Below are 72,089 nucleotides of genomic sequence, written 5' to 3'. Positions count from 1 at the left end.
GTTTTGCCCATTCCACCCAACATCGCAGGAAGGGAGAGGAGGAGGCAGTCTCGCCCACTTGGGGAGTACTTACGTTGACGGACTGCTTCAAAGGGAACTCGGAGTGCCGGGTTTTCAAAATAGCCGCCCTACCTGCAAGAACGCCTCAACCAATCATAGAGGGGTGAACTCTTTAAAAGATGTGGTCATTGAGGAATACTACACTTTGTGACATTTGAAAAAGTCGTTCTTGAAGAAACGCGTCATGCCTGTGGTGTTCTAATTAAAACAAGTGCAGTGCTCCTAGTACTCACGTGGGCTCAATTCCTTTTGGCTGGAGGGAATATGGTTCTGGATATATATATATATATATATATGAACTTTGCAGCAATCCAGTGCATCCATACAGGAGGACTAAGTACCAAGACTGCATCTTCCACAATGCCTTGCCTTGAGGAAACCGCCAAATTCTAGGGCGGGCAAACGCATTTAAAAAGGGAGGCAGTCCAGAGCACGCACCATCTCCGTCAGCCTCTGAAGAAGTCTAATGATGAAACGCGTCAGGCAATAACGGAGCGGCTGTCCAAGTATGAATATTGAAAAGCGGACTTGTGACCATACCAACAAATTGCTTTCTGCACGCCTTGGTGTGAGTGCTTCTTATCCGGATGGGTAAACTTGGAGCTTGCATACTTTGGCAGCAGCCCTGCTGCCAAGAACGCACCACCCAACCCAAAGATGGAGAGGGGCCACGAGGCTCGGTAACTACAGAGCTTTCTTTGTGGAGCCAAGGTGAAGGATTTAGGTGACAGTCTGCTGATTGAGGCCCATCCAGGGCTTTTAAATGAATTTTGACAGAAATCCAGTGCATCCATACAGGAGGACTAAGTACCGAGACTGCATCTCCCACAATGCCTTGCTAGAGGAAACCACCAAATTCTAGGGCGGGCAAACGCATTTAAAAAGGGAGGCAGACAAGGGCATGCACCATCTCCGTCAGCCTCTGAAGAAGTCTAATGATGAAACGCGTCAGGCAATAACGGAGCGGCTGTCCCATATGAATATTGAAAAGCGGACTTGTGACCATACCAATAAATTGCTTTCTGCATGCCTTGGTTTGAGTGCTTCTTATCCGGATGGGTAAACTTGAAGCTTGCATACTTTGGCAGCAGCCCTGCTGCCGATAACGCACCACCCGACCCGAAGATGGAGAGGGGCCACGAGGCTCGGTAACTACAGAGCTTTCTTTGTGGAGCCAAGGTGAAGGATTTAGGTGACAGTCTGCTGATTGAGGCCCATCCAGGGCTTTTAAATGAACTTTGACAGAAATCCAGTGCATCCATACAGGAGGACTAAGTACCGAGACTGCATCTCACACAATGCCTTGCCTTGAGGAAACCGCCAAATTCTAGGGCGGGCAAACGCATTTAAAAAGGGAGGCAGTCCAGAGCACGCACCATATCCGTCAGCCTCTGAAGAAGTCTAATGATGAAACGCGTCAGGCAATAACGGAGCGGCTGTCCCATATGAATATTGAAAAGCGGACTTCAGACCATACCAATAAATTGCTTTCTGCACGCCTTGGTTTGAGTGCTTCTAATCCGGATGGGTAAACTTGGAGCTTGCATACTTTGGCAGCAGCCCTGCTGCCGAGAATGCACCACCCGACCCAAAGATGGAGAGGGGCCAGGAGGCTCGGTAACTATGGCGCTTTCTTTGTGGAGCCAAGGTGAAGGATTTAGGTGACAGTCTGCTGATTGAGGCCCATCCAGGGCTTTTAAATGAATTTTGACAGAAATCCAGTGCATCCATACAGGAGGACTAAGTACCGAGACTGCATCTCCCACAATGCCTTGCCTTGAGGAAACCGCCAAATTCTAGGGCGGGCAAACGCATTTAAAAAGGGAGGCAGACAAGAGCACGCACCATCTCCGTCAGCCTCTAAAGAAGTCTAATGATGAAACGCGTCAGGCAAAAACGGAGCGGCTGTCCCATATGAATATTGAAAAGCGGACTTGTGACCATACCATTAAATTGCTTTCTGCATGCCTTGGTTTGAGTGCTTCTTATCCGGATGGGTAAACTTGAAGCTTGCATACTTTGGCAGCAGCCCTGCTGCCGATAACGCACCACTCGACCCGAAGATGGAGAGGGGCCACGAGGCTCGGTAACTACAGAGCTTTCTTTGTGGAGCCAAGGTGAAGGATTTAGGTGACAGTCTGCTGATTGAGGCCCATCCAGGGCTTTTAAATGAACTTTGACAGAAATCCAGTGCATCCATACAGGAGGACTAAGTACCGAGACTGCATCTCACACAATGCCTTGCCTTGAGGAAACCGCCAAATTCTAGGGCGGGCAAACGCATTTAAAAAGGGAGGAAGTCCAGAGCACGCACCATCTCCGTCAGCCTCTGAAGAAGTCTAATGATGAAACGCGTCAGGCAATAACGGAGCGGCTGTCCCATATGAATATTGAAAAGCGGACTTCAGACCATACCAATAAATTGCTTTCTGCACGCCTAAGTTTGAGTGTTTCTAATCCGGATGGGTAAACTTGGAGCTTGCATACTTTGGCAGCAGCCCTGCTGCCGAGAATGCACCACCCGGCCCAAAGATGGAGAGGGGCCAGGAGGCTCGGTAACTATGGCGCTTTCTTTGTGGAGCCAAGGTGAAGGATTTAGGTGACAGTCTGCTGATTGAGGCCCATGCAGGGCTTTTAAATGAATTTTGACAGAAATCCAGTGCATCCATACAGGAGGACTAAGTACCGAGACTGCATCTCCCACAATGCCTTGCCTTGAGGAAACCGCCAAATTCTAGGGCGGGCAAACGCATTTAAAAAGGGAGGCAGTCAAGGGCACGCACCATCTCCGTCAGCCTCTGAAGAAGTCTAATGATGAAACGCGTCAGGCAATAACGGAGCGGCTGTCCCATATGAATATTGAAAAGCGGACTTGTGACCATACCAATAAATTGCTTTCTGCACGCCTTGGTTTGAGTGCTTCTTATCCAGATGGGTAAACCTGGAGCTTGCATACTTTGACAGCAGCCCTGCTGCCGATAACGCACCACCCGACCCGAAGATGGATGTCGGGCCTGCTCCACGGGATCCGATCGATGAACAAAGGGGTCCACCTCCTGACGTTACCAACCCCCTGAATATGTACACAGGGGGTTCGAACCATCAGGCGAGGGATAAATAATGAAAAGAGACCGGGGACGGGTAGGGGTCAGCAGGGACAAGGGATCTGAAATGACAGAACAAAAGTTTTATAACACCTGCCAATATTTTGACTATTCTCAATTGCACTCAATAGACCGCTGAATACCTTAGGAGGCTGTACACAGTCCGCCAACAAGTCTAAAGGATTAACAGTCCAGCTTCCTGTAATGAAAGACAATTGTTAACACCACATTTCCTACACAGGGATATGCTCTAGAAACTGTACACCCTTTGAGAATACACACCATTTTATGTGGAATATGAACCTTTGGTAAATGATCCCTCCCTGGTCTAGAAACTTGTTCCTCTAAATGATTCTTTGAGATAAGCACAAGTTTATAGTTCAAAATAAATCTTAAACGAGTTTGCAGTAAATACCACACGTCGTCACTCTATCAAGCAAGGTTATGTCCCCAAGAAGTACTTTGAATATTCTTTAGTTATATATGGGTATATCCGTTGGTGTACACATCAGAAAACAAAGTCTTTACCCAATATAACGGCAACGTGTGGTTGTGACCGCCACTACGTTCCGCTACTTGAAGAAACCGAAATAACAACTCTCTAGCCGGCAGTAGGTAGCGAAGCACACCACTCTACTCCGGACAATACAAAACACAATGAATATTCTAGCCGGCAGCATGTAGTGGGCTCACCACTATACTCCGGGCAAGTCAGGACAAGATGTGCCCAAGCTATGAAAGCCTTCCACGGTAGCTTGCAGCAGCCGCCGCTAAGCTCCGGGAAACCAAAAACCCCGCGGAGCCGGGTTTTGAAATCGACACGCACCAAAACGGTGCGCTCCTCAGTGAAACAACGGTGACGGATTCTATGTTGCCGGTAGGCGCCCGAGGCCAGGGCTCCTTCCCGGATCCAGTGAAACAGTACCTTTGGCTGAAGCGGAGCAGGAATCCGAGCTCCCGCTTATCCACGGCGGCAACAGCTCGAAGAATGCCAGTCCTCCCAACAATACAGGAAACACAAACAAAGGACTCAGAATTACGTGCAAAGGGTTTCCTGCAAACACCACCCTTATACTTCCCCCCTACAAGGATCATGGGAGATGTAGTTCCTGATATTTAGGCAGGCGCGGTGATGCAGGAACCTGACAGTATGCCCTCTCTCCTAGCGCCTCCTAGGCCCTGGCTTGGCAGGAAACCTCCGATGAAATGCTCTGACAGCTACGGGAGCATGTACGTTCACAGATGGCTCCCAGGAGTCGTCCTCAGCCGAGTAGCCCTTCCAGGCCACCAGGTACCACAAAGCGCCTCTGCGACGTTTGGAGTCTTTCATGCATCGCACCACGTACTCCAGCCCATCGTCACACAACACCGGAGGGGGAGCCCTCCGTCGGGCAGCCAAAGCCGGTTTTAACAAACTACAGTGAAATACCGGGTGGATACGAAGAGAGGCAGGAAGCTTCAGTTTATATGCCACAGGGTTAACCTGTTTCAACACCACATATGGGCCAATGTATTTAGGATGGAACACCGAACGGAGCTTAAACCTGATGTTTTTGGTGGATAACCACACCTTGTCCCCCACCTGATACATAGGTCCCACACCTCGATGCTTATCCGCCCATTTCTTGTACTCCTGTTTGGCTTGAACCAAATGTCTGGTCACTTTCTTTTGGATTGCGTGCAGACGTCGAACCGAACCCAACACCGAAGGTTGATTACTCACTTCAACAGGAATGGAAATTGGTAATGCCCGGGCATCGAATCCATAGTTGGCATAGAATGGGGACACCCCCAATGAACTGTGCCATGCATTATTATAGGCGAATTCCGCTAGCCACAGCAGGGACACCCATGAATCCTGAGCCTCAGCCGCATAACAACGTAGGTACTTTTTCAACGTCTGATTGAGCCGTTCGGTCTGACCATCCGTCTGTGGGTGGAAGCTGGTTGACAAAGAGGCTTTGATCTTCAACGCCAAACACCAGGATTTCCAAAAGCTCGCGATGAACTGTGGACCCCTGTCTGAAATGATGACTTCAGGTATTCCATGAAAGCGAAAAACATTCGACAACAGCAGCTGCGCTGTTTGACCTGCCGTGGGAAGGTTTTGGCACGGTATAAAATGTCCCATCTTTGTAAGGCTGTCCACGACCACCAGGACGGCTGTATGGCCATGATCAGAGGGCAACCCAGTGATGAAGTCCATACTAATACTCTGCCATGGTTTCTTTGGAGTGGGTAGAGGCATACGTTTCCCCTTACTCTGGCACTGCGTCGTTTTTGCACGAGCACACTCCGCACACTGACCCACCCACTCTGTTACGTCTCGGGACAAGGTATCCCACCAGAACTGTCTTTGGACCAAAATCACTGATTTCTTTATGCCTTGATGACCAGACATTGGTGAAGAGTGACACCACTCAAAGGCCTTTTTTCTACCTTCCAGGGAAGGCAAGAACAGTTTGTTTTCTACAAATGGCAAACCCCGGATAAGGGATCGTCTGGTGTCTTTGCTACTCCATGACCTCCGGCTGCCTCGGTCTTTTGTCCCTTGATTGTCTCTAGGAAGACATCCGCATTGAGCACACAGATTACTTTGCTAGGCTCAATAATGGCATCCATTGGAGGATCGATCTTTACCTCTAAGGAGTCGCCCAAGCGTGACAACGTATCAGCTTTCTTGTTTTCAACACCTGGACGGAATGTTATCAGAAAATTGTACTCCGCAAAAAACAGCATCCACCGCATCTGTCTCTGTGACAGATGCCTAGCTGTTCGCATGTATTGCAGATTGCGGTGGTCTGAGAACACAGTCACTGGATGTAGGGCCCCCCAAAGGTACTGTCTCCATTCCTGGAAGGCCTTTTTAATAGCAAGGAGTTCTTTTTCTGCTATGGTGTAGTTTTTCTCCGCTTGGCTCAGTTTTTTGGAGAGATATGCTACCGGGTGGAGTTGTCCTGTTTGTGCATGCCTCTGAGACAAGATAGCCCCTACTGCTTCATCCGAGGCGTCTGCCTCTACAACATACGGCAACTCAGGTTGTGGATGTGCCAATATGGGTGCAGTAACAAACGCCCTTTTGAGAAGATTGAAAGCATACTCCGCTTCCTGTGACCAATCATACACCACCCCTTTTCTGAGTAGCCAAGACAGAGGTGCAGCAAGGCGCGAAAATCCATCGATAAACCTCCTGTAATAGTTCGCAAACCCTAGGAAACATTGAACTTCTTTCACTGTTTTAGGAGTGGGCCAGGACTGTACTGCTTGCACCTTCCTTTCCGCCATTTGCAAACCATCCGGACATAGCATGACCCCCAGGAATTCCACAGTGGTTACTCCAAATTCTATGTTGCCGGTAGGCGCCCGAGGCCAGGGCTCCTTCCCGGATCCAGTGAAACAGTACCTTTGGCTGAAGCGGAGCAGGAATCCGAGCTCCCGCTTATCCACGGCGGCAACAGCTCGAAGAATGCCGGTCCTCCCAACAATACAGGAAACACAAACAAAGGACTCAGAATTACGTGCAAAGGGTTTCCTGCAAACACCACCCTTATACTTCCCCCCTACAAGGATCATGGGAGATGTAGTTCCTGATATTTAGGCAGGCGCGGTGATGCAGGAACCTGACAGTATGCCCTCTCTCCTAGCGCCTCCTAGGCCCTGGCTTGGCAGGAAACCTCCGATGAAATGCTCTGACAGCTACGGGAGCATGTACGTTCACAGATGGCTCCCAGGATTCGTCCTCAGCCGAGTAGCCCTTCCAGGCCACCAGGTACCACAAAGCGCCTCTGCGACGTTTGGAGTCTTTTATGCATCGCACCACGTACTCCAGCCCATCGTCACACAACACCGGAGGGGGAGCCCTCCGTCGGGCAGCCAAAGCCGGTTTTAACAAACTACAGTGAAATACCGGGTGGATACGAAGAGAGGCAGGAAGCTTCAGTTTATATGCCACAGGGTTAACCTGTTTCAACACCACATATGGGCCAATGTATTTAGGATGGAACACCGAACGGAGCTTAAACCTGATGTTTTTGGTGGATAACCACACCTTGTCCCCCACCTGATACATAGGTCCCACACCTCGATGCTTATCCGCCCATTTCTTGTACTCCTGTTTGGCTTGAACCAAATGTCTGGTCACTTTCTTTTGGATTGCGTGCAGACGTCGAACCGAACCCAACACCGAAGGTTGATTACTCACTTCACTCCGAATTCACATTTACTAAGTTTACAGAACAGATTGTTCTCTCTCAGTCTCTGTAAAACCTGTATCACATGGTCGTGGTGAATCCCTTCATTACATGAATAAATCAGAATATCATCAATGTAAACCACTACACTGATGTCTACCAGATCTCTCAAGACATCATTCAGGAAGTATTGGAAGGCGGCCGGGGCGTTACATAATCCAAACGGCATAACCATATATTCAAACAACCCATAGCATGTTTTGAAGGCCGTCTTCCATTCATCCCCCTCCCTCATCCTCACAAGGTGATATGCCCCCCGAAGATCTAACTTAGTATAAATGCAGGCCTTCCGTACTTGATCTAGTAGCACCGGAATGAGGGGGAGAGGGTACCTGTTACGGACAGTGTTTTTGTTCAGCATTATGTAGTCCACACAAGCCCTTAATTCACCATTAGCTTTCGCTATGAAAAATAGGGGAGAGGCTGCCGGGGACTTGGAAGGGCGGATAAAGCCTATAGCTTGGTAATGTGTTAGATACTCTTTGAGGTGCTTGGTTTCAGGCACAGATAACGCATACACCCGACATGAGGGCATCAGGGCGCCTTCAACCATGTCAATGCAACAGTCATACGTACGATGAGGTGGTAGTTCATTAGCCAGCTGTTCGCTGAATACATCAGCAAACGACTGGTATGCACATGGTAATGATACTTCCTTTTCGGCCGCAGTCGCCACCTGAAAGGGAGTAGACAACTCTCTAGCCTGAGTAACAGGACGTGCTGACATATGTTCCTGACACCCCGGTGAAAGGAACCTCAATTTTTTCTCTTTCCAGTCAATATCAGGGTTATGATAGGAAAGCCAGGGCATACCCAAAATCACCTCATATTGCGGAGCCTCGATTATGTTGAGGGTTAACTTATCTCGATGTTCCCCTTCTGGTAACTCTACCACTAACAACACTTCTTCTGTCTGTTCAGTGATCATTCCTGATTTTAAGGGTTTCCCATCTACAGCCCATACTTCCTCTGGGTGTGCCCTGGAAATGCGTTTTAGGTTTAATGATGAGACCAATCCGCTGTCTATGAAATTGCCCGTGGCCCCAGAATCAATCATAACCAATACTTGGTGGCCCACTAAATGGCTTTCCAAACACATGGACAACACGATGTGGGACACAGAGTCCTGAAGCACCTCGCAAACCAACGAAGGTAGCTTTAAGGGTGTCTGATCATCCCTTCCTTCCGTATCTTTGTCATATGACTCGGTGCTGGATACCGCTAACCTTTTCTTGACCCAACTCCCTGTATTTTTTGGCTTGGAGGGACATTCTCGCACGTAATGACCTTTTCTCCCGCAATACATGCACAGCCCCTGGGTTCTGCGGGTTTCCTTTTCCTCTCTGGTTAAGGGTGCTCTCACTGCTCCTATCTCCATAGGTTCATGGCTCTCCCCTATGGATGACGGCCCCTTCTTACTGAAGTACTCTGGCCTAGAGGATCCTCTGTCCCATTTTCTCCTGTCACCAGACCTCTCGGACATTCTGCCATCGAGTCGCAAGGACAGGTTAATCATACCAGCGCAGGTAGTAGGTTGGGGGTCTATTTGCGCTATAACATCTTTCATCCCATCCCGCAACCCTTGATAACAGATGGACATCTGTTTCTCTTCAGGCCAGGAGGACTCGGCCACCAATCTATTAAAGGAAGTTAAATAGGTAATCAATTCGTTACGTCCCTGTCTTAACTCCATCAATTCTTTGTCAGCCCTGAATGTAGTGGCCCTTCGATCAAACACCCTCTCAAACTCTGTTCTGAAAGCCCCCCAGTCAGAAAGAATGGCATCGTCTCTCCTTACCAGTGGGACCGCCCAACTTGCTGCATCTCCTATCATATAAGAGATGGCGAATGCTACTCTTGAATGGTGGTTGGGAAAAGAAGCGGGTTTGCAAGAGAAATGCATCATAATCTGTGTGAGGAATATCTGCGTCTTAGAAGAATCCCCAGAATACCTCTCAGGGCTTGCCAATGGTATAGGAGGAGGTACCGTTACTTGTATACGAGGATTAAGAGTAGCAGCATCAAAGGGATTACCAACAAGCCTATCCACTCTTTCCCTTAATGCTGTAGCTTCTGCCCTGGAGGCTGTAGCCTCTGCTCTAGAAGCTACCAACTCTTGTTGAACTATCACCAATGCTTGTAGCACTTCCTCTAGGGTAGCCATGTTTGTTCAACAACCGTATCAGGTGGAGCATAAATCTTGGGCACGTAATTCTGTCAGGGCCTGCTCCACGGGATCCGATCGATGAACAAAGGGGTCCACCTCCTGACGTTACCAACCCCCTGAATATGTACACAGGGGGTTCGAACCATCAGGCGAGGGATAAATAATGAAAAGAGACCGGGGACGGGTAGGGGTCAGCAGGGACAAGGGATCTGAAATGACAGAACAAAAGTTTTATAACACCTGCCAATATTTTGACTATTCTCAATTGCACTCAATAGACCGCTGAATACCTTAGGAGGCTGTACACAGTCCGCCAACAAGTCTAAAGGATTAACAGTCCAGCTTCCTGTAATGAAAGACAATTGTTAACACCACATTTCCTACACAGGGATATGCTCTAGAAACTGTACACCCTTTGAGAATACACACCATTTTATGTGGAATATGAACCTTTGGTAAATGATCCCTCCCTGGTCTAGAAACTTGTTCCTCTAAATGATTCTTTGAGATAAGCACAAGTTTATAGTTCAAAATAAATCTTAAACGAGTTTGCAGTAAATACCACACGTCGTCACTCTATCAAGCAAGGTTATGTCCCCAAGAAGTACTTTGAATATTCTTTAGTTATATATGGGTATATCCGTTGGTGTACACATCAGAAAACAAAGTCTTTACCCAATATAACGGCAACGTGTGGTTGTGACCGCCACTACGTTCCGCTACTTGAAGAAACCGAAATAACAACTCTCTAGCCGGCAGTAGGTAGCGAAGCACACCACTCTACTCCGGACAATACAAAACACAATGAATATTCTAGCCGGCAGCATGTAGTGGGCTCACCACTATACTCCGGGCAAGTCAGGACAAGATGTGCCCAAGCTATGAAAGCCTTCCACGGTAGCTTGCAGCAGCCGCCGCTAAGCTCCGGGAAACCAAAAACCCCGCGGAGCCGGGTTTTGAAATCGACACGCACCAAAACGGTGCGCTCCTCAGTGAAACAACGGTGACGGATTCTATGTTGCCGGTAGGCGCCCGAGGCCAGGGCTCCTTCCCGGATCCAGTGAAACAGTACCTTTGGCTGAAGCAGAGCAGGAATCCGAGCTCCCGCTTATCCACGGCGGCAACAGCTCGAAGAACGCCGGTCCTCCCAACAATACAGGAAACACAAACAAAGGACTCAGAATTACGTGCAAAGGGTTTCCTGCAAACACCACCCTTATACTTCCCCCCTACAAGGATCATGGGAGATGTAGTTCCTGATATTTAGGCAGGCGCGGTGATGCAGGAACCTGACAATGGAGAGGGGCCACGAGGCTCGGTAACTACGGAGCTTTCTTTGTGGAGCCAAGGTGAAGGATTTAGGTGACAGTCTGCTGATTGAGGCCCATCCAGGGCTTTTAAATGAACTTTGACAGAAATCCAGTGCATCCATACAGGAGGACTAAGTACCGAGACTGCATCTCACACAATGCCTTGCCTTGAGGAAACCGCCAAATTCTAGGGCGGGCAAACGCATTTAAAAAGGGAGGCAGTCCAGAGCACGCACCATCTCCGTCAGCCTCTGAAGAAGTCTAATGATGAAACGCATCAGGCAATAACGGAGTGGCTGTCCCATATGTATATTGAAAAGCGGACTTGAGACATACCAATAAATTGCTTTCTGCACGCCTTGGTTTGAGTGCTTCTTATCCGGATAGGTAAACTTGGAGCTTGCATACTTTGGCAGCAGCCCTGCTGCCGAGAACGCACCACCCGACCCAAAGATGGAGAGAGGCCACGAGGCTCGGTAACTACGGAGCTTTCTTTGTTGAGCCAAGGTGAAGGATTTAGGTGACAGTCTGCTGATTGAGGCCCATCCAGGGCTTTTAAATGAACTTTGACAGAAATCCAGTGCATCAATACAGGAGGACTAAGTACCGAGACTGCATCTCACACAATGCCTTGCCTTGAGGAAACCGCCAAATTCTAGGGCGGGCAAACGCATTTAAAAAGGTAGACAGTCCAGAGCACGCACCATCTCCGTCAGCCTCTGAAGAAGTCTAATGATGAAGCGCGCCAGGCAATAACGGAGCGGCTGTCCCATATGAATATTGAAAAGCGGACTTGTGACCATACCAATAAATTGCTTTCTGCACGCCTTGGTTTGAGTGCTTCTTATCCGGATAGGTAAACTTGGAGCTTGCATACTTTGGCAGCAACCCTGCTGCCGAGAACGCACCACCCGACCCAAAGATGGAGAGGGGCCACGAGGCTCGGTAACTACGGAGCTTTCTTTGTGGAGCCAAGGTGAAGGATTTAGGTGACAGTCTGCTGATTGAGGCCCATCCAGGGCTTTTAAATGAACTTTGACAGAAATCCAGTGCATCCATACAGGAGGACTAAGTACCGAGACTGCATCTGCCACAATGCCTTGCCTTGAGGAAACCGCCAAATTCTAGGGCGGGCAAACGCATTTAAAAAGGGAGGTAGTCCAGAGCATGCACCATCTCCGTCAGCCTCTGAAGAAGTCTAATGATGAAACGCGTCAGGCAATAACGGAGCGGCTGTCCCATATGAATATTGAAAAGCGGACTTGTGACCATACCAATAAATTGCTTTCTGCACGCCTTGGTTTGAGTGCTTCTTATCCGGATGGGTAAACTTGGAGCTTGCATACTTTGGCAGCAGCTCTGCTGCCTAGAACGCACCACCCGACCCAAAGATGGAGAGGGGCCACGAGGCTCGGTAACTACTGAGCTTTCTTTGTGGAGCCAAGGTGAAGGATTTAGGTGACAGTCTGCTGTTTGAGGCCCATCCAGGGCTTTTAAATGAACTTTGACAGAAATCCAGTGCATCCATACAGGAGGACTAAGTACCGAGACTGCATCTCCCACAATGCCTTGACTTGAGGAAACCGCCAAATTCTAGGGCGGGCAAACGCATTTAAAAAGGGAGGCAGTGCAGAGCACGCACCATCTCCGTCAGCCTCTGAAGAAGTCTAATGATGAAACGCGTCAGGCAATAACGGAGCGGCTGTCCCATATGGATATTGATAAGCGGACTTGTGACCATACCAATAAATTGCTTTCTGCACGCCTTGGTTTGAGTGCTGCTTATCCGGATAGGTAAACTTGGAGCTTGCATATATATACAGATATATACATATATTCACTGAAAAAACCATAGGTTTCACACCAGTTATAGTTAGCTGGAAATTTTACTGACATAAAACCATTGAAATTCCCACGTTATAGTTAGTTGGACTCACTACAACTTGCGCGTGCAATGCACTGCTGATGACGTCACATATTACATCACTCATGACATGGTCAGTGACATCACTCATGACATGACTGATGACACCATCCAGTGAATGTGTGTCTTTCTGAAACATAAATATTAGTTAGTAATGTTTAAATTTTTAAATATATGTATTAGTGTTTCACTTTGTGTATAAGTAGCTGCATGGGTTGGTGAGTAGCTACATGTGTATGTACAAGGGTTATTAGATTTTTTTTAGTATCAGTATGAGTGTCTATATGGTTTGGTGGGGGTATTACTTAGCACATAGATGCATGATTGACTGACTCTCTGTTTGTATAAGTTTTGAAGACAGCATATGTGCAGGACTGTATGGGTGAATGAGTGTGTATATGTGTATGTTAGTGAGTGAATGACTGTCTCACTATTGTCTTTATCAGTAACTACATATGTTTTAATCTAGTATATGTGAATATTGATGTATATAAGTGAGTATATGTGAGAGTAAGAGATTGTAAGAGTTCCTGTTTAAATAAGTATGTGTTTCTATAAGGGATTGTTTAAGAGAATAAATATGTTTTAATTTCAATAGAAGTAAGGTGGTAGTGTGTGTATAGCTCTATATGCAAATAAATGGATGTTCAATTGTTTATTTGCATGTGTGAGTATGTGTGTGAGTAACTTTTGGATGACTGTCAGTGTGTAACAGGATGTATAGGTGTATCACTACATATGATGAGTGAGTATATGTATGAGTGAGTATATTGAACTGTTTGTGAATGAGTAGATGTGTATATAGATGGTGGAATTACTGAATTGGTTGTTGTAACTGATATGGTTATCTCCATTTTAAAAAAAAATGTAAGTTTCTATTTTTGAATATGTGTTTCAAGGGTTACATTACAGTGAAAGGAGGTCTGTCACTCTGTCACAAGGATGGTGTCATCAGTGATGTCATGAGTGATGTCACTGACTATGTCATGAGTGATGTAATATGTGACGTCATCAGCAGTGCATTGCAAGCGCAAGTTATAGTGAGTCCAACTAACTATAACGTGGGAATTTCAATGGTTTTATGTCAGTAAAATTTCCAGCTAACTATAACTGGTGTGAAACCTATGGTTTTTTCAGTGAATTTAATAGGTTTTTTAAATGCTAATTGCTAACTATAACTGGTGTGAAACCTATGGTTTTTTCAGTGAATTTCAAAGGTTTTTTAAATGCTAATTCCTCAGTTTATATGTAAGACTGTTAGCGCTCTAGTTGTTCTTTAAAACGGACTACATTTGTTTTTTTTGTCTCTGGTGGCCATTTTTGGGCTACATTGGGCTACATTTGGGCTCTAACATATATATAGCCCAATGTAGGCCAATATATATTTTTTTTAAAGTTAATTTTCGTAAAAACCACTTGAGCATATATCTTGAGACATAGCAAAGGCACATCAAGCTACTAGTCCCTACAATTTTGCCAAATTTTTTTTGTATATTTTTTTGTATTTTTATTTTTTTTTGCCTTGGAGCGCTTCCGGTGCACGCCCCGGTGAGCGCCCCGGAAAACGTTTTTTATGAAGCGCCCCGGGGCGCGCACCGGGGAGCGTCCCGTAAGCGCCAATATCGCGAACGAAAACATAATCGTGACGTATCGCGTAGCCGCGTCCGTGTGATACACACGGCGTAAGCGCACCCGGAAGCACTCGAGCTAATACGATCGTGCAAAGTAGGCATCCGATGCGCTTACGAGACGCGCCCTGGGAGCGCCCCGGGCGCGTAGCGTAAGCGCGTCTGGTCATGTGACCTGAAAATAACACTTTTCATTGGTTAATAACAGTTTTTTTTCACAAGTGGGGAAACACCCCACCCATTTCCCTCACAACCTCTTTGCTTTTGCTGAGACAACACCTCTTGTCAGTTCCTGCAAAAAAATCTAATTCAACCTTGGCTCTTTCCCAGAACCCTTCCCAGGACCAGTCCTCAGACTCTTCGGATGGATTCCTGCCTGAGGCCCCCCCACAGAGAAAAGTGAAGGACCACTTCATATGGAAGTTTTTCTCTTTTCCAGAGAGGGAGAAAAAATGCAATGCAGCCAAAGTCACCTGTAAAATTAGTGACACTGTCCTATCACGTGGGGATCCAAGTTTGGTGGAAATCCATTCAGCCGTTCGGGCTAAAAGTGAGTTTGACCGCCCTATGGAAATTAACATGGAGAAAACACATTTTGGGACCCCATTTTATCTCGGCCCCCGGTTCACGAATCTCCCCCAAACTTTCAGGGAAGGACTGGAGCTCAACGAGGCAAATTTGAGGAAATTTTCAGGCAGATTCGTCAACCGACGCCAAAGTTATTCACAATAGAATTTTGAGATTTTGCATTGAAAAAAATCCTAACTATAACTACCTACTGGGAACCGCCAGTAGGTAATATATATGTATGTATATAATATATATATATATATATATATATATATATATATATATATATATATATATATATATATATATATATATATATATATATATATATATATTTAATTCAATTCGTGACATGGTCAGTCTCAAATGACATCACTGATAACATCATCAAGTGACTGTGTGTTTGTTTAAAGCTTAAATATGTTTTATACATATGCCAAGGTGTATTGAAGACGAATGGGTGTATTATTGTCTGTATGGAGGATTTTAGTATGCGCCTGACTGACTGTTTAAGTGAGTGATTAAATGTGTCTTACTGAATGCATAGGTCAGTGACTAAACTATGTGAATGTCTGTATCAGTCTGTCTGTTGTATAAGCTGCTGCATGGGTTGGTCAGTAGGTACATGAGTGTCTATATGGGTTATCGATTGGTTGCCTGAGTATTTGTATGGGTGCCTGAGTATGTGTGTGGGTGGGTTGGAGGTGTGTGACTCTGTGCATAGATGTTTGAGCGGTTGATTCACTGGGTGTATGGGTTCAAGAGTGCATGTGGAAACAGCTGTATGGGTGGATGAGTGTGAGTATGGGTGTGTTGGTGAGTGAATGGATGTCTCAGTGGTATATGTCCAAGTAACTACATATATAAAAGGCGGTGTACGTGAAGGTTGGAGTATATTAATAACTGTATGAGAGAGTCAGTGATTGTGAGAGTGGCTGTATGGATGAGTGCGTACTTGTATCAGTGATTGTATTAGAGAGTATTTATGCATTTTGTTTCTCTTTAAATAAGTGATGTGGTGTGTGTATAACTGTATAGGTCGGTAAATGGAAGTGTGATTGATTCTTTGCATGACTGACTAGGTGTGTGAGGAAATCTGGATGAGTGGTGGTGTGCGAGTGTCTGTATAGGTGTATAAGTGCATATGATAGTGTTGTATTGACGAGTGACTGCATGTATGAGTGATTGTGTGGGTGAATGAGTAATTGTGTGTGTAAACCTAGGAATCAGAGAGTGCGTATGTAGTAACTGGCATTGGTGTGTCAATGGTTTCGAAAATGGTAGTCTGTATTTTACAGTCAAGTCAAGTCAAGTCAGAGAATTTATATAGCGCACTACATACCCAGAGGGTCTCAAGGCGCTTGAGGTGGGGTGGGGACTTACTTGTCAAATATCCACGTTTTAAGTTGCTTTCTGAATGCTAGGTGGTTCTGGGTAAGGCGAAGGTAAGTGGGAAGTGAGTTCCAGGTTTTAGCTGCCAGGTAGGAGAAGGATCTACCTCCCATGGTGGTTTTGTTGATGCGAGGTACAGTGGCAAGGGCTTGGTTGGAAGATCGTAGCTGGCGGGAGGGGGTGTAGAAGGACAGTTGTGTGTTGAGGCATTCTGGTCCGATTTCGTAGAGTGCTTTGTGTGCGTGGGTTAGGAGCCGGAAAGTGATCCTCTTATTGACGGGAAGCCAGTGGAGGTTTTTCAGGTGACCAGAGATATGTTCTTTACGCGGGATGTCTAATACGAGCCTGGCTGAGGCGTTTTGGATTCGTTGGAGTTTTTTCTGGAGTTTAGCGGTAGATCCGGCATAGAGGGTGTTTCCATAGTCCAGTCGGCTCGTGACCAGAGGATGGGTGACCGTTTTCCTAGTTTCGGTGGGGATCCAACGAAATGTTTTTTTGAGCATGCGAAGAATGTTGAAGCAGGATGAGGAGACGGCGTTGACTTGTCTGTTCATTGAAAGTGAGGAATCCAGGATGACGCCCAGGTTCCGTGCGTGGTCTGTCGGGATGGGTGCATTTCCAAGGGCTTCTGGCCACCAAGAGTCGTCCCATGGGGCGTATCAAAAGTTATATTAGGGTGTGAGGAGGTGCATCAGATTTTCACGTGGATGATGTCATCAGTGATGTCTTTTGAGATGTCATGAGTGATGTCATCAGTGATTTTACTGACCCTGTCATGAATGATGTAACATGTGACATCATCAGCAGTGCATTGCGGGGGCGCAAGCTATAGTTATCTGAACTAACTATAACGGCCGAATTCCTATGGTTTTGTACAGGTGAAATGTGCAATTAACTATAACGTCCCTGAAACCTATGGTTTTTTCATTGAATTTCTAAGGTTATTTAAATGCTAATTTCTAACTATAACGTGCCTGAAACTTATGGTATTTTTCAGTGAATTTCAATAATTTTTTAAATGCTAATTTCTAACTATAACATCCTTGAAACCTATGGGTTTTTTCAGTGCATTCAATAGTTTTTTAAATTAAAATTTCTAATTATCATGTGCCTCAATCCTATTCTTCTTTCAGTGAATTTCTAATGTTTTTAAATGCTAATTTCTAACTGTGACATCCCTATTAAGTCCCCTTGAATCCTGAAGGTCCCTGGTGGCCGAGTAGCCCACCAGATACCTCCAGTAAGCGCCACAGAGCTGCCTTGCAGAGAGGAGTTCCTAGGTCACACCCCTTTTTACACCACGCTGCAACGCAGCTTCTGGCGCACTGCTGCTCGGAGGATGAATTCCACTTGTGTACTGAGGTCCTCAGGACACAAGAGTACCTCATCTCCCCACCAGCAATTCTCCAGAAGAGGCTTTTGCAGAGAGCCCTGTAGCAAAAAGAGGAAACCAACAAGGCAACGTAAAAGAGTAACCCCCCAGAAAAGATTTACATATTATGTATTGTAAAACTATAAATAATGTATTACCCTAACAAATATAAACTAGAAGAAGAAACCCACAACACTGAGCCACCCCTCTCCCTAGCCCCAACCAATGTCCAGTAAATAAATAAATGTCCATGATTGTCTACGTCAAGAAGTTCAAGAAAACCCAAAATTCCCCCAACTCCCAACATTCCACCCACACAAAAAAATATAAAAAGGGGCAAGGGTGAAAGACTGAGGTCTAGCGGTGGGAGTGCTGGCAAGTGTACTCCAGGACTTCCTCTAGACTGGCCTCTAGGCGCGCCATCCAGAGGAAGTTCCTGCAGGAACAACAGGGGTGGACAGCAGTGGATGATGAATTTGATGATGGGCGGCTGCCAGAACACAGGGTTATACCACCGGAGGCACATGGGGGCCTAGCTGGGGCCCAGGGCATTGGAAAAAACTGCAGCTGTCGCCTCCTCCCCCACGCCAATCAACCGGCGATATTTTTGAATGATGGTCACCAGCTTCCTTTGCCAGGCCCTGGCTGCTAACTCCTGACTGTTGGGTTGGAAAGGAGTAGCTATATCAAGAAAGAAAAAAGACAATAGTAACCAATACTTAGCAAAACAGTAACAGAAAATTACAAACATAAAAATTATAGTGGCACAGTATAGTGGATGTAATGATTAAACTTTCAGGGACTAGGCATTAAGGAGTAGACAAGTATTCTCCTTCTCTCTATGGTTCAGCAAAATTATTCTTGTAGGCATGCCAGCTCAGTGAGCTTGTGCCCTAGACAGACATACTCGTGCTGCAGACTCACATTACTTTACTATTGTCTGCAGGTGGGGCAGCTGTACTACACAATGATCTATTTTTCTATTACGGCCATACTGTTATATTAATGGCAAATGCTCAATTTCACTTTCATCCTGACTACAGCAATAAGGCACATGACATACTAATTTGTAAGTAGTTACCATGCAACCGATAGGCCAACCATGGATGACTCTGTCTCGTCCTCCTGCTTCCACACCGTCCCCCTCCTACATAAGACCTTCAAATGGATCCACCTTGATCACAGAAAGACCATCACTCACGCCCGGGTCATCAGCAGACTCTACTACGGCAATGCACTCTATGCCGGAATAAACAAAAACCTCACCCACAAGTTACAGAACATCCAGAACACTGTCTCAAGACTGGTCCTCAACCTGTCAAGACATTGTCACATCTCCCAGCACCGGTGCACACTCCGCTGGCTCCCCATCGAGGCCAGAGTTAGCTTCAAGATGCTCACCCACGCATACCAAGCCCTCTACGACACCGGACCAGCATACTTGAACTGCAGACTCAATTTCCACGAGCCCCACAGGACCCTACGATCATCCCAGCTCTCGTATGCTGTGGTCCCCCATACCAGAAAGACCAGATTGGGAGGCCACTCCTTCTCCTACTTTGTAGCCAGAGCCTGGAAGGCCCTTCTGCTCTACCTCCGACAGATAACATGGCTTTCCATCTTTTTGTAAGAAATCTCAAAACCTGGCTCTTCGACCGACCCCCTCCTTGATGGTCTGGAACCTGTACCACCCTCCTACCCCTAGCGCCTTGAAACCCTTACGGGTGAGTAGTCACACTTAACAAATTGCCTAAATGATTGATTGATTGGAAATTACATGGGTAGGGACTGAAGCAGAACAGGGCCTCAGAGTCGGAGGGAGGAGATTGATAATGGGTGGGTAGGGTACATGATAGTCATGCACAATATATATGTTGTGCTTGCAAACTACTGTGAGTCAAGGGAGTATTCCATTCTGAAATACAACCTCAAACCTTTGAGTAAGAGTCAAAAACCTTGCAAAAAACAGTCCTTATTCTTCCCAGGGCTTTTTTTGATTGATCATTGCATTGCTCTGCTAGCATTATTTTATTCTTTACCCTTGGCTTTGGTACTCTGGCATGGTTTAATTTTCTTTTACATTCTCTTCATCCAGTCTGACTCTTCTCACCTATGATACCAACAAGGCATCCATCCATCCAAACATGGCTATCATAAACCTTTCACCTACAACATACATTTGTCATAGATACAACCAAGCACCACCCATGTGTCCTTGTTTACCTTTGAGTTTGACCCCTCAAACCCCCGGAGGATTCCTTTCACGTATACAGTTTCACACACACAGGCAGGCATCCTTTCCGCTATCTTTCACTTTTTACCCATCCTTCAACTACCCATGCATCCTAGCATCAGCCACCTATATGCATCTGGGGTCCCTCCCTTCACCCACACATCCTTCGCTGCCAGTCATATATTACATGTCGTCTGACTCTTGGTCTTCATCATAAAACTTTCTCTGCTGAGGTTGAAGACAGAATAGACTAGGCCGTCAGTTACTCAACCCTGCGGCTCATGCTAATGTTAAGTAAAGGGTGTCTTCTTCAACTGTTCAGTTTTCAGAACAACTTAGTCTCAGCAGAGGTGCAGTGTTCTGATTTTATACCCTTACAGCAAGTGTTTTCATAATTCTCAATAAGTAATGACTTATCACCGCCCACCACTTTCATCTGGCTCACCCCCTGCAACTGCCGCATCCGCTCCCTCCGGAGTGACATGGCCTCACCGCTGGCCCTGAAACTGATGGTCAGTGCATTTCAAATTTTTTAGATGCCATATATGCCTCCCCAATTTTTGTTTCATTTGCAAGATTGAAAATACATAATTAATAATACATACACCACACACACCACTATATACAATTCGGATTCTGGAGTAGAGTAGACAGTATGTCCTATAAAAAATAACAATATAATATTTAGTTGGGCATTTTGTTGGTGGCCATTTTTTAAAAGATCTCTCAAAACAAGGACAACCCAAAGGACTAGACTCAGTGGCTAGAGCTATTGGTGCATCTCTTTTTTAAAAAGAAGAAAAAGTGGCCAACTGGGGAGACATGAGGTCTCTCTTAGTTGGAAAATAATGATGCCCTCCTCCTCATACTTACTTCCTGCCATGGTGCATGATAATCAGTTCTTCTGTGTTCACCATGAGCTGCTGCTAATAAAGAAGTGCTAGGCCTGGCCTGGAAAAAGTAAAATGCACCAAATTTGGGTGTCCAGCGGGAGTGACCACAATTTACTGATTGAGCATGAGACAGTCTTCTCATCTCACAAACCTGCATAGAATATCTTACTTGGGCATGCACTAGCATAGCAGATTAGTGCTACTAGTACTAGTAGTAGTAAGGAGTCCTTACTATTACTAGTACTAGTATTAGCCTAGGACCAATGGGTTCTCTGATTCTTACATTACCACTACTAGGCAATCCACATAAATAAGAGACGAGGGAAAGCTGAGTGTAAACCCAGAAGAACGCAAGCTACAGACAGACTAATACAGGGGTTAATCAGAGGCAGTTAGATTTGATGTAAAAGAAAAAACAGGCACTAGAAACAATGGGCCCGATTCACAGAACTAACTTAAGACAAAATGCTAAACTTACTACCATTTTGGTATTCACAGAAGGCACTTCCTCATTTTGGTATTCAGAGAAGGCACTTACTCATTGATGAGCTAGTGCCTTCTGTTAATACCAATACGAGTAAGTGCACTTACTCATTTTGGTATTCACAGAAGGCACTTGCTCATCAATGAGTAAGTGCCTTCTGTGAATACCAAAATGAGTAAGTGACCTCTGTGAATACCAAAATGAGTAAATGGTAGTAAGTTTAGGATTTTATCTTAAGTTACTTTTGTGAAACGGGCCAAATGTTGGTAGTAATTGAGCAAAAACAAGAATTTAAAAACAGACAGATTGAAGAGGATTTCGGAAAAATTAAAATTAGGAAATGGAAATAATAGAGCGGTAAAAGTTAGGGAAATATTCAGCCGCAGCCGGTAGTGGGAGTTTCGGCCAGGCTGTGACGTGTTAACAGGTAAGTAAACATAAAAATAAATAAAACGTATTTTGTTGCGTGCACTGCATCGCATTTGGTCAGTACAAGCAACTACATTTGTTTTATTTATTTTTCTGTTTACTTACAAGTTAATGTCGGTAATCCATAGATTACTACCTCCACCCTGCCCCTCCCCCTCCCCACGTCACCATCCGGCCGGTACTCCCACTACCGGCCGCAGCTGGAAATATTACTATAACATCACCAGGAGGACTTACTGGGGCCAGCAGCAGAGCCATCTGTGCCCGAGGCTGTTTCATGCTGCTCCTGGAAGACCCCTCTGGCTCCTGCACCCGCCTCAGCACTGCCAGCAGACCCAGTCTTCTTCTTGCCCCGGGATGCTGATCATGTAAGACATAATTAAAGAGACAAAAAATTATTTGTGTTAAATGAATAAAAATAATCGCTCAAAAAATATTTTTAGACAGGGAACAGCAATTGCAATAACATTGACCTACCTTAAATCAGATCGACTAGTAGTAGACTAGTACCACAGTTGAGCACCTTCCTATCCTTATTATTGCACAGTTCAATTCCGATTCCTGAATCCTAAACATACCTAGCCTGCCTATTCCAGACTTTGTAATGAATTGCAAAAAAAATATATTTGCTTCTAAGTTCGATCTCATTCGTAATCATCTCTCAATCTCAACTCCAACCACCTTTGACAGGTCAATTACGCATTTATTCTTCTTAATGCATAGATGGACGCATGCATATTGCATTTGCATACACCAAATTGATTGATTGCTATACCCTCACTATACAAACTACAAAAGGTTCTTCTAGGACTCAAGTCATACGAGAGAGCGCGCCACACAGGCAGAGTGACAGGACAGGCCAGCCTGAGAGGACAAAGGAAAGGACTGGATTACCTAACTTAAATTCTCTAAAGTCTCTTATGGTGCGGAGCACCGGTCTGGAAGTAACAATCTTACCATATAAGATTTTTAAACATAAGTTACCTTCATGCTGCACCAGCATGTAAGCTATTTGTGAAAAAATAATATTCGCAATAACACAGAACAGAAGAACACAATTGTAATATAATTAGCTACTCACCAAGCCCCGGGACCTCAACACCTAGCAGGTCCAGCAGGTCCTGCTCTGGGTCCAGGATGTGGGACAACCACTTGGTTATTGCTGTGCCAGACCCCAGAGCAGCGGAACACTGCCCGGCACACCCTCTCCCACCGCCGGTAATACTCCCAGAACCTGTACCCAAATCCAGGCCTGCCGCCTGATGCCAGGGTTAAGGGGAGGATAAGGTCTGTGGCTGCACCCCTTCTGGGTGCCGCCTACCGCAAGGAAGACCGTTGTGGCTCTCACTCCTCGACCACTTCCCCTGGCCCTTAGTCTTTCTAAGACTCTTCACCATGGTTCTGTGTAGGCAGGGGTGGAAAAGAAAATGTAGGAAGTATGAAAAACACTTTTTAATAAGCAAGTAATAGAAAAAGAGTGAAAAATGCACTAAAACCCACAAAAAGTAGAAAAAAACGCAAAATATACAATCAGGAATAGAGAGACATAGCTATTAAATAAAAATGATCAAAAAAAATTCTAGAAAGAAAGGATTGAAAAGATATAGGCAGGATAGAAAAACAGGCCCAGAACCATAGCAAAAAGTGAAAAACAAGATTGGCGACTGCATGGTGGGGTTTGCGCGATATTTACCCCCGAGCATGCAATAAGCGTCCCCGAACATGCAATAAGTGTTCCTGAACATCAAAAACGCATCGCAGACGGGGGAAACAAGCAACTATGACTATGGCACACACTCTGCACTATGGTGCAAATTTGTTTGTGTGGTGTCATGCAGCCAAATTGAGTTCCAGCATATGAGAAGATAGCATCAGCATTAAATTGCAGTAGACATGGGGTTGTTGTGCTCGCTGCCTTTCACCCGGTGCTGCACAGCTAATTTATGGCAAAGGCCTGGAGATAAAACATGTTTTGACCGGCACTATTTCATGTCCTTGGTGGTAAATTAAGGTTGTGTTTCCTCCAAACACGTTTTATCACTGCATTATGGAAACAGAAGGTGGTAAAGTATGACAAGAGAGCTTATGCACATTTGTTGTGTGGCATTTTGTTACAGTAGTGGTTTGTTATGTTGGTTTTTGAGCTACTCAGTTTTGTGCTGAATTATTGCAATGTGATTTTGCCTTCTCATCCTGCAGTTCTTATGTTGCATTCCCTTTCGATTGTTTTTTTTATTTTGGTATTTTATGTTTTATGTGTGCATTGATAGTGCTTTATGTGTGTTACGTTGTTGTGATCAGTTTTAGGATTTAGATATGGATGGAAGTGAATTAACATTTGTTCACAGTTCTAAAGTAGCCATAGAGTTCAACATTAATTAAAATGGCAACACAACAAAAACATAACATGGTACAACACAACAAAAAATTCCAGGGACAATGTGATAGAGCAAACACAAAAAAACCTAAAAAACATCTTGCATTAAAGCAAGGGAAAGATTCCGCACAACAACATAAGAATAATGCAATGTCACAAAGCAAAGTATCACTCTAAAACAACAAAATAACCACACAACATGACTACAGAGCTACATCAACCCAATGCAATACAATCGTATCACAGTAACACACTTCTACCCTTTCCTTTTAGAAAAACACAACAAGGCAACACAACACAGACTAAAAACACAATCACCTGTGAATATTCAGATTGTAAAAGATCAAAAAAATTGTTTTTTTTTAAAAACACAATCACAGCAGAAGAATACTGCACCGCAATACCAGTACACAAAAACACAACACAATCTAAAACAAGCAAGCTTCAGTTTCTTGTTGTTTTGTGATGGCAGTTTGTCTTAAGGTACATTGATCGCAGCTGGGTCGAAGAGTGCCTCCAAAAGTGGTGTTCCTCTGTCTATCAGGGTGGCAGCCATAATGTTTTCTGTATTCATGAAAGACAGGGGGCAGATTTACAAGAAAGTGACGCATCTGTAGAGATTTTTTCTCTTTCCCTGCGCCACCATGCAAAACTCTTGCGTCACCATGGATGGGGGAAGTTAACACGTTAGTACCACATAATACTCAAGTGAATTTGGATAACCCCTGTGTGCCACTAGTAAAAAGATTTTCGCGTATTGATCTTCCTCCTGAATCTATCCCCTATGTGGTGGTACTGGTGGGGGTCCCTCCTTTAAGTCATGATAAAAGGGAGGAATACAGGGACCTCAAGAATAAGTGTATCCATTGGCTTAATTTCAATCGCCCATTGCCTGTGAAGATATCGGCTGAAATCTTGTTCGCAAGGTGTGTAGATTGGGTGGGTCCTTGAAAAAAGTCGATTGAGGGAGACTGTATAATCGTTAACTTTGGGGATAGAAGGGCTGCAGAACATATTTGTGAATGGCCTGTGGCAAGTATAGCTACGTCAATACATTCCTTACCCCACCTATTTTTATCCAGCATTACATCAGACCCCAGGATATATGTTGCAAGCTAGGGGGATAGAGTCTTGGGGTAATGAAGGAGGAATAAGGTTGTTTAATAGGTTTGAAAGGCTGTCTGGGTTGAAGGACTGTGATTGACGGTCTCCCTTGTCCGTGCCCAGGTGTAGGGTATATACTTCAAAGCCTAGCCAGGGAAAGCCAAGTACGAGAACAAACTCAACTGTGGGTAGTATTAACGGCCATTTTGGGACATTAGCCCCCAAACCCCACGGTATTGTATCAGAAGTAGGGAAACTGTTCTGAGCCACCAGCATGTTGAGATATTGCCAAACCCACCCATGGGATCCTACCTGTGGGGCCGGGTAATGCAAATAGGCAATGTGATTTTTTGTGGTGGGTTGTCTGGTAAGAATGGGACTACTTCTATGGTGTCATGGAATTTAGCAGGTTTGGGTCCCAAATTGGTTTCACCTGAGTGGTCTGATTTTATTGAAAAGTTTGACATTTGTCTCTTTCAAGAGACATGGTCAGTAGACCCTGTCTTCCGCTTGGGTTACCTTAATTTGTATATCCCAGCGGGAAAGAAGGATAGGGGCCGCCCGACAGGTGGGCTAATTATATGGGTTAGACAGGACCTAAGCTGTAATATTCAGCTGCGTCCTGTATGTAATAACGATATACTTGTAGTAAGATTCAGTATCCCCTCTGGTATTAGTCTAGATATTTTTAATGTCTATGCAAGAGGCCTCCCAGGGGGAAAAAAATCTGAAGTTTTAACTGCCTTGGAAGAGCTGTTAGTAATTATGCCCTCTAACTCTTTGCCTCTTATAGCAGGGGATTTCATTTTCAACACAACTTAAGAGCCATTAGGGCATGACGACCAAGGCCTCACAGAGGAGAAGTATTCTAGGTGGGACATCCCCTGTCTTGAGTTGGCACCTATAAAAAAATGGACCAAGGCGGCCATTCAACTAAAGGGGCTGTGTATGGGTAATCTCCTGAAGGCAGCTAATGGGCACACACTCTCAGATAGGCAGGGAATCAACACTTATGATAATGGTCACAGGTCCAGTCGTATAGACTATTTGCTTGTTCATTTAACACTGTGGCATTATCTTTTGGATATGATGGTAATCGGCCGTATAGAGAACGACCATAATCCTCTTACCTCTATTTTTAATTCGTCTCTAGCTGAGGGTGCATCAGCACCACAGGATTTTATAGCCTCAGATTTTATTTTAGCCAATGACATGCGCCACCTAAAATGGAGTAAAATTACTGACCATCCAGAAGCTCTGGCCGCAATTAAAAATTATGTAACTAATGTATTAGTTGCGCTGGGGTCCAGTGATGCTAGTGTGGATTCTCGCTCTTTTGTGATTGATCCCCACACAAAACTCTTTGACCGCTTAAAATCTTACTTTTGTAAGCCGAGCACAGGTAGGATTAAAAAGGGTAAAAAACCTGTGGGGTGGTATAATGAGGCTTTCTGACAAGCTCGGGTTAGCCTTGGTAGGGCCTTGAGAACAAAGAATGTTTGCATAGTAAGGGCAGCTCGGGCTGTTACAGGAAAACCCAGTTGGAGGCAAACAAGTTTTGGGATGAGGATAAGTGGAAGGAACCTAAAGATGCATGTGCGGCTAAGAACCATAAATTGTTCTGGGACACATTTAAATGGGACAGGGGGTCTTCCTGGATCGCCCTCAGAATAATGTGGCCCAGCATTTATGGGTCGACTATTTTAAGCCACAGTATGCCAGGAGTAGTGATGAAGAGATAGATGGATCTTTTTTTTATACCTAATATGATGGGGTGGCTTTTACTCCTGATGATGTTGATAAGGCATTAGAAGCCGTAACTGGGGGTAGAGCGCCAGGTATGGATTGTATCCCCACTGATGTTTTTTTAAGCGAAAAGCAAATCTGGCGATTATACATTGCCCATATTGCAAATGCAATTGCCCAAAGAGCCTATGTCCCCCCTCATGGAAGGGGGTGGAAATCATTCTGGTGTTTAATAAGAGTGACAAGTCCGTTGCAGCTAATTATAGACCAATTAGCCTAATCGACTCTGTGCAGAAGATTATGGGCAGATTAGTTTTGTGCAAGGTGCAGGCCTGGACAGATGACAATGATATCTTGAGCCCTATGCAGGCTGGCTTCCACCGCCTAGCTAGTACAATTGATCAAGTTTTTCGCTTTATCACTTTGTACTGGAGGATGGTGGTATTGGGAAAGGGTGCCCTGTATGCTGTGTTCGTTGATCTCAGGGCATCTTTGTACCTAGTACCGCGTAGTAAATTATGGCAGGTCTTGGGAGAGATGGGTATGGCCCCGGAGTTGCTGACCCTTATCGTCCGGTTACATGAGGATAATTTTGCCCGGGTTCAGTGGGGGGCACAGGGTGAGGAGTGCGACAGAGATGGGTTATGGAGCCTACCCTGTTCTTGCTCTTCGTCAATGGGGTGGCTGACTTTCTTTCCCTGGCCCCACGGATGCCCCTGTGCTGGCAGGCACCCGTATTCCAATCCTCATGTTTGCGGACGATACTCTGATTATCTCAAAAACCTTGAGTGGTCTCCAGAAGGCCCTCCATCGATTTGAGGATTTTTGCCGTTTGCGCAGCCTGGAAATAAACACTGCCAAGACCAAATTCATGTCTTTCAATGAACACAAATCCTCTAGAGGTAGTGTGTACATGAACAAATCACCTCTCGAACAGGTTGAAGCTTTTACATATTTGGGTGTCACTTTACAGAAGGATATGCGTTGGAACAGCCAACATGATTTCGCTGTTTTGACAAATAAACAAAAAGTGGGTTTTCTTCTAACCAAATTTAAAAATTCCCTAACTAAACCGATTAGCCCAGTGTTAGATATCTATGGAATGAAGGTTTTGAGCTTGGCCCTATACGGAGTCGAGCTGTGGGGGTTTGAAAATCTAAAGTGCCTGACTTTGTTGGAGAACGCGTTTTTACGCAAAGTTACTAGTCTCCCTCAAAGCACCCCTCTGAGACCATTATTATTGGATCTCGGCAAGAAACCTGTGGAAGATCTAGCCAAGCTCAGCCCTCTTCTATATTAGCATAGGGTATGGTGTACAGAGGAACTCTCACACTATGCAAAAGGCCTTATGGATGTTATAAAAACTGACTCATTTCACAAAATCAAATGACTGAAGGAGATCAGATGACTGCTAGTGAAGTTGGGTATGTCAGAACTATGGGATGATCCTTTAAATGCAGTGTTTCCCTCTAAAAAGTTCTTGAGGCGAAGGTATTGGGAACTGGTATTTACATCAGCACGTTCTCAAGGTCTTTCAACTCATCTTTCTGGTTGTTTCTTTGAATTTAAGTCCTGTCCTGTGTTTGAGAAGTACTGGGATCTGATTGAGAAACCATATGATCATAAATTGTACTTTCAACTTAGGGTGGGGACTCTCCCAACGCGGAAATTTACTTGTAATTGGCGGGGGGTGGGGCGAACAATGATAAATGCTGTAGGTGTTCTGAACAACGGGGAACAGTTGGTCCTATACTGTTTTTTTTGCCCACTATATGCCGCACCACGTAGCAGGTGGATAAAGCCTGTTTGTGGGGCAATAGGCATTAGAAGATATGCCGTGGCCTTGCAAATCCTGTGTTCAGACCCCACCCCTCCTATAGCTATAGCTGTGGCGAAGTTCTTGAGTTGGGCATGGTCAATCCCTTAAAAAATGTTGTCCCAAGTAGCCAGCGACTGACTGTCTATGAGATTCCGAGTACTGAGAGGACTTTGTATTATAATTGCCCTGTATATTTGATTAAGGTAATGTGTTTCCCTAGGTTGCGCCAGATTTCGGCACCCTCTCTGGAGTTATTCTTCATTCTGTATAAATGAATTATTGATTGTTTTTATTTCTCTCGTCACAATAGAGTATTTCTTTTTTTTTTAAAGTATTCAATGGTTATTAAAAGATTTAATTGTATCTTAAATATTTATTCAATTGGTTTTAAAATTGTATTTTCTAAACTGCTGAAATATGCCTAATGTTTTTATGTTGTACTTTTATGACTTAACTGTCGAATAAAGTTATGAAATTGGAATTGTCATGCATGTTTTGGAAGAAACGGGAATACTGAAACGAATAAAATGGAGTATCACAAAGTAGCAATGCAAGAGGAACTTTAAAAAATCATTCTTAGAAAGATAATATTGGCATGGTGTCTCCTGAACACAATTTTTTTTCACAATATGAACCTATTTCTCACCCAATTTGGTACTTCGCCACGTAAGATTAAGCAAGCAAACATCACTGATCAACTGAATGAGCAAATATATTTCCAATTCACGTGTTGCATGCATTACTTAAATAATTAGAACATAATACTGCTAATGAACCTTTTCATCAATGAATTTTGCCACTTAAGAATGCGATCAGAATCTTTAGAGACGGCAGATGCTACAAAATCCCCTTGCATTTTGCATAAGCATAATTGTTATTTCAAATGGCCAGCAGCATATCATAAAGCAAATGCTCTTTAAGGTTGATTTAAAATTATAATTTCCATTCAGTCGTTTACAAAATATTGCAGATTAGTCTGCCTCATTGCCCCGATGGGCAATTAGTGTGTTCTTGAAGCAAAGAAGGCAGATGGGTTCTTGGAAGATGGACAAGAGCTTCCTCAAAGGACAGTCTAAATGAACAAGGAAAGCAGTTATATCTTTAGTCAATTGTATTTCAGTATTAAATGAAAATACAGCTTACTAATGTAAAACGAAACTGTAATGATGGTCATAATGTAAGTGCTATGATATAAGCATGGCAAACAATGAAATAAAATGTATGGCTATCATGTTAAAACGTATGCAAATTTATTGAAATACGTAAACAAATAGACATTTAGGGCCAGATGCATCAAGCTAAAAACCGGTCGCAAAGGGGCAGATTCTCAGAATATTATTTTTGCATTTGGGATGCATCATCTCAAATGCAAAAATCGCAAATAGAGAATTCGCTAAATTGCGATTGCTTGCATTTAAGGAATCTCAAATTGAGATTCCTTAAATGCAATGCATGAACATTTCAATAATAGCGAATTTGCTAATAGGGCACGCAAATTACCACGATGTACAACTTCATGGTAATTTGCAAAAACTTTGAAAAATGCACTTTTGTGCATTTTTCAAAGTTTCATGTTGCGCACACACATGCCCTAAGGGCATTTGTGTGAGCAACATATGTGCAAAGATCAAATTCAGGGGTGCAACAGGGTGTCCTTTGGTCACCCCTGCACCCTTGAACTCGCAATCTCAATTTGCAAATCGCTAATTGCGATTCGCAAATTGAGATTGTCTTCCCATTCATTCCTATGGGCCTCTAGGCCCATAGGATTGAATGGGGAGGTATTCATTTTTTGCAACTCGCAATTTGCGAGTCGCAATTAAGGAATTCTAAGGAATCGCTATTTTTGTAGTGATTGCTTGATGCATTCCATTTTGCTATTCCTTATTAGCGATTACTTATTTTTCGCTAATAAGGCATCGCAAAATGGATGTTTGATGCATCTGGCCCATAGTGCTACATTCCAATGCAATATAGCCATTCGCTCAAGCTCTAAGGCTGTGATTTCGTGGAGTACTCCCAGAATATAATAGAAAAAATATCAAACTACAAAAATACTGTAGGAAAAATATTGACTACTAAGTTGTTTCCTACATCTATAGTTATAGCGCAGTATAAGTTTACTTTACTTAACTCTACATATATGCATGATATATATATCTTGGATATATATTTTCAGCGTGGTGTCAAGAATAGATACATATTTACCATGAAGAAAATTTGGTAGTTGATATTTTGGCTACAATATGTTTGTAGCACAGCATGTACGTTCTTGAGATTCTGACATACAATCAAATGCAATTTTAATTTGTATAGACATCATTGCGCAAATGTGCAAAGAGGAAACAAATACACTGAAAGTGACAAAACTAATTTGAGCCAGGTGACTAATGTCACTTTTGCATGCCCACCCCAACCTGCATTGTGGTATTGGAATGGGGGTATACCCAACACAGTCAATGGGACCTGGGTTCTATGTGATACAATTACTGGTGATTCCCAGTGTAGGACCATAGAAGGACACACAAAATCCAAATTTACAATTCAGAATGACATAATTTCAGAAGAGTTATTAATGGATTCCAATGTTAACTTTAATTGGTAGGTTCAATATTCTTCAAAATTAGACCAAACATACAGTGCAGATTGTTGAGGAATGCTAGTGTAGAGTGAAACAATATCGCATGTAACTAGGAGTTGTTTTTCCACATCAAAGGGCTGACCATCAAAAATATGTATTGTTTGCATTGTGTCTCGAAGGTAGGTTTGGGAATCTTCAACGATTTGTTTAAGGAAAATGTCAATATATTTACATAAAGGCTCCAAGATAGAACCACACCCGGAAACGATGGGCCTACCAGGTGGGTAACAGGATCTTTGTGTATCTTGGGTAATGTATAAATAGTTGGCAGCCGTGGGTATGCTTGATTCAAAAATTGATATTCATATTCACTTAGGAAGCCTTGTTCAACCCCCTGTTGGGTAAGGGCCAGAATGTCCTGAGCTAACTCCTTGGTTGGGTCGGAGTTCCGCTTCTTATAACTGACCCCATCATTCAGCTGACGAAGAATCTCTTGCTGATAATTGGACCTATCTTGCACAACTATGGCCCCACCTTTGTCTGCTGGCTTAATGATCACGTCCTTATTCTCTTTAAGGGAAGTGATGGCAAATTTGTCAGCCCTGCTGATATTGTATTTTGTAAATCTCGGGGTATCCAAAATTTGTCGCACATCTCTTGTTACTATGCTCTCATAAGCTAGGATTCTGCTGGACATAGCATGTCTGGGAGGTACAAAGGTCGAAGGAGGTCGTAAGCCTGTAAAGGAATTCTTGGGTTGAGCAGCGGAGTTCCTAAAGAAATATCGTAATCTCACTTTGCGGAAAAAATTGTATAACTCCGATATGATGGTAAACTTGTTGGGTACAGCAGTGGGTACATTGGAGAGACCTCTACTGAAGAGCCTGAGTTCATCATCCTTAAGTTTGTGGGAGGAGATGTTGATCACTGGGTGGCTTGTTGAGCTCACCACTGGTAAACCTTCCTCCGGGTTGATATCTCTCCGTGTTGCTCCGGCTGGAAACGGACTTGCTTCGTTCCTCTCGCACGTCCTGTTTCCCAGTTCATATTGGGTGCATATTGTCCTCGTTGGTTGCCTCGCGGCCAGAAGTTTCCTCAACCCCTTGGGGTCTCCATCCACCTTGCCCTAAAAAAGATTGTGGGCCTTGTTGTGGTGGGCCAAATGATTGTTGGCTGTATTGTAAAGGACCGTATTCCTGGTTTCTGCATCCCGTGTTGGAGCTTCCTTGTGCACCGTCGTCTTCAGAGCTATACGATGATTCTGAAAAGATGGTACCCACCAGTTTTATCATTGGTTTATTGCAAATTGCGATGATGCGCAATTTTTTCATTTTTCAAGAAACTTTCTATTTGCAGACGAAGGGAGTAGCCATTGGTGCGACTTTTGCTCCAGATCTGGCCATAATCTATATGGACCATTTCGAGCGCACCCATGTGTTTAATCAGAACAATCCCCACATAACCCGAATAAATTTGTGGAAACGTTATATTGATAATATTTTTATCATCTGGACAGGGACAGCGACGGATTTAAATTAAGCATGGGCTGAAAATTCGTTCCGCTCGCGGATTTTCCGCAATTTCGCGATCCGCGAATCTTGCAAAATCGGGGTAAAATCTGCGAATCAGCGGAGACGAATTTTCAGCCAAGCACTTACAGGGTTACAGCAGCAGGTGCAAAAGTTGAAGCTAATTTTTTGTAACTTTTTACAAAAGGGTTACAAAGAAATTAACTTCAACTTGGGCACCTCTGCTGTAACCCTATAAGTGCTTTCTGGCGCCTCGTTGCCTACTTGCAACTATTCTCTGACCCATCTCTGACCCTTGAAGCAGGGTCAGAGAATAGTTACAAGTAGGCAATGAGGCGCCTGTCACGAAAATTAAACCTCAACAGGAAGCACTGACAGCAGCGACGGCTCGTGGAGGGAGTTACGGTGGGGCTGGAGGGTGGGGAGGGGGAGGGGCCGGGTGGAGGTTGCTAAAAACCGGCATATGGATAATTGCAGGTAAGTAAACAATTTAATTAATAATACGAATTTCGTAGTGCGCCTTGCATCGCAAAATGCAATGCAGTGCGAGCTACGAAATTCGTTTTATTAATTAAATTGTTTACTGCAATTATCCATATGCCGGTTTTTAGCAACCTCCACCCTGCCCCTCCCCCTCCCCACCCTCCTGCCCCACCGTAACTCCCTCCACGAGCCGTCGCTGACTGACAGATATAAAAACAAGCATTTTCAATTCAATAGGTCTCGCATTAGGAACGTTTGAGCTATTGGTCTTGTAAATGACAATTTTTTTTATTTATGTGTTGGTTTTGAAAATAGCTAAATAATAGCTTTGTCATTTACAATGCCAATAGTTATAACTTTCGCAAATGTGACACCTATAGCATTTGTAATGCAACATGTTTTGTATTTATGTGACTTAGATGTATTGATATTACAAATTACAATGGCTTTTAATTTTTTTAAATAATTAATACTCAATAAAAGTGTTTTTAATTTATAATGGCAATAGCTTAAACTTTTGTAAATTACTTTTGTGAAGATTATGTTCAGTGTATTTTATTGTGACGAAAATCCAAGAACAGAAGTGAAATATTAACATCTTTTTGTGACATTTGTAATAAAGCTTGAAACATTGAGAGGGCATATTTGAACCAGTTTTTGTTGAATGGTTGGGCAGATTGATGCTGGGGTGGCGCAAGTGGTGCTGGGGTGGTGCTGAGTGGTGCTGAGTGGTGCTGTGGTGATGCTGAGTGGTGCTGAGTGATACTAGGATGGTGCTGAGTGATGCTGGGGTGGTGCAGAGTGGTCCAGTGGTGGTGCTGAGTGATGCTGTGGTGGTGCTGAGTGATGCTGTGGTGGCGCTGAGTGGTGCTGTGGTGGTGCTGATTGGTGTTGTGGTGGTGCTGTGTGATGCTGGGGTGGTGCTGAGTGATGCTGTGGTGATGCTGAGGGAAAATGTGGTGGCGCTGAGTGATGCTGTGGTGGCGCTGAGTGATGCTGTGGTGGTGCTGAGTGGTGCTGTGGTGGTCCTGAGATGTGCTGTGGTGGTGCTGAGTGATGCTGTGGTGGTGCTGAGTGGTGCTGTGGTGGTGCTGAGTGATGCTGTGGTGGTGCTCAGTAATGCTGTGGTAGTGCTGAGTGATGCTGTGGTGGTGCTGAGTGATAATGTGGTGGTGCTGAGTGATAATGTGGTGGTGATGAGTGATGCTGGGGTAGCTCTGAGAAATGATGTGGTGATGCAGAGAGCAGAAAGGCACAAAAAGCAGTCTAAAAAAGGGCAGAAAGGCAGAAAAACAAGGGAAAAACAAGACTAACAGAGGGCAGAAGGGCACAAAAAAATAGCCTAACAGAGGATAGAAGGGCAGAAAAACAAGGGAAAAACGAGTCGAACAGAGGGCAGAAGGGCACAAAAAATGAGTCTAACAGGGGGCAGGAAGGCACAAAAACGAGTCTAACAAAAGGCAGAAGGGCACAAAAAACGAGTCTGACAGAGGGCAGAAGGGCACAAAAACAAGGGAATAACAGAGGGCAGAGGGGCACAAAAAACGAGTCTAACAGAGGGCAGAAGGGCAGAAAAACAAGGGGAAAATGAGTCTAACAGAGGGCAGAAGGGCACAAAAAAGGAGTCTAACAGGTGGCAGAAGGGCAGAAAAACAAGGGAAAAACTAGTCTAACAGAGGGCAGAAGGGCACAAAAAACGAGTCTAACAGAGGGCAGAATGAATCCCACCCTGCATGTTTGTCCACGAAGAAGCCACCTTTTTGTGCAATACCTCTACTCAACTGGAGTACTTTCTACTGTCTAATCAGTAAGTGCTCCCTCGTTGGCTAAATGTATAGGGGCAGATTTACAAAAACTGGCGCATCCCCAGGGATGCGCCAGGTATTGTGCGCAGCAGCTCCACCACCCATGGTGCGCCGCATTTACAATGAGGCGCACCATGTGGCAAAAACAGCACAGATGCGTCACGCATCTGTGCCATAAAAGCAGCGCATTGCTGGAGCTGCATCGCAAGCGTGACGCAGCTCCAGCAATGCTCTGGGGGGCCCTATCTCCCCAATGCTGCGTCAAGCATTGCGCCTGCATCAAGCAGGCGCAGGGTTTTGACGCAGCATTAGCCTAAAAGTGACTGAGTGAAATCTTGTATATTCCTGCACAGGAACGCCCTCCCCTGCGCCGGAACGCCTTCTGATGGCGCAGGGCTTTACAACGTGATGCATCTCTCAGATGCGTCACGTTGTTAATACCCAGCACCATGGTGCATCTTTTGTGCTGCCGCTGCGTCACAAAAGTGACACAACTGCGGCGCAAAAGAGGTGCAAGCGGCTTGTAAATCTGCCCCATAGTGCTTTTACTACACTATAGCTGCGTAAAGGGCCAGAAGATGTGTCTCCAGTGAACATGTGTGCCTGTGCCTGTGTTACAGGCACACATGGTCACTGGAGACACATCTTCTGGCCCTTTACGCAGCTGCAGTGTAGTAAAACCACTATACATTTACCCAATGAGGGAGCACTTACTGGATTAGCTAGTAGAAAGTACTCCAGGGCAAATCACAAAAAAATCTGTGATTTTGTGGGAAAATTCGCGAATTCGTGGATTTTTTTGTGATTTTGCGTAGGAAATCTGCAAATTTGCGGAACGCGAATTCAAAAATTTTGCCCATGCTTAATTTAAATTCTTTCCATTCATGGTTGAATCAACTAAGCCCAGACATTCAATTTACCATTCAGTCTGACTCTTACAAAATGACCTTCTTGGATATTACTATTTATGTTGCAAATGACCACCTTGAAACAACATTATATCAGAAATCTGCTGACAGAAACTCTCTCTTGCAATATACCAGCCATCACCCTCATGGTTGAGAGATAACCTACCGTTTGGCCAGTTCTTACGAATTAGGAGGAACTGCTCAAATAAGGAAAACTTCATGATTGAATCGCAAGATCTCATCAACCGCTTGATTGAGCGTGGGTACCCAAGAAGACTGGTCCGAAGAGCACGCAAACGAGCTTGGATTAATCCTAGAGAGTCTTTACTACAACCGAAGATACGTGAGGACACTGCCAATCAGAGAATGATCTGTGTATCTACTTTCTCTACTTGCAGTAACAAAATTAAAAAGGTGGTTAACAAACACTGGGGCTTGATTTTTGATGAGATAGACCATCGAGCGCTTCCTTTACACTCCTTTAAGAAAGCCAAAAGTATTAGGGATGAGGTTGTTCGGTCCTTTCTAGATACCCCTGCTCAAAAATCTACACAATCAATGTGGGATCTACCACCAATCCCTGGCCACAACCGCTGTGGGAATTGTAAGGCGTGTCCTATGACCATGCAGGTCAAGGAGTAGGAATACAAACAATTGAAAATACAGCTCAAGTCTTTCGCTAATTGTAATATGGACAAAGTCATTTATCTAATCTTGTGCCCGTGGGACCTAGTGTACATAGGCCAGACACAGCAGAAATTCAAAGGCAGAATCTTGCAACATTGCAGCAGGATCCGGTGTGAAGACCCTGGGGCACCCCTAGTTGAACACTTTATTACCAAGGGGCATACACCTGAATCATTACGCTGGTTCATTCTGGAGAAAGCTACTCTTGGCCCCTGTGGTGGTGACATCCGCACTATTCTGAATGTTAGGGAGTCGAAATGGATTTGCCGCTTTGACTCGGTCTCTAATGGCCTATATGAATTGGAAGGAGCCAGGCACAATTGGCCAATCTGTAATTTCATTGTATCTTGGGGTATTCTCTCTTAGGTTGTTCTGGACCCTTGTGGTCCAAGCACTACTTGAGATATCCTTCATTAATAGACCCCTCTGTTGTATCCATTTATCCTGCTCTGGCAACTCCTGTTTCAATTACCCAAGCCCTCCTGTGTTGAGAGGCTCCTGTGATGTTTGGTCCATCTTTTGGGGTATGTTGTCTTAAAACCTGAGTGCATCTTTGAGTTGGGTCTCCTCTGGTCTAATGCAATTATGTGTAAATGTATATGTATATATTCACTTATTTGAATTGATGTGATAACCTTTATTAATATGATCCAATTCAATTCAGTTCAAAAGACCTTTATACGAATTTCATAAAATTCATAAAAGCAACATATACAAAAAACAGTTCCATACATTTTTTTTAAATCTATTTACAATACACAGAATTTGGATTTATTACAGCTCTCACATATTTAGTTTTCACGGATTTTCCATCATTTTGCGGGCATGCGTTATCAGTTTAAAAAAAGTGCTGGTGCGAAAAACTAATTCATCAGTGTCCAAGGAAAGTAAAATTAGATGAGAGTCTTTTAGTGAAAGTGGTCTTCGTTTTCTAAAATACGGTGATAAAAACCATTTGATATATTTTAAATAAAATTTCCAGAAAAATTGGAAATGCAAATCGTTTTGTGTACTTATTCCATCGCAAGGGCAGGGTTTAGGATATAATGTCTGATAAAAATCCAAAGGAAAACACAGCAAGAATTTTACAGTGCCAGCCCTTAGGCGAAACAGCAACGATCTTTCCCAGTTGGTCATAGGGAGGGTAAGATATAATGGCAATGGTTGCCTAAACAGTTCATTGCCCATATAAGTCACAACTGATGTCTTAAGTCTTTCCTTTTCCATTCTTTCAGATTTATAGAGTGCGTATAGTGCATGTTTTAACTCATGCTTATCTTTAGGCTCTATTCTGGATGGGTCGGAGAAGAGGTCACCCCTGCCCACGGAATGCAAGGTCTTAAATACTCCCGCGAGCCAGGGGATTACTAAACCTTTTTCACAGCCAAGGCAATCAGTTATAATATCCTGCGTTAAGGCAGCCAAATTGTTCTTCCATATCCTGAGCCAGAATAAAGCCAGTCTAGTCCTGATAAAATCACATATATAGGTCAAGTTAAGTTCCTTGTGACAAATGAACTCAGATGATGAGATTGGGGCACCCAAAATCTTTCTGCAAAAACGATTTTTTCTTGGTGGATGCTAATGCTTTTACCCAAGCCCCAAACCTCTGCCCCATATGTGGCTACAGGTACGCACTGTGAATAAAAATGTTTTTAAATAGCTTCAGTGGCACCTATTTTCTATGGGCAGGGTAGGCTCAGAATAGAGTTGATGGCTTTTGAGAACTTGCCCGTGGCATGGGCCAAATGCCCACTCCACGAGTCGTTCGCAGCAAAAACCATCCCCAAATATGGGAATGTGCTCACAGAGTCTAGCTTGTCAGTTCCCACGTATATGGTGTTGAGCTTCCGTTTCCCTGGGCCACATGACATTATAAACTATTTTTTAAAATTCACTCACAGATCTAATGCCTCCATATATTGTACAAAAGTTTTAACAAGTGTACGTAACGCGTTTGGGGTGCGGCCCATTAGGACCGCATGGTCTGCGGATAATAGAACCGGTAACAATTGCCCCTTAATTATGGGGACGTCTGAGGTTACTTGTTTTAGGGATTTGGTTAGCCCATTGATATAAATAATAAAAAGCAGGGGTGCTAAAACGCACCCCTGTCTGACCCCTCTTCCTACTTCAATGGTCCCCGAAACTTCCCCGCCCATCCCGATTCTAACTTGCGCTTTGAGGTCAGTGTTCAGATAAGCCAAAAAGTTTACAAGGACCTCATCTAGCCCATAATCCAAAAGAATAGCCCAGAGTTTAGATCTGTTAACCAGGTTGAATGCGGATGAGAGATCCATGAATGCGACGTAAATCGGGGCCGATCGAGCAGTGTTATACTTATCAATCACCAATCTCAAATTCAAATATTGCTCCACCGTGCCCACCCTGCTTCTAAATCCCATCTGACAGGGGTCCAGCAATCTGCAGTCTTCCGTCCACTCCAATACCCTATTATAGAGAACATGCCCTAGGATCTTTAAGGTGTTGTCCAATAGCGAAATGGGTCTGTAGTTAATCGGGTCTGACCTATCGCCCTTTTTAAATATTGGGACAATGGTACTGATGGACCAAGTGTCTGGTGTCTGGGCTAGGGGCAAACTGTTAAAACATTGAGTAATATTGGTGCCCATAGATCCATACTCCCCTTGATGACATCTATAGGAAGTCCATCAGGACCAGGGGCCTTATTTCCGAGGCTCTGTCTAATAGCTACTTCTACCTTCTGGAGACCAATCTTCAAACAACACAATTTCCCAGGTGAAAAACGTATTGTTTCCTCAGTTGGGGTAGTATATACTTTGGAGCAATGGGCCTTCCAAGGGCTACTGGTTATGGTACAGCTAATTGCAGTTAGTTGTTTGCCCATATCTCGCATTTTTCTGACAGCAGACCAAAAGTAGTTACTGCTCTTGTTGGTTGCACTTCTGACCAGCGCTTCCCACTGCTCTATCAATAGTGCGGCCTTACGCTCAGCAATTTTAGATTTATAAATTTTCCTTGCTGCCTGTACCTCTATTGTGCTTCTGGGTTTTGTAGTTAAAGCCCTACGCTGTGCCCTATTCGCTGTCGAGCAGGCAGAGTCGAACCACCTTGGTTTTTTCTTTATCTTAGCTAGAGGAACTGACAAGGACTTTTTTATGGCTAAACATAATTTAACAAATTCCGTAATTATCCTTGAGCCGTTCCCGTCAGGGGATAGGCAGGAGCTGATTAAATAGGGATGTTCCTTTTTCACGGTTTCTAATATTGCACTGCTATCAACTCCCCTCCATTTCAGTCGTATACCATTTCCTGAAGGGGTAATGTCTCTAGCTCCATGGGATTTAGCAAATACTGGGCTAGAGCCTATGCATAAAACAACTATAAGTGGATTGTGGTCTCCATATGACGTTTCCTGAACTTTGGTCATTGTTATAAGATCTATTAAACGAGGGGACATAAAAATAATATCAATGGTCGAAGAACAACCTCTACCTCTAAAAGGAGGAACATAATAACTGCTGGGGGTATGTCTTGCCGCCATAGCATTGCTAAGAATGTGCTTGGTTAGAAATTTATCTAGCTCTAAGCCCCTACGCTCAGCTTGGTCCAGGTGGGATTTTTCCTTGGCCCAATAGTTCTTTAGAATTTTTGCATTAAAATCCCCCTCAATAAGGAACCCTGTATCCTCCTCTGTAACTGCATTGTGTTCCAAATTTAGTAGAGCATTAGAGAGGTCTACAAAGTTTTTATTAGTGACAAAGGAAAAATCGTTATTGTAAAAATGTATTATGTAAATCCGAATATGTCTCTTATATTCTAAAACCTGTATGTTCGGGTTCATAGTTGGTAAATCCCTGATGGTTCCACCCACTGATATTTTAATTCCAATAAATAAGCCGCCTACCACATGACCAAAGTCAGGCTTGGGTGCTGTCGTACTAAAACAATGCTAACCCTCTATATGCACATTATCTGTGGCCCATGTCTCTTGAAACATGATAATATCTTTGTCATTCAATAACTGTACCCACTGCGGGTCTAACAGTCTTGATTGTAACCCAGCAACATTCCAACTAAGGATTGTCAGGTTGGCTGATCCTGAGGGTTTTTCCAAATGTGACTCTTCCGTAAATCCCAGAATTTCTATTTTTCCAGGCGCTTTAATGCCTAATGATAATTTATCAGTCATAGCGCATTCATTATCTACTGTGCAATAGATTGTCGGTCTATGTAGGGTGAGATTCGGGGATCCAGCTGATTGCCGTCCTTTAAGTTAGCCTTTTGGGTTTGTGGGTTTACTGATTGCTTTAAGGCCTGGTGGGCTCCTGGGTCCTGGGTAGAGAGTCAGTCGACTCCTTCCAGCCCGGAGAGCAAGGAGAAATGATTATATATAGGGATATTAAAATCAAGATCGGGGCCATTGAAACCAAGATTTTTCCTAATAGTATGCCCATGGAGGGCCCTAGTTCGTGAGGGATGTGCCAGTATACACTTAGGCCACTCTATTCGGACATAATCATTTCCATTAGAAGGTTTCCCTTTCGCCCTCCTGCGAGAGTGGCGCGGGTACGATTCCTATGATTGATCCCTCCATATATATATATTTCTATCTGCATTGTTGGTAGTAATGTATAGCGCAAATCGCTATAATACAGCCATGTGATTGTGTTTTCGGTAATATTTACTGCCATATATCCTTTGAAACGGGAATCAAATTATACACCCTTTAAGTTGGGGTCTATAATATAAATATATTTTTATTTCCCACCCCTCTTTTTTGCCGTATTCTCCGGGTCCGGTATGTCATAACCTGACCCAAGCATGCCGGACGCATAGGTTGCTATCATAACTACGACGTAGGCATATTCGTTCCCATTTACCACTCCCCACTCGGGCGCTCTACATCTTTATGTGAGCCACACGTTTTGAGGTTGGGCGCACGGCTCGTTACCATGGGAACGACGCAAGCGTGTGCATCCCCGCCCTTCTATTCCGCTTTTAAGTGGCCCCATTGCAGTGATTCTGCCTCTTAGGACGAAACCGACTACTTTGAGACCCTGAAATTCTGAAGCATCGGTAAGTTAGGTGTACCATTTTTCTTTTGATCTGATGGTATTCAGGCAATTTCTATCTGACGCTTTTTACTGATACTGGTTCTGTTTCATTCTATTGTTCTTTTGAGGAACGCGAGCCCCGACTTGGTCAGGAGGCCTCGGCGTTTCACTCTACTAGAGTCCAATGTAGTGAGTATTCAGACCTTCTAACTCAAGTTTTGCTCACTTGTCGTGATACCAGTGCGGTCACGTGGTTACATGACATCTTGCCCTTGGGTGCATGGAGCGTTTTCACGCACAGTTCCGGTATTCGTTTTTGAGTTTGAAATGACGCAACTAACAAGTGCAATTACCCTTTACTTAGATTCACTTGACGCAATTAACCACTGCAACTACCCTTCACCTAGACTTTCACCTAACAGGGTGCATGTGGGGTTGTTTCGGCACCTATATTGCATTTAGGAGTGTCCCATCCCCATGTCACCCATTTGGTTTAATTGAATTCGGGATGCGATGGGTGACTTGAGACTATGCTTGAGGCTCCTTCTGATTTACAGTACATGGACTTTGCTCCACCGCCTCTACCAGGATCACTCACAAGCATGCTTTTTTGCTTGATACAATGTTCTGGGTGACATCTTACTGGATATGTAGTTACATCATGGCTGTACCCATTGGTCATATTTATGACCCTATGCCCTTTTACCTCCTTAGACAATCCACCACAACCAGCCTTTGGCGGAGTTACCTGGTATTGCTCATCATACCCCAATATGTGAGTATACCCCTTGGTCTGTGCTGGCCATTTTTCATGTGTATATTGTGTGTATATATCAGAATTATTTGAATTTAAAAACATTTATTCAGCGCTCTTTTACCAAGCGGTTTCATGGTGCTATGTGTGATGCAGTGGGCGGCAGCAGCTGGGAGAGGCTAGGCAGTGTAAGCTCGCACAAATAGGAAGGTTTTGAGATCCTTCCAGAACTGTAGATAAGAAGGCAATGTGCGGAGGGCAGCAGGAAGGGAGTTCCAGAAGACTGGAGCAAGAACAGCGAATTTCGCTCCACCAGCCTTCTGTTTTTTAAAACGGGGGTAGCTAAAAGAGCCCTATGAGTGGAAAGAAGTTCTCTACCTGGAAGGTAGGGCTTGATAGCTGAGCATATGAACTCGGGGGCAGTGCCGGACCTAGCCTGAAAAGTGAGGCAGCCAAGTTTAAAAAGGCCGCGCTCTCTCACCGGAAGCCAGTGTAGTGCTTTGAGCAGTGGAGTGGCCCAATGGTATTTAGGTAGGCCATGAATCAGGCGGGCAGCCTGGTTCTGTACCAGCTGCAGGTGGTGGATCGCATAGGCAGGAGCCCCATTATAGATTATGTTGCCATAATCAATGCGTGAAAGTACCATAGCCAGCACGATGATTTTTAAAGCCGAGGGGGAAAAGAAACGGGAAACTTTCCTAATTATTCTAAGGGGAAAAAAACAAGAAGAGACCACTGAACCGACTTGTGAGTGAACAGAAAGTTGTGAGTTCAGGAGGATCCCAAGGGTTTTAACTTTAGGTACAGGGAGTGGAGGGACACCAAGTGATGGGGGCCAAAAGGAGGGGGACCCCGGACTGCAACCACCTCTGGTCAAGACCAGCTCAGTCTTGTCCGGTTTGAGTTTGAGGTGGTTGCAGTTCATCCAGTCCTGAATGAACGTCATGACTATCTGGACATTCTGGGCGGATGAAGGTGAGTGGGAGAGGTTGAAGATTAGCTGGAGGTCATCGGCGTAATTAAACACCGTGACCTCCAGCTGCTGTAACATAAAAATAAGGGGGTAAATGTATAAATTAAACAAAAGAGGGGAGAGTGATCAGCCCTGAGGGACCCCGCACTCCACCTTACGGGAGGCCGCGGTGAAGCCAGCCAGATGGACCGCTTGAGCTCTCCCGGCTAGGAAGGACTCGAGCCATGAGAAGGCCAAGCCCTCTATGCCCGCCGCCCTGACACGGTTGAGGAGGATGGAGTGGTCCACCGTGTCAAAAGCGGCGGACAGGTCCAGGAGGATCAGGGCTTGCGGAAGGTTGGTGTCAATACCTTCACGCAGCTCGTCCATCACTGAAATCACCACCTTCTCCGTGGAGTGCAGGGGGCAGAAGCCGGCTTGGCAGGAGGAGAGGCAATGATTTGCCTCTACGTGAGTGCTCAGGGTGGTCGTGACATGGGTTTCGAGAACTTTTGCTAAATAGGGCAGAAGGGAGATAGGGCGGTAGTTGGAGGGGGAGGATGGGTCGGCATTTTTTTATGATTGGAATGACAACTGCTGATTTATGTGGACTGGGAACAATGCCGTTCCTGAGCGAATCGTTAAGGAAAGTCAGGGGCGGGGTAGGGCAAGCTAGATAGATTTCCCTAATTCCCTAAGGATGTGGGCTGGGGCAAAATCCAGGGGAGAACCCGATTTAACCCAATGAAGCAGCGGGGGGAGTGTGTCATCGGTTAACAGCGGAATAGTGGTCAATTTAAGGGCCGTAGAGGGTGGGGAGGGATTAACAAATGTAGGGGAGGGCGGGGGGATGTTGATTTTGATTTTGGCAACTTTGTCAATGAAAAACTCGTTAAGCGAGTTGCAGAGGGACTGGGAAGGGGGGATAGTGGTCATAGCTCTGCTGAATGATGTCAGTTCATGGACAGTAGCGAAGATTTCCTTCGAGTGGGACTCTGCTGCCATTATCCTGCTCGTATAGAACTCTGTTTTGGCCTCAAGAATGCCCTTTTTATAGATTTGTAGAACAGACAAGTAGATTGTCTTTTGCGCGGGGCAATAGGTTCTTCTCCAAGCTTGCTCGGCTCTCCTTGCAGCTAATTTCTTTTCTTTTAGGTCTGGGGTAAACCACCGATTGGCTGCGTGGGCCCGCTTGACTGTGAATACTCTCCCCCTTTTCTTTAGATTTCTTCCTATATTTCGCTCACTTGGAGCTACGGCCCAACAACACCATGAAGTGATTGAACCGTGAATCCTAATGATCCACGGTAATAATTGTATTGGCCAATGATTTTTAAATCCCTTTCCCTCCCTTTATTTATCGTGTAAAGATGCCTTACTCTGTGCCCCTCTTTCCTCTTTAGGATGCCCTCCCCTTTCCACCACTGTCCTGATGAAGACCCCAGCCTAAGGGTTCCAAACTTCCCTAGAACATCGGGGGTCGAAACGTCGACAAACTCTATTGCACCCACTGTTTTCCACATTTTGATAATGATCAAAGAGGTTCATTTGTTAGGAGGCTTTTATGTATGTTGATTATCATTCATGTGCTCAATGTGGCTGAATATGAGAGCCAACATGTTTTGTATTGTGTTTAAATGAGTTGGGTCCTATTGACCAGTGTTATATTACCATTGGTGTTCCTTATCCTCACGTATCCTTCACCTTTCCCCCTTTTCACTTTCCCTTTCCCCTGGGGCATTGTATGTTTGGTCTAATTTTGAGGAATATTGAACCTACCAATTAAAGTGTAATTTTATAAGCATATTGTGCTTCTTGTGGATTCTATGTGATTAGTTAACATTGGAATCCGTTAATAACTTCTGAAATTATGTCATTCTGAATTGTAAATTTGGCTTTTGTGTGTCCTTCTATGGTCCTACACTGGGATCACCCCAACCTGCAAGCAGTCACCTTAATTAACCATACAGAAAATGTTATTCGATTGCCCAAACACTTAAAAAAGTTCTTAAAAAGCGATTGACCTGTAACAATATCGACTGCACAGTATTGATTACCAGTCTAGCATCAGGGTAAGTATGTATCGATTGAAATTAGATTTACTAATCTTAGTTCTGGAGTTAAGGATTGGTAATCTAGGCTAAGATATATACTTATCATGACTATATAATGGTAGCTGAAATTATGCAGTTAATAATGTTGAATCTAAAAAGTCGATGTTGTGGCAAAACACTGGTTATTACATGTTCGAAACACCATATGATTTGTAACCAATTTAAAAAACATTACACTTAATATTGTCATAAAAAACACGTTGTTGGAAAGTGAGTTATTAGCAGTGGTAAATATGCCTCTTCCACTGGCAATAAGACCACTAACATAATGTAGGGCTCAGAATATGTTTTCCCTTGCTCAACACTTGGCAGCTTGGCTGCGAGCATGCAGGCTTAACTTCAAAGACAGTGAAGCTCTCAGCCAGTCTGGATGTGGTGAGTGTTTATGTGTGGCAAACAAGGACCCCCTGATTAGGATGAATTTCCTGGGGCAGGGCAAACAATTTTAGGTAAGGTAACAACCCAGGCAAAATGCAAATACTGGCAAGGTTCAAAGTAAAAGAAATAGATGTGTAATGGACATAAGGAGGCAGTGAAATAACATACAATGATTGTATTTAATGAATCTAATTAAAAGTGTTATAAGGATAATCAACACATAGAAACAGATAAAAGTACATAAAAAAGTTTATACAGTCAATATTCATTAAGTTTATATTATTCTTTATAAGTAAAAGAATTCCCAATGATCTTTCCTTCACATCATTGGGAATTCTTTTCCATTCTATGGGAATCTTTGCTGTGCAAAGTGAAGAGTTTATTATATTATTAAAGATGGGATTGACAATATCGATGAGGACCTGTAATAGGATGTGGGGGCAGGGATCAAAAGGAGAGCCTGATTTAATACAGTATAGCCAGGTGAGTATCCTCCAGGCTGATCGGCAGGAAAGTTTTCATACAGGCTATATTTGTGCCTGCAGTGATCCCCTCTTCTGAGATCGATGGCAATGGAGGGGGAAAAACTTTGATAAGCGTCAGAACTTTTTCTTCTAAAAAGTCTTCTATGTTGTTACAAAGACTCTTGGAGGGGGGATCTCTTGTAGCAGACTTTTAGGAGTTCGTAAATAGATTTATTATCTTAAAAATCTCTTTCTGTTTATTATTAGTGGTTTTTATGGCTTCCGTGTAGCAGTTTATTTTAGCAGTCTTGATCAGGGCATGATATTTTCTCCGTGTGGATTTGTAGATGCTAAGATCATTGCTTTCGTAATTTCTGCGCTATGTACGTTCTAGTGCCCTTACTTCACCTTGCTTTTCTTTTAAAAGATGTGAAAACCAAGGTGCAGACAGTTTCTTTTTAAGTGGCCTATGACTAGAAACTGTGGGACCCAACTGATCACTTAATCCGAGCATCCAGTGCCCGAAAAGCTGGTTGTCAGTTATATGGTTTCCCGTCATATTGGGTCTGCTTTCGAGAGCTTTAGGAATAAGATCAGGAAGTCCTATGATTGATTTCCAGTAGGGTTTATCTTGTTGGGAAATTATCTTTGCCTGTGAAACTATCCTTAATCATAAGTTCAAAGGGGATGAATTCATGGTCAGACCATATTTGCGTGAGTGGGGGCTTTACTTTGAACAAAATGCACAGCAGAGACCCTAGCACCTCACAGCAGAAATTGCCAGAAGGGTTTCACAAATATCTACCACAGCGTAAGCTAAACAATTATAGAAGCAGGGGGAATGGTTAGTTTGTGCTGCTGGTGCTGGTCGATACAACTATCACTCATTTTAGAGGGCTTGTACTCTTTAAGACAGACCATTATTATTGCATAAACAGCACAAGATTGATGTTACCCTGTTTACACATCACTAACAGGCTGCAGTATTTCCCTGGTATATGTTTCCCTATTTCCTACAACTGTTTTGTTATCCCAGGTGTGTTTCTGTGGTTTTTGTTTTAGGGTAACTTAAGTATCTTTTATAGGCATACGGTGAACTGAGTAAAAATGATCTTACCACAAGCTCCTCTCATCCTGGGTCTCTCTGATCAGTGAACGGAACAATGGTCAAATTTGTGCCAATTGTGATTACAATTATAAAGCAAATTGTGTGAATAAATAAAACATTTTTTGAAATATGGGAAGTACCAAGTGAAAATGTTTCAAGGGAGAGTCCCCACCTCTGCCCCCAGCTGATCTCCTTGATAGAAATTGTGTTACTTGTTATCTGTGGATCCTGAAGAGAATGAAGTGTCAATTTGACAATCAATCTTGGTCACACTCTGAATATTTCCCATGGCCCCAGGCAGTGCACTGCAGATATACAAGGTTGCCATGTGAAAATGGACAGGTGAGGTTGGACCTGACATCCTTGGGTGTTTTCTACAAATTTTTCCGTTCAATCCTCATGTTTTTGCTGACTTTGTTTTTGCTTTCCTTGGGACTCTGCTCACATTACCACAGCTACACAGTTTTAAAGTGTCTGTGCTCCATCCCTTATACATGGTAGAATTGGCGTACACCCTCTTGACATATTTGATTACTTCTGAGTCCCTATTAAAAAGGAAGTACATGTACACAGGGCCTGTAAATTAAATGTTGCCAGTGGAGCTGCAATACTTATTGTGACACACAGTTAAGTAGCCTTTAAAACTTGTCTCATGTCTGCCATGGCATCCTGGTCATGCAGTGTTATACTGCCATTTCGACCTGGCAAAATAAACTTTTTTTAGGCTTAAACCTTCCTTTTTAATATATTTAAAGCACACCTTGGTTAGGCCCTAAACAGGCTAGTGGGCGGGGTACAGTGTATTTAAAGGTCGTACATGTACATTTAACTTTATTTTCTTTAATGGTAAAGTTAGATTATAAGTCACAAGTCTGAAAATGGCACTATTAGAAAGTTAAAGACACACAATTTATAAAACACACAATTGCTGAACGGAATGCAGAACAAATCAAACTATTAACCCCCAAGCAACAGATCTGGGTTAAATCCATCATTCTTTTGCTCACTATGACACCCCAATTTAGATCGGGCCATATGCAAATCAGTTTGGACCATGTCCCTCATGGGAACAGTCCAGCCTGAACTGCCAAGCCAAGTCCTCCCTGGTCCGAAGCAAGCATCCTCGGACCGGTTGTTGTATTTCGCCCCTCATCAGCCAGGATAGCTTGAATCCAGTGGCACAGTGAGCCGGAGACTGAGACCTATGACTAGGCATGGCTGGCGCACTTAGGGTGAGGGTCAGAAAGCAAAAGAAAGACAATTGATGCAAAAATCAAAACATTCATCCCCAGTCAAGAGATCTCGGATAAATCCATCATCCTTCTGCTCACGACGCCACCTCGGTTTAGACCTGGCCAGATGCCAATCAGTTGTGACCCTGTTCCTCATGGGAACAATACAGCCCGAACTACCTAGCCAGGTCCTCCCTGGACCAGAAACAAGCATCCAAGGACTGGTTTTGAGGTTATACCCCTCATCAGCCATAATAGCTTGAATCAAGTGATACAGAGAGCCCAGGAACCACTTCTGGGCATACATAGAGCACTTAGGGTGAGAAAGCAAAAGTCAAACAATTGATGCATGGAATGCAGAACAAATTAAAACATATACCCCCAGTCAAGAGATCTGGATTAAACTGATCATTCTTTTGCTCACCATGCCACCCCAGTTTAGACCTGGGCATATGCAAATCAGTCTTGACCCTGTGCCTCATGGGAACAGTTCAGCCCAAACTGCAAAGCCAGGTCCTCCCTGGATTGGAAACAAGCATACTCAGAAACGTTTCAGATTTTCAACCCTCATCAGCCAGGATAGCTTGAATAAAGTGGCATAGTGAGCCCGGGACACATGTCTGGGCATACAGGACGCTCTTAGGGCAAGAAAGCAAAAGACACAAAATTGTTGGATGGAATGCAGAACAAATCTAAACATTAACCCCCAGTGAAGAGATCTGGGTTAAATGCATCATTCTTTGCTCACCATGCCACACCAGTTCAAACCTGCCCATATGCAAATCAGGCTTGACCCTGTGCCTCATGTGAACAGTCCAGCCCAAACTGCCAAGCCAGGTCCTCCCTTGACCAGAAACAAGCATCCTTGCTAGGACCAGTTTGGGGGTTTCAATCCTCATCAGCCAGGATAGCTTGTATCCAGTCACACAGTGTGCCTGGAACCCACGTCTAAGCATACCTGGAGCACTTAGGGCGAGAAAGCAAAAGACCCAGAACTGATATGCGAAAGGCTGAACAAATCACAACATTCACCCACAGTCAGGAGATCTGGGTTAAACCCATCATTCTTTTGCTCACCATGCCACCTCAGTTTAGACCTGGCCATATGAAAATCAGTCTTGACCCTATGTCTCATGGGAACAGTCCAGCCCGAACTACCAGGCCAGGTCCTCCCTGGACCGGAAACAAGCATCCTACGAAAGGCTTTGGGGTTTCACCCCTCATCAGCCGAGAATCCTTGAATCCTGTGACACAGTGAGACCGGGACCCACGTCAAGGCATGCCCAGTGCACCTATGGCAGGAAAGCAAAACAAACAAAATTGATGGACAGAATCCACAACAAATCACAACATTCAACCCAGTCGAGAGATCATGGTTAAAACTATCATTCTTTTGCTCACCATGCCACCACAGTTTAAACCTGGCCATATATAAATTAGTCTTGACCATGTGCCTCATGAGAACAGTTCAGCCCGAAACGTCAAGCTAGGTCCTCCCAGGACCCGAAACAAGCATCCTTGGACCGGTTTCAGGGTTTCACCCCTCATCAGCCAGGATTGCTTGAATCTAGTGGCACAGTAAGCCCAGGACTCATGCCTGGCTTTACCTGGCGCTCTTAGGGCGAGAAAGCAAAAGACAGAAAATTGTTGGATGGAATGCAGAACAAATCTAAACATTAACCCCCAGTGAAGAGATCTGGGTTAAATACATCATTCTTTGCTCAACATGCCACACCAGTTTTGAGCTGGCCATATGCAAATCTGTCTTGACCGTGTTTTAGGACTTTACCCCTCCTCAGCCTGGATAGCATGAATCCAGTGTCCCAGTGAGCTCTGGACCTAAGTCTGGGCATACCCGGTGACCTTAGGGCAAGAAAGCAAAAGACACACAATTGATGGCCGGAATGCAGAATAAATCAAAACATTCACCCCCAGTCAAGAGATCTGGGTTAAATACATTATTATTTTGCTTACCATGCCACCCCAGTTATGACCTGGCCATATGCAAAACAGTCTTGACCATGTACCTCTTGAGAACTATCCATCCCGAACTGCCAAGCTAGGTCCTTCCTGGACCATAAAAAAGCATCCTAATACCAGTTTAGGGGATTCAAACTGAAGGACTGGGTTCTTTAAGACCCAGCGGTGCCAGGGCACAACACCTGAAACCTTCGTGGGTAACCTGCTCCGGCGTACGAATCACAGAGACACGGGACACTTCCTTCAACGTCAAAGATTCAAGGTTTATTTGCTGCAGGGAACACAGAGATCACGACAAGTACACAACGTGCAACTTGGGGAGACTGCTTCAAATTGGTTCTGTGGACCGCTCCTTTTATACAGTTTTTACCCATAGGATAACATTGAACACAAAAGTTTACAACCCGGTTCCCACAATTATCCCCCAGAGGGGTCACTTTGGTCACTTTAAACACATAAGGTCCGGAACATAAGTGCGGAAACATTTGGCGGTTCCCAACTGTAAAAACCCATCTTCCCACCATTAGCAAATTCCAATCAGCAGTAAAACAGATCGAAATAGGAACAAGGACAGGTGTAGAGGAAGACGGAGACAGTGGGGAGATCGGAAAGGGTGTAAAAGGGGAGGTAACGGGAAACACGAGATACAGGCATCAAAGGGACGTGCCTAATGAGATGCACGGCTGAGACAATAAGCCCGTGCGGCAAGATGAGCCTCGAGCGGCGCCACCTGCCTTACAGCAGCGACCCCCTCGTCATAAAGACACTTACAAAGAACATGTGTCTTTCCGCAAATATCTTGGGAGTCCCAGGGTCGCGAAGCGGACAACGTCCGTTCGCTGGCTACTTAAGGGCAAGAGACAAAATGGATGCCGTATCCAAGATGGAACCCGTGGGTACAGATGAAAAACCCACATTACAAACGAACGGTTTAAGTTAGCACAGCGAAACTGCGCACACTTACTAAACTCGTCATTTGCGGTTCATAGATACCAGACTCGACCATATTCGTGCGAGTCGAAAACACCACTTACAATTGTCACGGAACCTCAGACGCTCCTTTTGCCCTCATGTAGGCAAGCACTAGTCGGAATCATATTCGATATTCATCAGACCATCGAGATGTTGCTGTAGCATAGCTCTGTCCAACTGAGTCCCCTTGGTAACAGGTGGTTGTCTCATACACATTGTAGCACAGAGGCCACATAAGGCAGGACCACACTGCACACAAAGGCAACACGTGAACAGGAACACTACAACGACTCCGATGATCATCAGAATCTTCCAACCCCAAGTCGACATCAGGCCCCAAAACCATCCAAGTAGCGTCCAATCCCCTACATCCACGTGTATGGATTCGGAGATCTTATGCAACCTCGAAATGGCTTGATAGACAGTAGGAGCATTATCTGGAATGAAAATGCAGCAGCTCGAATGGATCACCTTACATACCCCACCACGATCTGCTAAGATGACATCTAAAACCATACGGTTTTGTAACGTCATAAGTCTCTCCGCCTGAAGTTCTGTGGTGATATTACCAAGGGCACTGGCAGTAATATTAGCTGTCGATTCTACCACTCGAGTCAACTGTCTCAGGTTCCTACTATTGACCATAGGTCCCCAAAACGGGAGGAAACCCTTGAAAAAGTCTCCTGCCTCTTGACCGGCAGTATCCTCTTCGCTAATTACGCCTCGTACAACTCTAGTCTTATGATAATCGGCATCTACAGTAAACGTCGGAGGCAACAAATTTGCAATGAAACATGAGCCCATGAAGTCAGCGGGCAACCATGTGTATGCACGATCATAGCAGATAAAGTATGTACCCTTGGCAGCCAGAAACACAGGGGACGAGGACATTGGCAGAATGTAATTTTCAGTACAAGCACTTGCTCCAAGTCGGGCTTGCGATCTTCGACCACGACCCATAAGACAAAAATTACCAGTGTGGGGTACGACCCATATCGGAGGCGAGTTTTTAAGCTGCTTTTCGCTAGTGAACACACTATATTCACCTCTACTTAGGACTCTATAGGCCTGTACCTCTTCTTCGGGAATAAGCGAGGGATCATAGATATCACTATCTAAATCCTCTATGGCTATTGACAAAGGCTTTTGATACGAGGTAGGACCAGAGTAGGGGGAACGTGGTTCTCGAATGGGGTGGAAACCCAGTGCGCTTCGAAACATTGTTTGAAATGCTCGAGCTGACCCTTGGGAACTATACGGTAACACCAGATATGGAATTCCCTTATCCGTAGTATGTGGCATCAACCCACACACCCAACAATTAGTAGTGTTAACCACCAACTGATGCTGATGGAGGAGCTGAATAAAGGAATTGTTGCGGAATTCTACACGTCTAGCCTGTTCGTGTTCCGGTAACATATGAAAGGAATGGGGAGAAGCAGTAGAGGTTAGATTAGGGTAAGGAGTAGGAGTAAGTGTAGCAGGTAAGAAGTAAGACATCGTGTAATACACCCCACCCGCCAATAATGCAGAAGCAGTCAAAAACAATACAAACAGTTGAAATATAAAACATTTGGTACGACTGAGTTGCTGCAGCTTGAATCTGTGGACTTGAGCTCCCTCCAAATCATTCAGCTTCGAGAATGCCATTCCCTACGACCGTCCGCAACGTTTCTTGACGCACTTCGTTCTGTGCAGCAATAGTCAATCCCTAGGAGTTCCCAGGAACCGACGGCCTTTAACCTAGCGTCAAGACCCACTGTCCAGAAGGAAGTACGCGCGCGGCCCTACGGCCTTCAATGCACAATATATATGTATGCAAAACAAAGTCTCTCAGCTGTAAAGGCAAAAAGATACAGGGAGTGAAGCTCAAAATATGTGTACAAAATAATTACAGTAATACGAAAGTTCAAAACTGATCACGGAAAACGGGATAATGCAGTTGTCAATTCAGCAAAGCAAGATTTTTTTATTTGTCCTTAGTGCGTGATCGGAAAAAGTATCGGGTTTTCCCAGGACGTGTCTGCTCGTCGAACAAAGGATCCGTTGAAGAGACAGCGTCTTGCTGATCAGTTGAATGTTCTGGTCTTGAGTCTTTTGATGCTAATTGTTCAATACTGTCTTTCTGCTGCGCTGGGGATTCTCCAACAAGCTGTGCGTCGCTAAAAGGCACAAACGCCGGCAATGTTTCTGTTTCAGATGACGCAATGCCTCTCCTTACCCACGGGTCTGCCGGCAAAGGGATGGGGACTCGTTTGGTGTGCGTAGCATGCACCCAATTCTTACGTCCCTCGAGACGAACAGCAGTCCTCGTGGCCAGGAGCACCTGGTAGGGTCCGGTGAACCTCGGGTCCAGATTATTTTTGCGTGAAAAGTTCCGTGTCACCACCCAGTCTCCGGGCTGGAGCTGGTGGCCTGGACCCTCCGTCTGCGTCGGCAATGCGTCGTAAACCTGTTGGTGAATTAACCTCAGTTTAGCAGTCAAGTCATGCAGATAATCAATCAACATTGGGTACTCAAGATCAGAAAACATTCCTGGCCTAGGAACCCCCCACACATTCGCAGGGCGGCCGAACACTATTTCATAGGGACTAAGCCCTACTCGGGAGTGTACAGTCGCCCTAGTTGACAGTAATGCTAAAGGTAAAGCGTCAGGCCACGAAAGACCAGTCGTAGCCTGAATCTTCGCTAACTTTAGCTTAAGGGTGCCATTGTACCCTTCAACCAATCCAGCTGACTGAGGATGATTGGCGCTGTGGAATTTCTGATTAATTCCAAGGCCCTTACACACACTCTTCATCACACTTCCAACAAACTCACTTCCGTTATCTGACCACACGACTCTAGGCATTCCATACCGAGGAAAGTATTCCTTCAGTAGGATTTTCGCAGTAGACAAAGCAGTATTGTCTTTGAGGGGATAGGCCTCGATCCATCGGGAGAATGCGCAAACCACAACTAAAACGTATTTCAGGTTATTGCATCGCTCCATATGGATGAAGTCCAGTTGAATTACCTCAAAGGGATACGAAGGGGGAGCAAAACTGCCAGGAGGAGTTGAGGTTCCTTTGCCAGGATTGTACATTATACACACCATACAATTCTTCACCAGACGTTCAGCACATTTCGTAATGCCATCATTCTTCCACACAACAGCCAACAACTTACAAATACCTTTCGCGCTAATATGTGCTAACCCATGCGCCATTGTCACAACGGCCAGCACATACGCATCAGGCAACAACCATCTTTTCTGATCCGACAAATCAATCCAACAACCATTCGCATCCAACTTTCCCGTACTTTCTTTCCACTTCGTCTTTTCAGTCTCGGTGGCCTCATTCTGAATTGCTTTCACACTCTCGATAGTGTCCTCACACATACTCGATTCTGTAGGCCACCTAACCGAACTCGTCACATACATCCGAGTGCTAAGGTTCCGGGCAGTCTCCTTAGCAGTCTCGTCCGCAAACGCATCACCACGACCAATATCATCCGTCACCTTACGATGCGCACTACATTTAACAATCGCAACTTGCGTAGGCAAAGTCAGTGCATCCAAAAGATCATTCACAAGCTGGCCATGCTGAATCTTCGTACCGTGCGACGTCAAGAAACCTCTCTCTCTCCACAATCGTCCAAAACTATGTGCAACACCAAACGCATATTGACTATCAGTAAACACATTTACACGTTTCCCTTTCGCTAACACACATGCTCTAGTAAGAGCAATCAGCTCTGCAGCTTGGGCAGAATTCTGATTCAACCTTGCAGTCTCAACAACAGTATTCAATGTTACAACAGCATAAGCAGTAGTCACATCGCCATTCGGCAACTTAAAACATGACCCATCCACATACAAAGTGCCATCCGGATCTTTCAATGGGGTGTTTTTAAGGTCCACTCGACCTTTTGTTTCCTCTTCAGTCCTCAAGTAGCAGTCATGTTCTGCCACTTCATCTGACTCTGTGCTAATTGGTAACAGAGTTGCCGGGTTCAAAACGTTACAACGTTTTATCTGAATGTGGCTTGCCAAGAGCGTCAACTCGTACCCAGACAACCTCGCACTCGTCAAGTGCTGAGTTTTCGTTCGATTCAAAAGAGTATCGACTGCATGCGGAACCATCACCGTAAGCATATTATCCATGACCAATCCTGCTGATTGTCGGATGGAGACCGCAGCTGCCGCTGTTGCTCGTAAACAACTCGGCGGTGCTCTAGCTACTGGGTCCAAGGTCGAGGAAAAATATGCACATGGACGTTGCTTACCACCAAAAGGTTGCGTTAAGACACTCAAAGCACAACCTTCCCTCTCGTGAACATATAACGTGAACGGCTTACTGTAATCAGGGGTACCTAACACAGGAGCCGAACACAATGAATCACGCAGTTCAGAAAAACTTTTCTGACATTCTTCCGTCCATGGTAAAGGAGTTGAAACATCCTTGCACGTAAGAGCCACCAATGGTTTCGCTAGCAATGAAAAGTTAGGAATCCATTGCCTGCAGTACGACGTGATACCTAGAAAGGCACGCACATCTCTTTGGGTTTTTGGCACAGCCATTCGCGCAATCGCTGCAATTCTCTCTGGGGTCAATCTCCTTCCCTCCTTTGACAATAAGTGACCTAGATAGGTTACTTCTTGACAACAATATTGGAGTTTAGAAGGTGACACCTTGTGATTCAACTCACAGAGATGTTGCAGCAACGACACTGTAGCAATTTTGCAAATATCCTGAGTATCAGCAGCCACCAATAAGTCGTCGACGTATTGGATCAAGGCCGCACCAACCGGCAACCTAAATGCATCCAATTGACCCTTCAAGGCTTGACTGTAAATAGATGGACTTTCACAGTAGCCCTGAGGAGCGCGTTTGAACCGGAAGCTACGTCCACCGAGAGAGAAACCGAAAAGGTCCCTGCTCTCTTCGGCAATCGGGATGCTGAAAAACGCATTTTTCAAGTCAATCACCGAAAACCATGATGCAGAAGCTGGAATCAGAGTCAGTAGCGCCGTGATGTCAGGCACAACAGGAAATTGAGGAACCACAATTTTATTTACCTCCCGTAAATCGATAACAAAACGATAAACAGGTGGTTTGGAAGGATCTGTACGTTTAAGAATGGGCAGCACAGGGCTGTTGCACACGTTTCCCCGAGTCTCTTCAATAACATCTTTCTCGATCAAATCATAAATGATCGCCAACAGTGCTCGTTCACCATCAAGGGAGATACGATATTGGGGAATACGTGGCAGTCGCACATTAGATTTCAACTGAACAACATAAGGGGAGATATCAAGCAGGCCCACATCATTTGGACCTGTTGCCCACAAAGACGCAGGAAGAGAACTCAATTCCGGTGGGAGCTTATCGAGGGACAAATACATGGGAGAGACAACCCTCTCTCCTAACGTAAGCTTTACACCCGCAGGAGAACAATACAAAGTTGCGTACAAACGTTTAAGCAAATCCAGGCCCAAAAGATTTTCACCACAACCCGTGGTTAAAATCAACGGAGCTTCTAGCTCACGTGGCCCGATTTGAAGAGGCAGAGGGCGTGAAACTGGATTGCTAACAGGGGCGCCAGAGAATCCAACGGAAACATTTGTTAAGCCAGACAAAGGTGCGCCAGGGAGTTTCGAATACATGATAGAACTTTTCGCTGCACCAGTGTCCAACAGAAAAGGCTCAACGACGCCCGATGTAGCAACTGCGACGTAAGGCCCTCTCTGATCAACCGGAACTGATACCACTCCCTCTCCTTGTCTATGGCTGTCCTAGTAATTACTGTCGTCAGTTCCCTGATCGACGTAATAATCGTCTACATTGTACTGCGCAGATCGTCCTTGCGAAGATCCACGTCGATCGAAGCAATTATCGGAATTGGATGAGTTATCTGAGCGATCGTTCTGAGCACCACGGCCTCTACCACGTGGCGCCTGCTGTGAAGCACCACGACCCCCTCTAGACGAGTTACCATTGCTACGCTCATTTAAAACAGGACAATTAAACTTAATGTGTCCCTCCTGTCTACAATAAGCACATTGATTGTACCCTAACGAGGATCTTTGGGAAGAGGAATCATTACGAGTTTGGGATCTGTTCGATTGTGGCTGTGACCTATTCTGTTGGGGTGCATTCTGATTCGAACGTGGAGGATACGCTTGTTGCAACAACACTTTAGTTTTGAGCTCTTTCGTCTTTTTATCGGCACGGTCGTTCTCTTCTTTCTCTCTATTCTCATAGTATTGTGCCGTAGCCAATATCTGAGCCGAAGTAGAAACGGCCCATGCACTTTCCGAATTTCTCAATTTATTGCTCAAGTCGGGCAATAAATTCGAAACAAATTTATCCACAAACAATCTCTGACCACCCTCGGTGCCCATATCCTGACCACTATGGTCAACGAATGCTTCCTCGAACCTCGTAAAGAAGTCGGAAACACTCTCATCTTTCTTCTGCTTACAAGCTGACAATTTGTCCCAATTGACTCTCATAGCTGGCATAAGCGTTTTCATTAATGTTATTATTCTTTGAGGGAGAGCAGCAATCAACTGTTCAGGCTTAGCGCCACCAACTTGCAACCCATCTGCCGCTAAAATGGCCGCCCAATCACCACCTAATTCATTTGCGTGATCTTCCTGACGAATCTTAGCCCATACCGGTTGCGGTACGACATTGCCAAACAACATGTCGATATCGGCAAGATTCATTACCGTAGCATCTACGAGCTGCGATAATTCTTTATAATACCCTGCAGGATTTTTGCGAGGGTCAGGCAAAGATTGCTTCACCTGTAACACTTCCGATCGTTTCCATGGGAGGTGTATCCATACTCTCTGGAAATACGGCGGGACCGGAGGGGCAGCTGCGGGGTTACCAGGCATCCAAACCGGTGGAACTTCACGCATGGGGTATTGACCAGACTCGTCTGGTTGTTTTTCAATATCCTCAACAAACAATGCATGAGGGATTGGAGCGGGACGAAAAGATAGCAAACGCTCAACAGCACGTCGAACGTTAGTATCCACTATCAGCCCATTTGCGAACTGAAGCTGGAGATCAGACAGAGCGGTGAGCACCTCGTCAGGCGCATCGGCCGCTATCTGATCGTGAAGGAATTTACACATTTCATTAAACACATATCTCTGGGTCGGTATATTAAATTGACAAAATGTTTCGAGGACAACACGGGGTGGACATCTAAGAGGATTCACCATCCAACCCATCGCCATATTATATAGCGCAACGCGTTCTCTGTTTCCAGGAAGCTGACTACGTCTCTGAGGACCATCGGAACCAGCGGACCCATGAACAGGTCCGAGCGAATGAAAGAAGCTAGTCGCAAGAGGAGAATTGCGACTACGAACAGAGGGAGAGGAATAAGACACAGGGCTAACAAGAGAAGGAGTAGAAACAGTAGCAACAGCGGGAGTTAACAAAACAGGAGCAGTAGCAGAAGTAGTAGCGGGAACAGGAGTATGTGGAAGCGGAGGAGCAGTAGGAATAGAAACAGACAAAGGAGCAGGAACAGGCGGAAGAACGGGTGCAGGTTGAGGAACAGGCGGAGGAGGAATAGGCGGAAGAACAGGTACGGCAGGGACCACAGGAGCTGCGGGACCCTGTACGTACGGAGGTGGCGACTTCATAAGATAAGACATTAAGGGATCCTCAACTGGCTCTTCCTTCTTTTCCGACTCCGTAGGCAAAGCAGGATAACATTTATCTATAGTCATATGCTATAATCTATCAAACACTTCCTTATCCTTAACCTCCTTATCTCGCTGAAATTGCTCTGCTTTCTTCACTATGGTAGCTACATTATCTCGCTGATTACGTTTAGTCTGTCTGATTTCTTTCTGTCGGGCTTCTTTGCGCCACAACCGAAAGGCATCAAACATGGCCGGCCTTGACTTTCTTTCGAACAATTTAATCTCTAGATTATCTAAAATCGGTGCCTCGAAGCTACCATGAGGTGGCCAACGAAGGTCGCCGTCCTTTTTCGTGTATTTAATCCAGTAATCGTTAAAGGTAACTGGGCCTAGCCCATGCTTACTATAGAGCTCATACGTGGGAGTTCCAACCGGAGGTATCGGACACGAGTCCTCCAATCGGGAATCCATACCACAAGGCTTGAAACAACTAAACAAAGTACTACGACCAGGCATCTTGCACACTAGCCGAGTTTCACAAACTTCAAGGGTTACGGGATTTACCAAGTCCCAGCAAAGAACAAAACCCTCGGTCTTTGGCGGCTGCAGTCGTCAAACAACACAACAAAGTACGCTAGCAAAGTGTCACCGACAAAAACACTCACACAGCGTGTACAACAAAAACACTCGCTAAAGTGTCAACAACCAAGAACTATGGGAGCGACCCACAAATACTTAACTCAAAAATCGATGGCGTCACCAGGAAGGCCCGTCAATCGTCTCGCTATACCAAGGTCTACGCCAGGCGCCAAAACAGGTCTACAGTCAGGGCAGCAGTCCGTCGCAGCCGTCCGGAGGCGGGAATCTTCGCGGGAAAAGTCTTCGGGCCACTTATTTCGACAACAGGATCGATGAAGCAGAGTGCACCTTCCCTCGGAGATTTCACACGAAGTTCCTCACGATCGTCGGGCTTGGACCGGTACCACTGATGCAGCCCTACGTTGGGCGCCAACTGAAGGACTGGGTTCTTTAAGACCCAGCGGTGCCAGGGCACAACACCTGAAACCTTCGTGGGTAACCTGCTCCGGCGTACGAATCACAGAGACACGGGACACTTCCTTCGACGTCAAAGATTCAAGGTTTATTTGCTGCAGGGAACACAGAGATCACGACAAGTACACAACGTGCAACTTGGGGAGACTGCTTCAAATTGGTTCTGTGGACCGCTCCTTTTATACAGTTTTTACCCATAGGATAACATTGAACACAAAAGTTTACAACCCGGTTCCCACAATTATCCCCCAGAGGGGTCACTTTGGTCACTTTAAACACATAAGGTCCGGAACATAAGTGCGGAAACATTTGGCGGTTCCCAACTGTAAAAACCCATCTTCCCACCATTAGCAAATTCCAATCAGCAGTAAAACAGATCGAAATAGGAACAAGGACAGGTGTAGAGGAAGACGGAGACAGTGGGGAGATCGGAAAGGGTGTAAAAGGGGAGGTAACGGGAAACACGAGATACAGGCATCAAAGGGACGTGCCTAATGAGATGCACGGCTGAGACAATAAGCCTGTGCGGCAAGATGAGCCTCGAGCGGCGCCACCTGCCTTACAGCAGCGACCCCCTCGTCATAAAGACACTTACAAAGAACATGTGTCTTTCCGCAAATATCTTGGGAGTCCCAGGGTCGCGAAGCGGACAACGTCCGTTCGCTGGCTACTTGAGGGCAAGAGACAAAATGGATGCCGTATCCAAGATGGAACCCGTGGGTACAGATGAAAAACCCACATTACAAACGAACGGTTTAAGTTAGCACAGCGAAACTGCGCACACTTACTAAACTCGTCATTTGCGGTTCATAGATACCAGACTCGACCATATTCGTGCGAGTCGAAAACACCACTTACAATTGTCACGGAACCTCAAAACCTCATCATCCAGGACATCTTGAATACAGTGGCACAGTGAGCCTGGGACCCACGTCAGGGCATACCCAGCGCTCTTAGGGCAAGAAAGCAAAATACTCACAATTAATGAAATGGAATGCAGAACAAATCAAAACATTCAATCCGAGTCCAGAGATCTGGGTTAAATCCATCATTCTTTTGCTCACCATGCCACTCCAGTTTAGACATGGCCATATGCAAATCAGTCTTCACCCTGTGCCTAATGGGAACATCCCAGCCCAAACTAGCAAGTCAGGTACTCCTTGGACCAGAAACAATTATCGTAGGACCTGTTTCAGGGTTTAATCCCTCATAAGCCAGGATAGCTTTAATTCAGTGGCACAGTGAGCCCTGCACCCACGTCTGGGCATACCCGTCGCACGTATGGCGAGAAAGCACAAGACACACAATTGATGAAGGGTATACAGAACACATCAAAACATTCACCCTAAGTCAAGAGATCTTGTTTAAATCCATCATTCAATTGCTCACCATTCCACCTCGGTTAAGACCTGGCCATATGCAAATCAGTCTTGGCTCTGTGCCTCATGGGAACAGTCTAGCCCGAACTGCCAAGCCAGGTCCTCCCTGAACCGAAAACAAGCATCCTAGGATGGGTTCCGGGGTTTCACCCTCATCAGCCAAAATAGTTTTAATCCAATGGCACAGTGAGGCGGGGACCCATGTCTGGACATACCCGGGGCATTTAGGGCAAGAAAGCAAAAGACACAGAATTGATGGATGGAATGCAGAAAAATCATAAGATTCACCCCAGTCAAGATATCTGGGTTACATGCATCATTCTTTTGCTCACCATTCCACCCCAGTTTAGACCTGACCATATGCAAATCAGTCATGACCCTGTGCCTCATGGGAACAATTCAGCCTTAACTGCCAAGCCAGGTCCTCCTTGGACCGGAAACAAGCATCCTAAGACCGGTATTGAGTTTCACCCCTCATCAGCCAGGATATCTTGAATCCATTGACAAAGTGAGCCCGGGACACACGTCTGGACATGCCTGGCGCGCTTAGGGCGAGAAAGCAAAAGACACACAATTGATGGAAGGAATGCAGAAGAAATCAAAACATTCACCCTTAAGACAAGAGATCTGGGTTAAATCCATCATTCTTTTGCCCACCATTCCACCCCAGTTTAGACCTGGCCATATCCAAATCAGTCTTGACTTTGTGCCTCATGGGAACAGTCCAGCCCGAACTGCCAAGCCAGGTCCTCCTTGTACTGGACACAAGCATCCTAAGACCAGTTCTGGGGTTTCACCTCTCATCAGCCAATGTAGTATGAATCCAGTAGCACAGTGAGCCCAGGACCCACGTCTGGGCATACCAGGCGCACTGAGGGCGAGAAAGCAAAAGACACACAATTGATGCACAGAATGCAGAACAAATCAAAACATTCACCCCACTCAAGAGATCTGGGTTAAATCCATCATACTTTTGCTCACCATGCCACCCCAGTTCAGACCTGGCCATATGCAAATCAGTCTTGACCCTGTGCCTCATGGGAACAGTACAGCCCGAACTGCCAAGCCAGGTCCTCCCTGGACCGGAAACGAGCCTCCTAGGACCAATATTGGGGTTTCATCTCTCCTCAGCCAGGATAGCTTTAATCCAGTGGCACAGTGACCTCTGGACCAACATCTGGGCATTTTTTATCTCAAGCATTTGGCATCTGCAGCCTGTATCCTCAATCAAAAAGACTAGGTATAGGAGACAGTTGGCCAAGGGAAAAGTAGGTGTTGGCAGGATGTGGCGTCTCTGAAATAGGGACGGCTATCACCTCATTTGTACTTCACAAAGACCTACCTCAGCACACTCACATAGGTTTTTTTCACACTAGTTCTTTGTGCTCCTAGACAAACTAACTGGGTACAGAGAGGGAGAAAGAACATTCCAAACACCTCTTGGGGTGAAACCCTCTAGCAAGTTCTTCCACTTCAAAGCTGGCAGTAATGATAAATAGTGGTCCCTCATACCCAACTCTTCAGTTTGCATCTGGACCTGTGGAAGAATCAGAAGGACTGCTGTTCTGCTCTGCTGCAAGAAGGACTTCTAATCTGGTGCTCTGCTGCCTAAGTGAGAAGACCTTGTCCAGTATCTGAAACCCAATAGCACCAGGGCAACTTAATGGTCTAGTTGCCGGCCTCCTATTCAATAGCTGAGTGACAGAAAAGGCTATGTCCACCCTGAACCCTACACCTGGACTCTGACTGCTTTAAGTCCTGCCCCCCAAGGGGTAACACCCCAGGTCTCCATCCTTGAAACAGGGTCTGAAGGTGCTCTACCATACCAGCTGTGGTCTTTTGGGCAGAACCAATGCAGCACGATATCTCTCCTTGCAGCTCATGCAATAAAAACAAATAATGGAAAGAATGCTAAACCATGTTAAACACTCACCCCCAGTACAGAGATTTGGTTCTAAATCCATCTTTATTTTTGCGGCCTGTGCCATGCCAGTTTGTACACAGCCATATGCAAATCATTGATGACTCTTCTTCCCTGCTTTACGTGATTTTTTTAACAGAAAGGAAGAGCCCAGGAGATTCCAACTTCCTATTACTGTCCAGCAGACTTCTCACAGGTCTTTGTCCATCTGCTGGCCACTTTCATTTGGATTTTGAGCTGGAACAATCACTCTCCTTGTCTGCTGCATATCTACTATTGGATCTAAGGACTTTGGGTTTGAGATTTCACAAGCAAGTTCAAAAACCTGTGTATAAGGGAGTTTGTTTGATTGGGGGCACACACCAGAATTTATTTGTACCTTTATTCGATTTTTTTAAATTTATTGAGGTGGGTGGCATGCAGTTTCAGTAGGGGCTTAGATATGTTTTGGCATGCAATATTTCTTCTTTTGTTAAGCAAAAATGTTGCACAGTTTAGTACATTATCTTCATGTTTTTTTATTAAATTTGCAATATTCATTTAATTTATTATGCGGCCTAGTCTGCCAATGGGCCTTTCAGCAGGAGGCCCAGTAGAAGTCATGGGTGCATGAAACAACTGTTTGATGCCATGGATGGTATTAGATTAAATTACAAAATGTGTTTTGGGGAAATATTCTTTTTTTTAGGTGAAGTAATTATAGATGATGTCTTTGGAGGATGGGTGCTGTTGCAAAAAATATTGACCAGTTAATTTTCGTTTTTGGCATTTCTGAATTAATGCTGTTTTTCTGTGTTACCATGCCTCTTTTGTCTGACCAGTGTGTGAGTGTGTTTTCCCTAGGCAACCATTTGTCATTGTTCCCCATACCATGTGGCCAGGGGCCATTTTTTGTATAGTCATTGTCCATAGGCCTGCATGTCTTCTTTGTTTTCCATGCCTCCTGTTCGTTGTATTTTGCTTATGAGACTGGTGGCTATTTTGTGTAGGTAGACAGTGTGCTTTTGCCACAGGTCTGCATGTGTTCTTTGTTGTGGCCATGACTCCTTGCCGGTTGTGGTTGCTGTTGTGACCATTTTGTGGCTGGTGCCCATTTTGTGGAGGCACCAAATGTGCTTTTGCCATAGGCTTGCATGTTTTCTTTGTTGTGGCCATGCCTCCTTGCTGGTTGGTGTTGTAGTGACTGATTGCGTGGCTGGTGGCCTTTTTGTGCATGCAGCCAGAGTTCTTTTGCAATAGGCCTGCAAGTCTTCTTTGTTGTGGCCATGTCTCTTTCCTGGTAATTGTTTTTGTTGGTGTGACCATAAGGCTGGCAGGCATTTTTTTGTAGGCAGCCAGTGTACTTTTGCCATAGGCCTGCATGTCTTCGTTGTTCCCCATGCCTTTTTGCTCAGTGTTGTTTTTGGCCATGTGGCACAGGTTGGCAGCCATTTTGTGCGTCCAGCCATTGTGCCTTTGCCATATGTTTGAATGGAAGGAGGAGATAATACTTTAAAATATGCTTGAAGATACGTTCACTTATTTTGAATTTTGTGTAGTTCAATTCTTTAGTTTTATTTCTTAATTTAAATATTTTAATTGTATTTATTTACTGTTTTTAATGTCAATGTGATTTTTAATGCAACTTTTTAACTTATACATATATATATATATATATTTTTTTTTTTTTATTTGTTTGAATAGTAAATAATTCTTTTTGTTTTGCCTCATCCATCCATCCACCAAAGGTAAACAGCTGTGCAACAGCATTTAGTTTTTTAGGTATATCATTTAATTTCCTCCTGGCCACTCTGGCTGTGGTGCACTTGAAAGTAGACATAAGCATCATTCATTTGTGTAATGATAATGATTGATATTCCATTCCCCCTGGACCATATTGCTTTGCAAAGGTGCAATCTAACCACCATTTTTTTAAAAAGATTACAATTCTATTTACCCATTTAGTCCTTGAGCGTCACAGGAAATAGCTCTATAGTGAAATATTTTGATGGGGAATTATGGTATGGAGGTGTGGTTTGACTTTAAAGTGGTAACCTAAGTTGACAAAACAACCACACTAATATTGCCTTTGTCGGTACTATTTCAAGCTGCAAACAATGTCATGTTTCGCACTAAGGGGCTGCCCGACACCATCTTTGTCTTGGGACTGACCGACCTCTGGTCGGCGGTCCTGACCTCCTCATTAGGATATGACCCAACACTGTTTGGTCACATTCCTGCATTTCCCTATGGTAGCATGCATTACGGCAATCAACTGGCCTTAATACATGCCCCAATAGGGAAATAGGAAGTGCTGTTCATCCCTGTACCCTGTGGCAGACACTTTAAAGTGCATGACACGGGGTGCAGGGATCAACAGGGGGACACCATAGCCTCCCCCTCGACCCCCAACTGCACCAAAGATATCCCTGCTCTGGGCCCCCATACACATTTTCTAATATGGTTTCCATGATAGACAGGCCGGCATGGAACCCATGCCCGAATCATTCATTGTAATCCCAAAGACAGAAAGGCCCTCCCTTTGAGATTATGAGCCAGTTCTGACTGGCTCACGGGCTCATTGATCCCATCGGAAGCCAGCCAGATTAACCTGCTGATTTTGTTCCTGACTGCCAGCATTGTAATGCAGTGGTTGGAAAGTAAACCAGGCAGCCAATTATGATGCGACCCGAAGGCTCCAACCATCAGTCTGATTCTTTATGGGCCACATCGTAATCGGCCCTCAAATGTTTTTTTTGCTTGTTTACTTTTTAGTGCAAATTCACTCACAGTACTGCCATATAAAAGGCCTGCACAGTCCTCCAATCACTTCTACTTGTGCAGCTTGTTGCAACTGCCAACTGAGAGCTTTAAGATGGCCCAAAAGAAAGATATTTCCAAGAAAGGGGTCAGTGAGAAGAAGCAGCTTCCCACCAGTGGAATGTCACCCCAAATCTTTTTAGACCACCATGCCGTGTGCCTGTTGCACCAGCCTCTAGGGAGCAAGCTGAGAGCAGTACTCCTGCAACAACAGCACCATGCTAACCTAAGTCCAGGACCATGTCTATCAGTGAGTCATCCACTGCAATCATGTTGACACTGAAGAGTAGTGATGTTGAATTGGATTTGTCACTTTAGCAAAGTAGTACACATTTGTTTCAGGAAACAGAGCAAAGTGGACAGCAGCCAGCAATAGTACATTTTGCCTATGTTGGAGCCAAACAGGAGGTTGAACATCCTTCCAAGCAAGAACCTCCTCTTTTAGAATCATTGGCTCCCAGATCTCCAGCAAGGAAAAGGAAAAGTACTACTTCACCACCTTCTCCAAGCACCACTTCTGATGATTATGATCGACACATGGAGTGGACCCCGGCAGAGTCCGAGAGACAACAGGTGAGGCAAGTGAAAATGAAAGTCTTTTAAAGACTTAGACTTATGAAAGGGGATGATGAGGAGGATGACAAAGATGAGGCATTCATTGTGGAAGGTGACACAGAGTAGTCTAACATTGCTCAACCTGCTCAGAGGGATGTGGCACAGCTAGCACCAGCTCTCATATTTGCAAAGCCCCAGCTGTGACCGCACCAACCCGTACCTCAGGAGAAGCAGAGAGGCACATGACAACATGCCCAACTACCTCCAGTTGTTTTTCAGGCATTTGCAGAGTAAAAACGTACTTCTTTTTGGTTTGGGACTTTTTTTACAGTTAGCAATTGGAAAAACACCATCCAATCAAGTGTGAGGAGCACCTGAAAAAAGTTGCTGAGAGTGATTGTGGTGGTGAGGAGAACTGGGGAACATCAGCTACAAGTCTAATCACGTGGAAGGTGATGATGAGGACGAAGAAGGAGATATCTTCAAGAAAAGAAGCCCTGTCTCCAGCAGTGCAGTGTCAGAATCACCTACCTCAGAGACTTCACAATATCACAAGATTCTGAGTGGCATGGAGACACAACAGCATTCATTGACTGCCCCGCTGCATGGCACATTGAGTCTGCCACCACCATCTACTGCCTGGTCTTGTACGATTACATATCCTGCTGGATAGCAGATGGATCATGGTGCATTGAAGAAGCCTCCACAATTCTTACATGACATTGGAGACAATACCTGCCCCCTCGCATGCCTGTCGCCTAGCCCGATTTACATGAAATAGCACTAGCAGGTTTACCCTAGAAGATTGTTGATTTACAAGAGTGCCTGCAAAATTCAAATATGTTTCCTGCATCAAATATGAATGCCTAAATCCTTAAATACCCGTGCTTGGAATGGAAGAGGTAACAACACCTATTCCAATGGTGAGTGAGAGATTATGTGAGTGTTGATGACTGATGATTCAATATGCGTGGCTTACAGTGAGGGAGGATGTGTGTTGAACTGCAATGCAGAAACGTTCTCGAGATGATTGATTTGCAATGTTTGGGGCCGGAGTGATGGGTGATCATTTGTTGCGCTGGAAGTGATTGGCCTATACAAATTTTCTTAGTGAAAATTTATTAACCTGTATGGCTCACTCCTATGATCCCTCTGCTTTTTTCATCAGCTAGGATGGCTGCCCCAGACAATTGTTTGATTTACAGAACTTCCAAATTCCAATATGTTGCTTGCATTAACGGGAGATAGTGTAACTACCACCGGCTTGGATTGTAAAAGGTAACTATTGCATCAATGAGTGATTGATTATCGAGTAATTGTGAGTGGTATTTGATGATTGATGTGGTGACTGACAGGGAGGAAGTGTGTGTTGAACTGGAATGCAGGAACTCTATTGAGATGATTGATTTGCAGTATTTGGGGCATGAGTGATGGGTGTTCATTTTTATCCCTGGAGGTGATTGGCCTTTGAGACTTAGCCAGATTTAATGGCAGTGTCCTATCCTTTTAACAGGTTCTTCAGAGATCAGAACAGTCACTTTAGTTAACAAACAAAAACCTATGCATAATTCTGCAATTCTGTTTCTCTAAGTGTTTTTCAACTGCAGCATGCCACACATCTATCTTGCTTGGTTCATTATGACTGATATGGGATGGAGTTACTCAGAGTCAGGAGAAGGATGGAAGATCTCAGGGCGGGAGCTGCAGGACTACAGCTAGAATCAAGAAGTTATCGACTTCGGGTCAAAGGTAAACCAAGAGTCTGAGGCCTCGTACTCAGCTATGTGGAATGGAGAAAACCTACAAACAAAAGACCCTATCTAGGTCCTTCACCGGAAATGCACCAACATCTGGAATGCCATCCCCATACATATTAGAACAAACTCCTCCTACAAAGCCTTCAAGAGCCAGCTCAAAACGTTCTTCCTCAATCAAGCCCTCACAAAGTAACAACGGATCTGCTTTAATTACCGTCCACAAGACAGAAGACCCTGCAACTACGTTAAAGTCACTTCTGATTTCACTTCCCCCTACTCTGAACATTACTTACCCCTACCTGAACATTAAACTCTCAAGTCTGCATCGATCACTACCAGACGTATACGAATTAATGAACCTCCTTGGACCCACTATTTGCCGGGACACTCTTGGTGTTATAAACTGTTATGAACAAAGGTTGTAAAGCGCTCTCATACCTTCGGGTCTAGCTAGCGCTATAGAAAACTCCAAAATAAATACAAATAAAATATATTTTTGAAATGTTGCAGTGTGTGTGTGTGTGTGTGTGTTGGAATTGAGGCAAAATTGATAATCTGAGTCTATTTCTGGTGTCGATTCTTTTTAAAGCTTTGATATAATCCACTAACTCAGTCTTTTTATTTTTATTTAGTTGCCTATGATGTATAATCAATCATTCAGATGAATCCTACAGTTGGAACTCACCTGGGTAAAACTGCAAGCGGGACCACTCTTTTGAAGTTTTGATTTCTTCTATATTATTATTGAAAGTAAGTAACTAAATGCTACTATCGTTTATCTAGGTTGTTGGAGACAATATAGGTCATGGCAGCAATGGTCAAGATAGTTAGAGAGGTATAACTCTATAACTATGCACTACCTCTCTCTTACATGTACATTAACAAGCTGGGTAAAAGCCGAAGGCAGCAATGCAAAGTAAAAGTAAATAAACTACTTCAGGCATAAAGTTTGATGAAATAAAAGTTCACCCTTATTTTTTTTTTTACAAGGAAACCTACTCTCTCCATGCAAAAAACATGCTCATCCATCTCCCCATACAAAATTGACCCAAGCCCCAATGTCCCAAAATTCAAAATGTCCAAGGAAAGTCAGGCCGAGTCCAAACTCTGCCCCCTCACATTCTGAAAGAAGTGGGTACCAGCATCCCCGGGGGCCTACTTTCCATGCTGAACGGATCACTTATTCACGGTAAAGTCCCAAAGAACTTTAAAAAAGCCCTCCTTATTCCCCTTATATAAAAGGCAGGAGCCAACCCACTAGACCCGCTCAATTACAGACCTATATCTCTGTTGCCATACTGTGCCAAACTTCTGGAGTCTCATGTTTGTGACAGCATCTCCACATTTCTGGAAAAATCAGAGTACCTTGCACCTAATCAGGCTGGTTTCCGCCCTTGCCATTCTACTGAGGCGGTCATTCTCTCAGTGCAGAATACTCTGAGGCGGAACGCGGATGAAGGGATCCATCAGGCTCTGGTGCTACTGGACCTCTCTGCTGCGTTCGACACGGTCGACTATACCATCTTAGTCGACCGTGTTGAGCAGGCAGGCCTCAGGGGCCCTGCTCTGAGCTGGATCCGCTCACTCATCACTGATCGAACTCAATCGGTCAGACTGGGTTCCTTCACGGCTCCTACCATATCTACCATCTGTGGAGTACCTCAAGGCTCCTCGTTATCTTCCCTGCTTTTTAATTTGTACCTACGCCCTCTTTTGTACTCCCTCAGGAATGCTAAGGTAACCATTTTCAATTACGCCGATGATTTGCAGCTCATCTTTCCTTTGAACACCAAGGACTCTGTGGTAGAATTTCAAAACACCATGTCCCACATTCTGAGCTGGATGAGCTGCAATCATTTGAAACTTAACCCAGGCAAGACCGAACTGGTCTTGCCTGGACAGAGCACACTCAGTTGGAATCCCAGTTTCTGGCCCTCCTGTATGGGCGCCCCCCCATCTAAGTCATCCTCGGTTAAGAGCCTTGGTATCTTCATCAGCGAGGATCTCTCCCTGAAAAAACAGGTTGGAGCAGTTGTTTCTTCCAGCTTTTTTCAGCTGAAGAAAATAAAAAAAATTGCATGCTTCTTCTCCTCAGCTGCCCTCACTCAGATCGTCATCTCCCTGGTTTTGTCCAGATTGGACTTTTCCAACAGTCTATACCTTGGGCTCCAAACTGGAGAGCTCAAACGCCTCCAGCTGGTTCAAAACCAGGCAGCCAGACTTCTTTTGAACATCCCCAGGAGGCAATCAGTCAGACCTGGCCTGAAACAGCTTCACTGGCTACCGGTTTGAGCAACGCGTGGCCTTTAAAGCCGGGTGCATCCTTTTCAAGTCTTTACATGACACTGGTCCCCTATTCATTAGAGACTTATTTAAAAGATACAGCCCCTCCCGCAACCTCCGGTCCACCCATAAATCCCTCCTGACTGTCCCTCCGTATAAAATATAAAAAAGGGTTAGAAGAGGGCATTGTGGATATTGGTCCAGGGCTGTTCCAGGCTCTGCTCTATTGTGTTCAGCCCGCTCTCGATAGTGTCAAGCCTCTGTAGGATGCTGCTCAGCAATGGCCTGTTGTCAGTGTGAGAGGGGGTGGCAGCAGTTGGTGATCTCAGCTGGCGGTGGTGATGGCGAATGGATGACCAGGAGGCTGGAGGCGGAGGGGCACTGGCTGCAGTGGGGCCTGTCTGAGAGTCATTAGTTTTCTCATCCTCCACTTCCAGGACCACCAGTCACCAGTATTCTTGCTGGATTTGCTGCCACAGATGGGCTGCTATCTCCTGCCCATTGGGTCCTACTACGGGTGGACCAGCAGGAACAGATATATTGAGAAAAACAAAAAGAAAAAAGACAAGTTGTAAATAATGCTCTGTGCAGACACTTGTTTTAAATTACTGGGTGGCACAGTTGCAGTACATTGCAGGCCATTGGAATTTGATGTTATCATAATTCAGGGAATCACATGGCTAATATTGTTATACCCATACACGCCACGCATAAAAAGCTGAATGTGTGACAGAAAAATATGAATGAAATAATGAAATACCAGCAATTGTAAAGTGCACAGCTACCTTCGGAGAGGTGTCCTAGTGCTGGGGGCCGTAGGGAAGATTATGTGAGCTATTG

This window comes from Lissotriton vulgaris, chromosome 3_1 (genome assembly GCF_964263255.1).
Source record: "Lissotriton vulgaris chromosome 3_1, aLisVul1.2, whole genome shotgun sequence".
Classification (NCBI taxonomy): domain Eukaryota; kingdom Metazoa; phylum Chordata; class Amphibia; order Caudata; family Salamandridae; genus Lissotriton; species Lissotriton vulgaris.
The sequence above is the reverse complement of the archived record's forward strand: the minus strand, read 5'-3'. Positions refer to the sequence as shown.